The 72,089-nt window shown below is 37.7% G+C and overlaps 1 non-coding gene and 1 pseudogene across 1 annotated transcript; one reads left to right on the plus strand and one right to left on the minus strand.

Moving 5' to 3' along the window:
* Nucleotides 1–11,003: 11,003 nt before the first annotated feature.
* On the minus strand, nt 11,004–11,111 carry LOC148576503 (small nucleolar RNA R71). Its single transcript, XR_015904076.1, has one exon. It is a non-coding gene; the product is annotated as a small nucleolar RNA R71 (small nucleolar RNA).
* A 1,029-nt stretch (nt 11,112–12,140) lies between these two features.
* LOC148576504 (aminoaldehyde dehydrogenase 2, peroxisomal-like) lies at nt 12,141–51,587 on the plus strand (annotated as a pseudogene).
* Nucleotides 51,588–72,089: the final 20,502 nt, after the last annotated feature.

Below are 72,089 nucleotides of genomic sequence, written 5' to 3' on the forward strand. Positions count from 1 at the left end.
TAAATTTCATTCACATTCGAACTCCGAGCACCAAGTTATGGCCGATCAAAATTGGCTAAAAATCTATTTTTATCAAATTCACACCATTGCTAAATTTCATAAATTATCAATCCAATTCAATCCTAAACCATTCCAAATCCATTTCTACACATTCCAAATACTCATTTATCAATCCTCAACCATTCCAAGCCTAAATCAACCCACTTCCAACTTATTTAACACATTATGTCGACTATATCTATTTCTCAACAACATTCAACATTCATATATCTAAATTCTCAATTAAAGTTTCAACATACATACTCAATATCATGCATCAATTCATACCACTTACCTCAATTTATCATATAAAAAAGTTTTCACCGTATCACGGCCTCCGACCTAATTTCCACATCAATCACATTCATAATCATGCATATACATACTTATACATCTTCACCTCATAAATTAATGCTATTGATCAACCATATATCCAATATACCACAATTTTTATTAAACCAAACAATCAACCACAATAATTAAACAATAATCCTAGGTCCACTAGCCTAGAATTTCATGCCACATTACATGGTATTTATCCGAAACTCAAACCCATACTTTAATGTCGTCAACTTCAAGCTTCCAATCTTTTTCTTCCAAATTTCCAAGCCTCAATTCCACAATTCTACTAAGTCAAGCTTTCGATTACTCAATCTAATAGTATATCATACAATTTAGCATAATATCGAGACTAAAGCTCATAGAAAGTGATGAACAAAGAAGAAAAAAGGGGTTCTTATCTATATCCACTAAAATTAGTGATGAAAACCACCAAGAACACAAGTTAGAGAACTCCTATAATATCAAAATCACCAAAAATCTTCAATACCCAAGCTCAAAATAAATTCAGAATTGAATGAGAAACTGGAGCTAGGATTTCGAGTTACTCACTAAATTAATTATATAGAATTGAAGAGGAGAAGATAAGTTTCGTGTGGGCGTAAATGGCTCGTCAATCGGAACTCCGGAGTAAAAGTTATGGCCAAATGAAGATAATGAAGGTTAGGGTTTTCTTCTTCCCCTTTCTCTCCTCTATTCGCCCCTCTTTCTCTTATAAGTGATAAATGTGGCTGAAATGAGTGTTGAGAGAGGGGTGTTAATGGGTGGGTTTGGGCTTTAGGCCCAAGTGAGGCCCAATCTTAATCTTAGCCCGTTTGGCCTAACCTTGGGCCAAACCTTTTAAGATAAGTGCTCGAGTTTATGTTCTAAATATTTTTTCTTGACATTTTCATAGTTTTAGTTTTCCTGACTCGCAGTATCGGATAGAGTTAAGCCGATACAAATAATTTTAACACCGGTAAGTATTTTTTCTCAAAATAATTATATTTTCATGCTTGATTTAATTTTTACCGTTAAATTTCTAATTATAAATTCTAATATTTTTACATATTTCAAGTGTCTTAATTTCCATTAACGCAATTTTAATTTAATTAATTTATTTAATTTAATTTTTTTGAATTTTATATTTAACATTTATTAATTCTAACAACAATTAATGAATGTTAAATAAGACAAATTTTGATTTTTTTTCTCTCTAACATTACCGATATTTATTATAATTAAAATGTATTTATACCAACTAGGTATTATAGCATAACTTACGACTAGATTAACATTATACTAACAGTTGGGAGACATAAGTTTGTTTAGAGACTAATGGGAGTCACAATTCTAAAAGGAGAGAATTTATTTTGTGATTTTAAAAGTTTGGAGACCCAACTAGCTAATTTAATTTGTTCAATTCGAGGACCAAACTAATATTGCCTCAAAAAAGTTATCAGTAGTCCTTTCAGAACAATTCATGAAACCACCGTGCACATTTTATAATATCATTCATGCAAAAGTCTCTCATCATTTTTAAATTAGTTTTCAAACTACTTTGGGTTTATATATATATATATATATATATATATATATATATATATATATACACTCATTCAGCCACATTTTTTTAAGTTATATTTAAAAAGCGTAGCCTATTTTTTCTATTTTAAATAGGCTATACTTTTCTCCATGTTATCATTTTATAAGAGAATAAGAAACACAGTTCTAGCATCACTTGAAAAATATCTCCTTAGATATTATAAAGATCACTTATAAAACGTAACATTATCTTAATATCTATAAGTACAATTTTCTCATCAAAGAGTATGCTTTTAAAGAGTAACCTGTTTGTTATGTATTGGATGCGCTTTAAAAGTATTGCCTAATATAAAAACACCAAATAAACACATTGTAAAAAATTTTTCCCCTCTTTGTACCCATTCAGCCTCACTCACGCAACACACTCACTATGTAAAACCTGCGGAATTAATAAATAATTAACTCATAAATTAATAATTATTTGAAAAAATTAGGAATTTAAATTTTATAATTTAGGAAAGTAGAAATATTAAAAATACGAATTTTGACACTAATTTTAAAGGTTTTGGCCCAAAATTGGACTAACAGGCTAAACTAGTTGAACCAGACCCATATTAGGCCCAAGGCCCAACCCATATAACCCCTTTCTTCCCCCTTGCAGCCACAACACTTCTGTTTTCATTTTTGGAAGGGGAATCCACGTTGAGAAAAGAGAAGAGTAAGAGAACCCTAACTCATGTTCCACTTTCAATTTCAAATCCTTGTAACTTTTAATCCGGAGCTCTGATTGACAAGCCATTTGTGGCCACGCATTCGTTTCGGAATCCTCTTCAATTCTATCTAAGCAAAGTGAAAGTCTCTTTGTAATTTGTGCCCAGTTCTCTATGTCCCCTTTCTCCACAAAATTGGTTTGAGTTTTGAGTGATTTTGATGATTTTGGTGGTTTAAGTGCAATCTAACATTGGATAATTATTGGATTATACTCTAATCATCAATGGGTAAGGTAAAAAAGACTCTAAACCCTTGTGGGTTACCCAATTTTGTGTACCCTTGTGCTAATTTAGTAAATTGTATGAATTAAATTGAATTTATGTTAGATTGGAGATTGAATCGGTGAATTAGAGCTCTTGGAACAAACCCTTGGTGGCTGGAATAATTGGAGTTGATTGAGAGTCTTAAATCTTGAATTTTTGGTGGTTTTGAGCTTAGGGAGAAATCAGCCAAGGTATGATTTTGGATTCTCATAGTTAAGATAAAATGTATCGTAAAAACTTAGGCTAGTTGACCATAGGATAAGATGAATATATGAATTATTATGTTTAGTGAATAATGATGATAATTGTCGAATTTGATGTAAATGGGTTTTGAATTGGTTGGTTGGATTGATTAGTTATGGTATGAACATGAAATGTGGATTTTTTATGTTTGATATTGAAATTGGTGAGAATTGAGATTGTAAAAGTTGATTAGATTGGAGGTTTAGGATGTGGTATGTTGTAAAATGAATGGATGGTGTATGACTATGGTTTGAACATGTTTGGTGCTATTTTAGTTAGGAAATAAGGGTTTTGGAATTGAGAATTTGGAAAACTTGTGGTTTGGTGATTTTTGGTAAAGCTTGATTTTTAACCAACTTCGGTGGTCCATAACTTGAGCCTCGGATTTAGGTTTTGAATGAAATTTGTTTCGAATTAAAGATAATTTCAAAAGCTTTAAAACAATATAAATTTTGTGGGAATTGAAGTTTTGTAGAGGAAGTTATGGACGTCGGAAGTTAGGTGTAGAAAACTGAATTTATGGACTTAACAGCTTTTTACCTACTCTGCGTAGCTCGCGTACGCGAACACTGATGAGCGGATAATTTATATCCTTTTTGGCATTGTTTTTACATAATTTTTAGTATGTTTTAGTTACTTTTCATTATATTTTTATTAGTTTTTATGCAAAAATCACATTTCTAGACTTTACTATGAGATTGTGTGTTTTTCTATAATTTCAGGTATTTTCTGGCTGAAATTGAGGGACCTGAGCAAAAATCTTATTCAGAGGTTGAAAAAGGACTGCAGATGCTGTTGGATTCTGACCCTCCTGCACTCGAAGTGGATTTTCTGGAGCTACAGAAGCCCAATTGGCACGCGCTTAATTGCGTTGGAAAGTAGACATCTTGGGCTTTCCAGAAATATATAATAATCTATACTTTTCTTGAGATTTGATGGCCCAAACTGGCATTCAAACGCCCACCAGAGACTCTTTTCTGGAGTAAAATGCAAGAATTGGCACCAGAACTGGAGTTAAACGCCCAAACTGGCACTCAAGCTGGCATTTTACTCCAAGAATGGCCTATGCACTTGTAAAGCTCAATGCTCAGCTCAGGCACACACCAAGTGGGTCCCGGAAGTGGATTTCTGCACTATCTGCACTTAGTTACTCATTTTCTGTAAACCCTAGTAACTAGTTTAGTATAAATAGCACTTTTTACTATTATATTAATAGACTTTATCATCTTTGAGACTTTATAGAGTTTAGACTTGGATGTTACAATTGGGAGGCTGGCCATTCGGCTATGCCTAAACCTTTTTCTCTTATGTATTTTCTACGGTGGGGTTTCTACACCTCATAGATTAAGGTGCGGAGCTCTGCTGTTCTTCATGAATTAATGCAAGTACTATTATTTTTCTTTCAATTCACGCCTACTTCTTGTCCAAGATATACTCTTGTACTTAATTCAGTTAAGTCAGAATGAAGGGGTGACCCGTGACAATCACCCACTATCTTCGTTACTCGCTTAGCCAAGATGCGTGTGCCTGACAACCACAAGCAGTCTACATGATGTTCAACGTAGTCATTGGACGACAGCCAGAGTATATCCTCTTGGGTCTTTGATCCGCGATTCGCATCGTCTCTCCTGACAACAGAGCATCCGAATCTGAGATCAGGACCTTCGTGGTATAGACTAGAACCATTGGCAGCATTCCTGAGATCCGAAAAGTCTAAACCTTGTCTGTGGTATTCCGAGTAGGATCTGGGAAGGGATGACTGTGAAGAGCTTCAAACTTGCAAATATTGGGCGCAGTGACAGTGTGCAAAAGGATAGAGAGATCCTATTCCGACGCTAGTGAGAACCGACAGATGATTAGCCGTGCGGTAGCTATTCCTGGTTTTTTCATCCTAGACGAGAAATCCGACAGTTGATTAGCCGTGCAGAGATCGTACCTGGTATTTTTCATCCGAGAGGATCATACAGCTTGCCATGGAAGGGAGCACGCATGATTGGAAGAAGACAACAGGAAAGAAGAAGTTCAGAAGCAACAAAGCATCTCCAAACGCTTATCTTAAATTCCCACCAATGAATTACATAAGTAACTTTATTTTATTTTATGTTTTATTTATCTTTTAATTATCAAAACCTCATAACCATTTGAATCCACCTGACTAAGATTTACAAGATGACCATAGCTTGCTTCAAGCCGACAATCTCCGTGGGATCGACCCTTACTCACGTAAGGTATTATTTGGACGACCCAGTGCACTTGCTGGTTAGTTGTGCAGAGTTGTGAAAAGTGTGAATCACAATTTCGTGCACCAAGTTTTTGGCGCCGTTGCCAGGGATTGTTCGAGTTTGGACAACTGGCGGTTCATCTTGTTGCTTTGATTAGGTAATTTTATTTTATGTTTAAGCTTTTTATTTTTATTTTTATTTTCGAAAAAAGAATTTAATAAAATCATAAAAACCAAAAAAAATATTTTGTGTTTCTTGTTTGAGTCTTGTGTCAAATTTTAAGTTTGGTGTCAATTGTATGTTTTTAATTTTTCTTGAATTTTCGAAAATTCATCATGTGTTCTTCTTTGATCTTCAAGTTGTTCTTGATGATTTTCCTTGTTTGATCTTTAATTTTTCTTGTTTGGTGTTTTTTGTTGTTTTTCATGTGCATTTTCGGATTATTAGTGTCTAAACATTAAAAATTTCTAAGTTTGGTGTCTTGCATGTCTTTCTTTTCTTAAAAATTTTCAAAAATATGTTCTTGATGTTCATCATGATCTTTAAACTGTTCTTGGTGTTCATCTTGACATTCAAAGTGTTCTTGCATGCATTATTTGTTTTTGATCTTAATTTCTTATGTTTTGTGTCATTCTGTTGTTTTTCTCTTTCTTTATTAATTCAAAAAAATCAAAAATAATATCTTTTCCTTATTTTACTCATAAATTTCGAAATTTTAGGTTGACTTAGTCAAAAATTTTTAAAATTTAGTTGTTTCTTGTTAGTCAAGTCAAAATTTCAATTTAAAAACTTTATCTTTTCAAATCTTTTTCAAAAATCAAATCTTTTTCATTTTTCTTTCATGTTTTCCGAAAATTTTTTAATTAATTTTCAAAATCTTTCTCTTAATTTTATTTCATAATTTTCGAAATTATTGCTAACATTTAATGTTTTGATTCAAAAATTTCAAGTTTGTTACTTTCCTGTTAAGAAAGGTTCAATCTTTAAATTCTAGAATCATATCTTTTAGTTTCTTGTTAGTCAAGTCATCAACTTTAATTTTAAAAATCAAATCTTTTTAATTTCTTTTTCAAATATTTTTCAAATAAATTTCAATCATATCTTTTTCAAAATTTAATTTCAAAATCTTTTTCTAACTTCTTATCTTTTCAAAATTTATTTTCAAATCTTTTTCAATTAACTACTTGACTTTTTGTTTGATTTTAAAACGTTTTCTATTTCTTATCTTTTTCAAAACCACCTAACTACTTTTCTAAAAGGTGGATTTTTGAAGTTTTGAACCATTTCTCTAGCTTTCCAAACCTCTGTAATTGCTTTTAAGGTATGATAGCTAATGTTTAAGCTTTAGGACAAGTAAGGGTATACTCAATAGGATAAAAGAGGTAGTTTCTGTTTAATGTTTACAGTCGGTGACTTAGGATTACAAAGTACTATGGGTAGGTTAACTAGGGTGATTTAGTGAGAGTTCTGCGTTGATTAAAGAAAAGATATCAGAGTGTAGAGGAAATAGGTTGCACACACACACACACACACACACACACACACACACACACACATACACACACACACACACACACACACACACACACACACACACACACATATATATATATACTTCTTATATTATGAAATTGAATAAAGAAAGGAATAAATGTTTCATCTGAGTACTCTTTCTTGAAAGTGCGACCCCAGGAGATGGTGGAAGGTGAGGATCTTCTTTGTTCCTCCTGGTATTATAAATCGCCCTTAGTGAGATGGTGGGAGGTTAGAATCCCCTCCTTTGTTCCTCCTGGGCATATGAGAACATACCTCCTGGGTAGATGCAAGGGTTGTGGTTTCACCCCACTTGTTCCAGGTTGGTTAGTATAGAGGCTCTCCGGGTAGATGCGAGGGTGTGGTTCGCCCCACTTGCTCCGGGTTATGATGAATTTTATATAAAAAGTGCAAATATATGATGTATAAGTGATGTTATGGCTATAATGAATGATTATGAAATGATTTTGAATTAATATGAATGAATTTGAGGCTTTTGCACTTATTTTATCTAAGATACGAGTTTTCCTGGATAAAGAGCAGTGGCTTGCCACCACGTGCTCTAGGTTGAGACTCGATACTCTGTTGATCCTACGACGTAAGGGAGATCGGGCACGTATAAATTCTCAGGAAGGATTTCCCCAATGAGCAAAATTTATATATGAGAAAAATCAATGCGTAGACTCTTAGGGATGCGCATCGAAGGACAGTCCAGGGTTTAACAGCCGGACTTGTCGGGTTGGCTTGATAACCTACAGATGAGACTCATTAGCCATAGGATAGGTATACATCATATGCATATGTTTGAAATGCTTACTTGTCCTTTAATTGGGAATTCCTTAATTGTTATACTTGCTATCTGCATTACTTGTACCCTACCTGTCTTTGTCATTGTCTGCTTGTTTGTTTATGTGGTTTCACCAAAGTTGGAGGATTGGAAGAAAGGCGGAGGATTTGAGGGTTTTAGTACGGTTTTGGTTAAGTTTAGAATCTTAGAGGACCACCCCATTTATGGTTTTTCGTTTTAAATCTTTAGATTTTATAATCTGAGTGTCGGAGTTCTAGGAATGCCTTTGACTTTCCTGGGACCTTATATATTATTTATGTGGGCACCTTTACCATATTGAAAACTCTCGGTTCTCATTCCATACATGTTTTTGCTTTTCAGATGCAGGACGTGACGCGCCTCGCTGAGCGTGCTGGATTTGCTTTCTTGGAAGCGAAGATTTATCTTTTTGGGTTTTTTATATTATATATTTAGATATATATGTGCATTTTCTATGATTTTGTATAAAAACATGTTTTATCCCTCCTAGAGTTTGACTTTGGATAATTAGGATTGGTATTTTGTCTTTTGGTTTACTGTTGGGTTGTGTGTATATATATATATATATATATATATATATATTCTAGGTAGCCTTAGCTTCGCTGGTCGAGTCTAGAACTAGATTATATTTACCTGTTAGAATTCTATATTTATATATATGTCTTTTACCTTCCTGTATAAGCTTTCTATCTTATTGTATTGCGTGAGCGGCCAATCTTTAGTTTGTTTTGACCGTACCTTTTTCTTCCAAGGCTCCTAGCTATATCATCCTTTTTATATATGTATGTATTTTATTTTTAGAGGTCATAGTGCCTCACCACCTTTGATTTACGACCTAGGAGTAAAGCTCTGAGTGGTAAGGTATTACATACTACAATAGAAGTGGAAGATAGTGGCAGATTATTAGTGTCTGTTTTGATAGCCACCATAATTTGCAAATTTAACAATGATTCTAGCTGTAGTTTTGAGAAGAGTAGTGATAAACCACTATTTTATGGTTTATCTTGTGTTTAATTGAGTGGTTTCATCAAGTCTTCACCCACTTATTCATACTAATTGCATGATTTTATAATTCCTTCCTAGTATTGTTTATGATTAAAAACTTGCTTCCGAGAAACATCTAATTAGTATATTTTAATTCTCCTTTATACCATTCGATGCCGTGATCCGTGTGTTAAGTGTTTCAGGCTTTATAGGGCAGGAATGGCTTAGAGAATGGAGAGGAAGCTTGCAAAAATGAAAGGAACACAAGAAATTTAGGAGATGACCAGCAAACACTGACGCGAGCTCATGGCTGACGCGAACGCGTGGAATGTAGAAAAATGCAGCGATGCGTGCGCGTGCCTGACACGTACGAGTGGATTGGAGTCTGCATGAATGACGCGAACGTGTGAACGACGCGCTCGGGTGACAAGGAAAATTGCTGAATGACGCGAACGCGTGGACGACGCGTACGCGTGACCTGCGCGATCTGCATAATTAATAGAAAACACTGGGGGCAATTTCGGGCCGCGTTTTGACCCAGTTTTCAGCCCAGAAACACAGAATAAAGCCAGAAAACATGCAGAGACTCAAAAGCCCTCTTTACACAACTTTAGATACATTCACATATTCTCATTAGGATAGTTTTAGGTTTTTAGATCTGAATTTAGAGAGGATTACTTGCCCTCTAGGTTCTCTATACATTCATAGTTAATTAGCTTATGCTTTTGGATATTGAAGAAGTCATTATCTCCGTTGAAGACATCATTCTAGTTTGTTTACTTTGTCCCTTACTCTTCCATATCCTTATTTATTTTATTGAGTGTTCTGATTGGATTATTTTCATGGATTGTTGATAAAGAGGATTACTTTTATTTTTAATTAATTCAGTCTCTATTTTATTTTAATTAATTTATTATGTCTTCTTATATTTTTCTGAGTATTATATCCATGTCAATGGAGTAGATCCAAAACTTGACATGGGGGTTGATTAAAAGGAGACACTTGAGTTGGAAGGCTTAAGTGTTGATTAATTTGGAAATTGTTGGCTAGTTCTGTATTTAGTAACGCTAGACCTTTCCAAGGGAGAGGACTAGGATTTGTGAATAAGGGTTAGCTTAATCACTTGACTTTCCTTTATTTAGTAAGGTAACTAAGTGAAAAAGGATAGAACTTAAGAGATCCCAACAAGGATAGAACTTCCAATTAATCATTCCCCCAGTCAAGGCTTTTTATTTAGAATATCAATAATTATTCTTAATTTATTTTCATTGCTTAAATCTACAATTATTTAATTACTCATTATTCAACTATCAAAACTCTCGGAAAATTCCTAATTAATAAAATAGCATACTTTCTCGTAACTCGTTGGGAGACGACCTGGGATTCTTACTCCCAGTATTTTTCTATTCTAAAATTTTTGTGACACTCTTTTTTAAATTGGTGAGGCAGATTTTAGCTGGTTAAGAGCTATACTCACAACGCTGTTCTACTATATTATAATCTCTTAATTGGCCTAACTTCTGCCATGCACCAATTTTTGGCGCCGTTGCCGGGGAAGTTACAATTGTGTGCTAAATTATTAATTAGTGTACATATTTTTATTTTTATTATTTATTTGCATATTTTATTTTTATTTTATTACCATGAGCTATATGTTCCCTTCATTGAATGACGCATTCACTGCCTGATCCGAGCTTAGCCACGTTTGATCCTGAAATTGAAAGAACTATTTCACGTATTAGGCGAGCTCGACGCAGGTTAGCCTCTGAGGGTGGTGAAGTGATTGTTATTGATTTACCAGTCTCATCTGAGGGTGAATCTGAACCGCCATCTGAGAACGAAATAAGCTCCTTTACTACTGATTCAGTTGATTCACGTGCAGATAACATGACAGAACCTAGGAGGATTACTCTCCAGGAGGCCGGAGCCCCAGATTTTACACTACAGCAGTACCAAGTACATCATCCGACTCTGGCTACAGATTTTGAGCTAAAGACTGCATTAATCAACTTGATGCCCTAGTTTCATGGCTTACCTGCTCAAGAGCCTATTAAGCACCTAAGGGATTTTCAGACAGCCTGTTCTACTGTTAGGCGTCATGGTGCGAATGAAACTTCTATTATGTTAACCACCTTCCCATTTTCTCTTGAGGGAAAGGCAAGGGAGTGGTACTACTCCCAATCGGAAGCAACTGTTACCAACTGGGATACGCTCAGGAGAGAATTTTTGGAAAAATACTTTCCAGCTGAAGTTACTGACAAACTAAGGAAAGAGATCTCATGCATTATTCAAGGAGAATCAGAAACTCTCTATGAGTACTGGGAGTGTTTTAAGAACCTTTTGGACGCATGCCCCCATCATATGATTGACAGGCTAGTGTAAATCAACTATTTCACTCAAGGCATGAAGCCTCGGGATAAAACCACACTAGATGGTGCTAGTAATGGTTCTCTAAAAAAGTACAAGACCGCAGATGAAGCATGGCAACTGATCAGTGACTTAGCTGAGTCTACTAGAAATCACAGGCATAGGAGCACCCACTCAAAAGCTATTGCAGAGGTCTCCTCCAGCACTGAAACTTCTACTCTTACACAGAGTATATGTGAAATGACCAACCTATTAAAGCAGATGCAGTTGAACCAACAACAACAAGCTCAGCCTGCCATACCACAATAAAGCCGACAACTAGTCCCACAAAGAATATGCAAAATCTGTGCTGACTATAGTCATTATACTGATGAATGCCCGCAGCTCCAAGAAGAAGATAACACTGTGGCAGCTACTCATAACTTCTATGACCACCCGAATCAAGGATACAATCAACAAGGCGGCAACTACAACCAAGGAGGAAACTATAACCAAGGATGGCAGGACAACCACAACCAAAGTTGGAGAGATAATTCAAACTATGGCTGGAGAGATAACTATAACAGAGGAGGCAGAGATAACAATGGAAACCAGAGGTGGAATAACAACAATAGACAGCAGAATCAGAACCAACCTTACAGAGCTCTTCACCTAAGACAGTCACAAGGACCCCAACATAATCAACAACAAGTCCCACAGATCACTTATCCCACTTCCTCATCAAATGACGAGATGCTTCATTCTCTTACACAAGGACAACAAGACATGCAGACTACACTTAACTCCACTTTAAATGGTCTGAATGCCACTTTACAAGCTCTCGCCGCCCGGATAGAATCACTACCTGCTTCCACCAATCAACCTTCAAGCTCCAGTAGAATTCCTTCTCAACCCTTACTTAACCTCAAGGGTGGCATCAATACCATCACATTGAGGTCCGGAACCACACTGCCAGAGAGGACCCAAGAGGAGCCAAGCCCAATAGAACATGCCCTAATTGAAGACTCAATAGAAGTAGAAGACGCTGAAATGGAAGATGCTGAAGAGGAAGAGGAAGTACAAGACAATGTTGAAGAAGAATTATCTCAGCCAAGGAATGGAGCACCAAAGGATGCAGAAGCTGCAAGTAGCGCCATCCCTATCCCATTCCCACACCTTGCAAGAAAGACCAGAAAGCAGACGGAACTTGATCCCAAAATGGTAGAAATTTTCAAAAAGGTTGAGGTAACTGTTCCCCTTTTTGATGTTATTCAGCAAGTACTTAAATATGCAAAGTTTCTGAAGGATTTATGCATTCATTAGGATAAAATTAATGAATTAGAAACTATTCCTTTAGGTAGTTCTATATCTGCTTTAATGGGAAGTATACCTGAAAAATGTAGTCATCCAGGTCCATGTATGGTAAACTGTACCATTGAAGGTGTAATATTTTCTAATTGCATGTGTGACTTAGGAGCATGTGTTAGTATAATGCCGTTGTCTATATATGATACTCTAAGGCTCCCTCCCTTAAAAAGGTTGGCAGCTCGTTTTGTGTTAGCAGATAAAAGCATTATTACAGTAGTTAGAATTACTGAAGATGTATTAGTGAGCATTAAGGGGCTCACATTTCCCATTGACTTCTATATCCTGGAAATGCCCCCTAATGACTCAGGAAGACCATCATCAATCCTGCTTAGAAGACCATTCCTGAAAACTTCAAAATTCAAGCTGGATGCATACTCAGGAACTTACTCCTTTGAAATAGATGGCATAACGGTAAGTTTTAGTTTAAATGAAGCTATGAAGCACCCTCCGAAAGATCATTCTATCTTCTAGTGCGATATTATTGATGAAACTGTAGCTGAAGTTCACCAAGAAGAATTAGAAGAGAAGCACTTGGAGCAAAGTCTGAGTGTGGGGACACCCTCTGACCATAATGAAGACACCTTACCATTACCACCAGCCCCGGATGATCCAGAGCCTAGCCATGAGCAGAAATTGGAATTAAAGCCCCTCCCTCCATACCTCAAGTATGCTTACCTTGAGGATAATAAGAATTTCCCAGTCATCATTGCAAGGGAACTCACTTTTCAACAGGAAGAGCAACTGCTTAGTGTACTGAGAAAACATAAAAGAGCAATTGGATGGAGCTTGGCGGATATAGTAGGCATCAGTCCTCAAGTTTGTGAGCACAGAATATATTTAGAAGAGGAATCAAAACCTGTCCGTCAACCCCAAAGAAGATTGAATCCAACCATCTTGGAAGTTGTCAAGAAAGAAGTGACCAGGCTACTTGAAGCAGATATCATTTACCCTATCTCAGACAATGAATGGGTTAGTCCAGTACAAGTAGTGCCCAAGAAGTCTAGAGTCACAACAATAAAAAATGAGTATGGAGAACTCCTAACAACTAGAGTGCAGAATTCATGGAGGGTTTGCATTGACTATAGGCGTCTCAACCAAGCTACTTGCAAGGATCATTACCCCTTGCCATTTATTGATCAGATGCTCGATCGCCTGTCAGGTAAATCCCATTATTTTATTTTAGATGGTTATACAGGCTACTTTCAAATTCATATAGCTCCTGAGGATCAGGAGAAGACCACTTTTACATGCCCCTTTGGAACATATGCTTATAAAAGAATGCCTTTTGGCTTGTGTAATGCACCTGCTACTTTCCAAAGATGTATGATGAATATCTTTTCAGATCTTATTGAGAACTGTATGGAAGTATTTATGGATGATTTTAGCATATATGGTGATTCGTTTGACCTTTGCTTGGATAGTTTAGCTAAAGTATTAGACAGATGTATTAGTTCAAACCTTGTATTGAATTTTGAAAAATGTCACTTTATGGTAAAACAAGGGATTGTTCTAGGACATGTTGTCTCTAAAACTGGTATTTCAGTAGATCCAGCAAAGGTAGATGTCATTTCTAGTTTACCTTACCCCTCCTCTGAGAGGGAAGTCCGTTCGTTCCTTGGCCATGCAGGTTTTTACAGGAGATTCATTAAGGACTTTAGTAAGGTAGCATTACCCTTATCCAGACGGCTACAGAAAGATATTGAGTTCGAATTCAGTGAAGATTGCATGAGATCGTTTGACAAGCTAAAGATCGCCCTAACTCAAGCCCTAATTGTGAAAGGACTAGACTGGAGCCAGCAATTTGAAATTATGTGTGATGCCTCCAACCATGTAGTAGGAGCGGCACTGGCTCAGCGCGAAGGTAAGGATCCTTTCGTAATCGCTTATGCATCTAAAACATTAGATGCTGCTCAATCTAATTATACTACTACTGAAAAAGAGCTTCTTGCTATCGTTTTTGCTCTAGATAAATTCCGAGCCTATTTACTTGGTACTAAAGTAATAGTGTACTCAGACCATGCAGCTCTAAAATATTTATTGGCTAAAAAAGAGTCCAAACCAAGGTTGATACGTTGGATACTGCTGCTGCAAGAATTTGATTTAGAAATAAAAGATAGGAGTGGTAACCAGAATTTAGTGGCAGACCACTTGAGTCACTTGGAACACATTAAGGATGACTCCACTCCTATCAATGATACTTTTCCATTTGATAGTTTGCAAGCAGTATCTAAAGTAGTTCCTTGGTATGCACCTGTAGCTAATTATCTAGTTAGCTATACATTCCCTCCAAATTTTAATAAACATCAAAGGGACAAGATGAAAAACGAGTCTAAATATTATTTATGGGATGACCCATATTTATGGAGGTGTGGTGCTGACTAGGTAATTAGAAGATGTGTACCCCAAATAGAATTCCAGTCCATTTTAGAGGCATGCCACTCTTCTAAGAGTGGAGGACATTTTGGCACCCAAAGAACAGCTAGAAAAATCTTAGACTGTGGATTCTGGTGGCCTACTCTTTTTAAAGATGCTACTGAATTTTGTAAATCTTGTTCTCCATGCCAAAGATTTGGTAATATATCCAAGAGGGATGAGATGCCTCAACAGATTACGCTTTTCTATGAAATTTTTTATGTTTGGTGCATTGACTTCATGGGTCCATTTACAAACTCTAATGGTTATCTTTATATACTGTTAGCTGTAGATTACGTTTCTAAATGGGTGGAAGCAATTCCTACCCGTACCGATGATGCTAACACTGTCGTTTTCTTTGTTAGAAACCATATTATCTGTCGCTTTGGATCACCACGAGCAATCGTGAGTGATCAAGGCACCCATTTTTGTAACAGGAGACTAACAGGATTACTGAAGAAGCATGGAATTGTTCATAAAGTAGCAACCGCTTATCATCCTCAAACCAATGGACAAGCAGAAGTGTCTAACAGGGAGATTAAACGCATTCTGGAGAAAATAGTAAAGCCCTATAGGAAAGACTGGAGTGCAAGGCTACAAGATGCACTCTGGGCGTATAAAACAGCGTATAAGACACCCATTGGGATGAGCCCCTTCCACTTAGTATGAAAAGGCTTGCCACCTCCCAATAGAGGTGGAACACAAGGCTTTCTGGGCTGTAAGGGAATGCAATATGAATTTTGAAAAATCTGGTGCTGAAAGAAAGCTGCAACTAGCAGAGTTAGAGAATCTTCGACTAGAAGTATACAACAACTCTAGGCGATACAAAGAGAATATGAAGGCTGTCCATGACAAACACATAAAAAGGAGAGAATTCAGACCAGGGAAGATAGTTATTCTTTATAACTCCAGACTAAGGCTTATGCCAGGCAAATTAAGATCAAGATGGGAAGGTCCCTACAGAGTAGAAAAGGCAGAGCCATACGGAGTTTTTCACTTGCGTCATCCCTCTAGCTCCAAATTCCAAAAGGTCAATGGACATCGCCTAAAGCTTTATCATGGAGAGAAGATGAAGGATCACAAAGAACTAGAGGTTTTCCTCTTGGAAGACCCACCAACAGAAACAGAATGAGCCTGAAGACATCCAACTTAAGGACGTAAAAGCAAAGTGCTAGGTGGGAGACAACCCACCATGATATGATCGTTCAGTTTCAGTCTTTGCTTTATTTTACCTTATTCCATTTTTTATTTTGTTAATGACTCTTTCCATAACCTCTGCATATAACTGCATATAGCCTGCATTTTCATTTGCATTCTGCATATAAAAAAAAGAGAGAGAGGCACGCGACGAGCCAGTGTCGCTGACGCGCTTGCATCGTTTGCGAAATAGCCTCCCAACGCGTTGGCGTCAGCCACGTGAACGCGTGGCCCTGCAAAATCGACGTAAATGGGGATATGGCAGCAAGTTATAGTGGAGTGGGGCTGGAATGATGCTAGAAGCACAAGCCCTACCACGCGAGCGCATGCTCCACGCGGCCGCGTCGTTTTCAAAATATGGCCATTCATGCGATCGCGTCAACCACGCGAACGCGTCACCCCAAAATTTGGCAAAATAAGTATAAAACAGAGAGTTGTGCGTACGCGAGGCTGCACTCGCGCCAATAGAACAAATCAGTTCACGCGATCGTGTGACTCACGTGTCCGCGTCACCTGAAATTATCACACACCACGTGACCCACGCGTCTGCGTCACAAGCGACGCACAGCTTATCCAGATCAGCCAAATATCTTATCTTAGCTCTCCCAAATCTAAATCTTTTCTTTTCCCCTCTTATTTCTTTCTTCTCTTTTCTTCCTTCTTTATTCTTTCTCACTTTTTACTTTCCCCTTCCTTATTTTTCACATCCATTATCAAGGTTCTTTTCTTTCTCTCTTAATTTTTTTTACTTTTCAATTATTTTTATATATGTTTTCTTCTTTTACTTTCATTACCTATATTTTCTTTTTCTTTTTATTCCTTTAATTGGTGTTAGAAATTTAATTCGGTGATTACTTACTTCTATATTTTGCTTGTGAGTTATTGTGGAATTGTTTGACAATTAATATTACTTCTTAAAAGGTTGCTTGCATGTTCAAATTAATACTTTCAATAACATATTCACCATGCATGCTATGTGTTTGTGAAAAAAGCCCGTATGGCATTGCACACTATTTTAAACTATTCTACTACTCTAATGCTTGTTTTTCACAAAACCCCTTTTATATTTTATTGATTAAATATAATTGTCAATACAAACAGGTTGTTAGTTTGAAAGGGTTGGTAATCTAACTTGGACATTGAATGCTTGATCTATGCTACTCATGCCTTTGCCAGCATGCCAATAAACATGCATTAAATTGCCATCACATGCACTTGCTATATTTCCATTGATGAACTTTTCACATGTAGTCTAGACCATGTGTTAACGACATCCTTCTTTACCGTGCATTGATTATCACCTGTACCCTTTTCTTCCTTGCTCTAATCCTTAAAATTTTAAAGTTATTTTCTTTTTCCTTTTTCAGGATGGCCACCAGGAAAGGTAAAGAGAAAGCTACTCCCAAACCACCAGCAAGGAAAGAAACAAAAAGAACAATAGCCGCAGAGCCATCTTCAACAGCAGTAAAGCCCTCAACAAAATGAATCAAGAGGATTATCAAGGTCGATGAAAAAGAAAAAGCTTTCCCAGCAAAGGACACTGTGCGGTTCACTAACAGCTACTGTGAGCAAATGTTCCCTATCCTGGCTGAGAGAAACTATAACAATGAGTACCTTCTCATCCTCCCAACCAACATTGTTGAGCCGCAAATTAAACGAAGACAATGGGGATTTCTACAGAGACAGTCACGGTAGGTTAATCTTTTATGGGTAGTTAAATTCTACTCTAATTTTCACATGCCAACCATGCAGTCTGTCTATGTCCGTCAGAAGCAAGTTCCTATAACAGAAGAGGCCATTCAACGAGCTTTAGATCTTTCCCCTGCTCCAGAAGGATTGGACGCATTCCAAGAAGCCTCATTCAAATGCCAGACATATCAATTTGACTGGGACGCAGTTCTCAGAGTTATAGCACAACCTGGCAGCAGATGGATTTATGGATACCATCGATCTCGACCTAAGAGCATATTGGCTTCAGCACTTACCATGGAGGCTCGAGTATGGGCACAGATTATGTCCCATTACGTCTTTTCGAGCACTCATGAGTCCTCCTTCACTGTAGACATGGCTGTTTTACTCTGGTGTATCCTTACATACCAGCACCTTAATTTACCAAGACACATTTGGCATGCTATGGGACACGTACAGATTGCGGGCAACCTACCTTTTCCCGCCTTATTTTCAGATCTAGTCTCAACAGCCGGAGTCTCCTACAGAGCTAGGAACACCAAGGCCATGATTCCACGAGATGATCAATACGACCCTAACGGGAAGTATATCAGACCTCCAGCTGTCACTATCAACTGGAGCACAGAACCAGCAGAAGACATTCCTTCTCCTCCCACATCACAAGAACCTTCAACAAACCAACTGCTACATCAGATACTTGAGAGGCTAGATCGACTTGACCGGAAAGGAAAGCAGAGAGAGCGTCGTAACAAGCGCAGATTTACACACCTCAAGGAGCTGATTGTTGGTAACCACCCACCTAAAGAAGATGCAGACACCCCGAACTCCACTTCATTCACCAGCACAGGGAGCCATGACGGTCCTGATTGTGGAGATGCTGTTACTAGCCCCTGTTGTTCCTGACAGATGGCACCGAGGACGGTGCCAAGTTTTAAGTGTGGGGAGGTCGGTCAGTACCTGACTTCCGGAGGTAAATTCTCTTCCTTAAACACCAATAAATAGGATATTTAGTTAATTTTTCTTTTGTTAGGATAGGATAAATTGCATAGGTTATTTGCATGCATATTCTAATTGGTTGAAAATAATAAGTTTCTTTTTAAGACATTATTTTTGAAAAATTTCACTAATTTAAATCAAAACTTTTGTATTAAATTTGTTTGGAAGTTGTATTTGGAACATGGTTTAAAGCTAGAACACACAACCTGTGAGATTTGAGCTTAATGACATGGTTACACTATTTAACCATAAAAATTTTATTCTTGTGTGTCTGCTTCTCTATGATTGTAATCTATATTTTGTTCCATCCTATATGTCCAATATTTAATGTGTTATATGCATGCATATGATTGAGGCCATTATTTTATTAACTCACTTACCCCAAAAAGCCTACCCTTCCATTTACCTTTGTTAGCCACTTTGAGCTTTTTAAATCCCATTTGTTCTATATTTTACCACATTACTAGCCTTAAGTGGAAAAACAAGTAATACCCCAAATTGAATCTTTGGTTAGCTTAAGATAGGAAGTGTGTATCAATTAAGTATGGGAAACTGTGGGAACATTGGTTAATAAGGGAATGTGTCATGATAAAATATTGGGAATTTGGGTACCTACTCATGTGAAACTAAGAAAAATTAAAAATCCATGTGCATTGGCAATGTTATGTTTATGCTTCAAAAAAAAATAAAAAAATAAAAAATAAAAAAATAATTTTTTTTTCAAATAATTAAGTAATTAGATAAATGAATAAGGGGACAAAAATTACCCCAATGCTAAATTAAGTTCAAAAAAATCAATGCATATGTAATACAAGTTAAGAAAAAAAGTTGATGCATGAGTATGTAAAACAAAAGTAGGAGAATTCTGGGTAGTTAAGGATGATCTAAGAAGAAAATAGAGTATGTATGTTAGGTGAAAGCTTAGGATAATCAAGGATTCAATTTATAGCTCACTTAGTCATATATATACCTCACCTTTACCTTGGCCCCATTACAACCTTTAAAAGACCTCATGATGTTTTGCATTGGTACATTAAATACTTGTTGATTAGTTAGGTGAAGAACAAGGTTTAGATAGCATGATTAGAGAAGAGTAGAGTGATTACCCTATACACTAGAGAGACTAGAGTGCACATACACCATCAGTGAGGGTTCAATGCTTAATTCTATGTTCCCTGCTTTCATAAGCTGTCTTCCTACAAGTCTACTTGTTTTTATTGTATGATTTGAGTTAGTGAAATTTGATTTATTTTTGTCTTGAAAGAATTTATTTATTTTTAACTAAGTAGACAAAATCATTTTATCATATAGTTGCATTCATATACATAGGTTGCATTGCATTGCATGAGTCTTACTTTTCCCTACTCATTTATTTTATCTCTTTAAGCTAAGCATGAGGACATGCTAATGTTTAAGTGTGGGGAGGTTGATAAACCACTATTTTATGGTTTATCTTGTGTTTAATTGAGTGGTTTCATCAAGTCTTCACCCACTTATTCATACTAATTGCATGATTTTATAATTCCTTCCTAGTATTTTTTATGATTAAAAACTTGCTTCCGAGAAACCTCTAATTAGTATATTTTAATTCTCCTTTATACCATTTGATGTCGTGATCCGTGTGTTAAGTGTTTCAGGCTTTATAGGGCAGGAATGGTTTAGAGAATGGAGAGGAAGCTTGCAAAAATAGAAGGAACACAAGAAATTTAGGATATTACCAGCAAACACTGACGCGAGCGCATGGCTGATGCGAACGCGTGGAATATAGAAAAATGTAGCGACGCGTGCGCGTGCCTGACGCCTACGCGTGGATTGGAGTCCGCACGAATGACGCGAACGCGTGAACGACGCGCTCGCCTGACAAGGAAAATCGCTGAATGACAGGAACACATGGACGATGCGTATGCGTGACCTGCGCGATCTCCATAATTAACAGAAAACGCTGGGGGCGATTTTGGGCCGCATTTTGACCCAGTTTTTGGCCCAGAAACATAGAATAAAGTCAAGAAACATGCAGAGACTCAAAATACCTCTTTACACAACTTTAGATACATTCACATATTCTCATTAGGATAGTTTTAGGTTTTTAGATCTGAATTTAGAGAGGATTACTTCCCCTCTAGGTTCTCTTTACATTTATAGTTAATTAGCTTATTCTTTTGGATATTGAAGAAGTCATTACCTCCGTTGAAGACATCATTCTAGTTTGTCTACTTTGTCCCTTACTCTTCCATATCCTTATTTATTTTATTTAGAGTTCTGATTGGATTATTTTCATGGATTGTTGATAAAGAGGATTACTTTTATTTTTAATTAATTCAGTCTCTATTTTATTTTAATTAATTTATTATGTCTTCTTATATTTTTCTGAGTATTATATCCATGTCAATGGAGTAGATCCAAAACTTGACGTGGGGGTTGATTAAAAGGAGACACTTGAGTTGGAAGGCTTAAGTGTTGATTAATTTGAAAATTGTTGGCTAGTTCTGTATTTATTAACGCTAGACCTTCCCAAGGGAGAGGACTAGGATTTGCGAATAAGGGTTAGCTTAATCACTTGACTTTCCTTTATTTAGTAAGGGTTAACTACGTGAAAACAACAACCTTTTTAATACTGCACTTAAGAGATCCTAACAAGGATAGAACTTCCAATTAATCATCCCCCCAATCAAGGCTTTTTATTTAGAATATCAATAATTATTCTTAATTTATTTTCATTGCTTAAATCTACATTTATTTAATTGCTCATTATTCAACTCTTAAAACTCTCGGAAAATTCCTAATTAATAAAATAGCATAATTTCTCGCAACTCGTTGGGAGACGACCTGGGATTCATACTCCCAATATTTTTCTATTCTAAAATTTTTGTGACACTCTTTTTTAAATTCGTGAGGCAGATTTTAGCTGGTTAAGAGCTATACTCACAACGTTGTTCTACTATATTATAATCTCTTAATTGGCCTAACTTCTGCCACGCACCAAGCATTGGTATGATTTGATTTGCAACGATTTTTACAAACCCACCGCTAACTTAACTCTTTTAATCCATCAAGGGTTCGGCTTCAACTTTCCCTATTTCTGTTTCATTCTATTTTTACTCTCCCTGTATCTGCTCATTCCTCGACTTCTCTCGCCATCGTCCTTAGTCGTTATCTACTTCGACCTTCGTCCCGAACTTTATTAGCCCTACTTCTATCGATGTCGAGCTCCTCTGTTTTGTCTCTTTCTCCGAATCTGCTCTCCATCTCGTTCTAAGTGTGCGTTGCTTGAATCTGCTGTAGATGTATGAGCGTCCTACTTTTATCACCTCTAGTCTATCTCGCTGCTAGCCTTTCACCGTCACCATCCATCATTAGTTCTGCTCTTTCTTCCTTTCTTTGTTTGTTTGAGTATTCACTTTCTATTTTTGTCTTTTTTTTCTCCTAGGTCATTGATTTCATTTTTTTACAATGATGGAGCAGCAAAACGAGGTGAATCCTTGAAATTTGTCTAATTTTTACTAGCTAATTGTGTTTGTTACAAGTCTAATTCTTATTTTAGCTAATTGATTTTTGTCTAATTTTACTATAAAATCCATTGCTCCATGAGCCCCCCAAATCTTATTAATCCTAACCCTTACTCCATGAGCTTCGATTGGCACTATTTCTGCTAACCCTGACCACGAAGCAGTGCTCCCATGCTTCCTTTCTTCTGCCAAATCTGCTCTATCTGTGGTTCGAATTTGCTGCACCTGCACGAGTTTCTTGTCACAGTCGCCTCTGGCCTCTATCGCCACCACTAGCATCTCAGGTTCTTCTCCTTATTCATTTTATTTCTTTATTCGGGTTTTATTTTCTTATTCACCTTTTTATTTGGATTCTTGGATTTGTCAATTGATTGAACACTAACAATTACATTTCAATTAACAACTTAAAGCAATCAAAGGTGATTTGAGGAGTAATTTTTCTCTCCATATTTTATATCAACAGATTATATATATTGAATTTGTCAGTTGCTTTGAATGCTGATTTTGAAGAGTTAGATGAAGATGATGAAGTCCTTGTTTTTTTATATGAGATTTTGGGTGCTAAGGACTTATTTTTTTTAATCTCTATTAAACATGCGGCATTTTTGTGCTTATTTTGATTGCGTAAGCATTAGAAACAAAGTGGGATTTGTTATTTTCATTTGTTTTTTTCACTTGTTTTCTTCTGAAATTTGCTGAAAATGGTATTGATGATAGTAAAGATGAATATTTTGATGATGATGATGATGATGATGACGATGCTGATTAAATCATTTAATTGAGTGTAAGGGATATAGTAATATACTCTTATTGTATATGATGAAAGAGGTGATTTAGAAATATGATTATTCAGAAATATTTAATGGTGCTTATTCGCATTTGGACCTTGGTTTTGTGCTATTTGGAAAGTGTTAAAAGATATACTTGGAAGAGAAAAGAGTAGTTCTCCTGCTATCTGTAATGGCTCATTGTTTCCGGATTGCCGCTTCGTGTATTGTGTTGTGTATATTTAATCAACTAGAAAATCTGAGTTGTGATTGCATTTAACTTTTTTAATGTCATATGTCATTATTGTCGTATTCTTTGCAGTGTTCTTAGAGTCCATCTGACTATTATAAGATCTAATGTAGCAGAGTATTCTTCTTGATGATTATCAATATGCCATGTGATAATTTCAGATCCATTTAAAGGCAACAGAGAGTAATGCTTATGAGTTCTTATTTAATATTGGCACGTTAGTTATTTTTAATCTCTCGCATGTTACTTAAAGCAAGTTTACTTTTTTTCAAGTTGAAGATATTTTAATGTAGGATATTGCCTAATATTTGATGAAGTTAGTTGTTTTATATGCCTTATCTAATTGTACTGTTTCTGCTCTTGCCACAGGGTCCAGCCAACCTTTCTAATTTGATGCTACTGCAAGAGTTCTTGCCATTTGACTCTGGTTTTCTACTTTCACATTGTATGAATATGTGAAAAATTTTGGATTATGATGAAGGATATGTAAAGGAGAGGCAAATCAAAAGAAAGCACAAATAATATAAGTCACGTCATTTATCGATATAAGTTGGATATCACTTTTTGCTTTGAATATTCTTAGTTTCTTACTTGTATGAGATATAAAGTTCAAAGTTTGTTTCTTCTTGTTGCTTTACTTCACTATATTTCTTTTCCACCTTCACTTACAATGTTTAGTTCTAGCTAGTGAAGTTGCATAGGAGGTTGAAAATTATTTACAGCCAATTCCTTGATTGAGCATACAATGAAGTGTTAATTCTAAGTCTTAATCTCTTTAGTTTGTTTCTGTCTTTCTCTTTTCCTTTTTCTTCTCTAGAGCTTTAGTTTAACTTAATTGAAATGCATCTTATTCTCTAGAGATTTTATTTAACTTAAGTGAAAATAATAATAATAATAATAATAATAATAATAATAATAATAATAATAATAATAATAATAATAATAATAATGTTTCTTGATTTTGGTAGGTTGCTTCATTTGATATAATAAAGGTTTGAATTAGATTAATAGTTGGTTAAACACTTAAACTTTTTTTTCTTAGTGTAGTTACAAACTTCTATTTTGTATGTTACTAAAAATAGTTCATCTTTCTTGGTGCAGCAAGAAATCCCTCCCCTTTTAGTCATTTCCTCCATGAAGAGGCTTATGCATTACAATCTTGGTTTTGTGGCTCTTGGCTATCTGACTATATCATTTGTAGAGTCGATCTGGCTTTTGCTTGAATATATGCATCGCAAACTAAAGGTCTCCAATTATGAGCCTGACAACTGGATTGGCAAGGCTGCATACAGTTCTTCTCATTTTTTTCTAAGGTATATTGGATGGATCATCAAATCAGTGAATCAAAATGCATTTATAATCGTAAGTTATTCTTCCATAAAGAAAATGTTTATGCATGGATTAGTACTCTTTTTTATCTTCAAGTTTGGAGAAGCTCAATCACATCCCGATCTTTGTTGCATTTCTTGATACATAGTATATTGCTTTTTTTATTTCTGCATTTCTCTCCCTGTCAGAGGAATAGTTAAGTAATTGAGTATTCGCTTCACAAATGCAGATTGCTATAACAGGTGAAAGTTTTTTCAGATCTTATAATATTACAACATAACTGATTATGAATAACATCCTATGGATCGGACATGTGAATGTGATTGGCAATGTTATTTTGTTCCTAGAAAAACTGTGTCATTCTCTCAAGTGTTGTTTTCGCATTCAAAATGTTGAATACACACAAGTATAGAGCTACACATAAACTCTTGCCTGTTTTGGTATGTTTTCTATGATATATAATTAAATGACACTACTATATTTTAGACATTTAGTAACAATTATTAAAATGTTAGTAATTATCATAAAATTAAATTTTAGGCAACATTTATACTCAAATGTTAGCAAATACCATTAAATTTTTAAAAATCTTACAAAAATGGTTACCTATTCTCAGATAGCTCTCAAAATCAAAACCTTTATGCGGTGAAACCACCTCGCAAAAATCACTTACAATCGTTTTCACTCTCACTCTCATGCTGTGAAACCACCTCTCGCTCTTCCTCAATCATCTGTTGTTCCACCTCTCCGATATCTCGCTCTGCCTCATCAATCTCACAGTTCGTAAATTGAAACCACAATCGCGTGTATGCATTGTCACTCTAGCTCACGTTGTCTCATCTCTGGTTCATCCTCTTGTCACCTGCGTTGTCGCTTGCGCCATCGTCTTCTCACTGCACTGTTGTCTTCTCGCCGGTTCCATCCTTTGCTCGTCCCACGGTCTGTTGAGTTCCAGTTCTCTTGTTTTGTTAGCTTCTTGCACCATTAATCCTCTTTAATCTTTACTTAATAATTAATTTTATTTATAATTGTTAGTTGATTTAGTGTTTTTATCAGCTGTATCTGTTGTAGGAATTAATAAGAAGTTCTGGATCCTTGATGTAACTACTAATGTTGCTGATTCGATACAGCATATAACTTATTTTCTCTATTTGGTTAAAATACATTTGAGTTGGACAAAACTGACAAAAAAATGTAAAAATAGGTATATTGAACTACTATTCATAAGATGCTCAGGAACTGTTTGATATAATGGCTCAATGATTTTCAAACTTATACACATAAATTGTTTTTGTAAAAATGTTGCTTCTGTTGTGTTGTGATTTGTGAGGCTGTGATAATCTAACCTAATAGCAGGTTTTCTAAGTAAACTTATTTGTAAGAGAGAAATTTCATGTGAAAGGAAGCACTCGTGTCTTTATACTTTTGCATTGTTGTCTCACATTAGCTTATATTATGCATCTGAATAAAATAAGGAAAAAATGCCACTAGTTTATAATATAAAGAATTGTCCTCGTACTGTTCCACTTGAACATTGGAAGATTCTTGTTTAATTATTAAGGTATACTGATTTTTAGCATGTAATTTTCATACAATAATTTTTGGGATTTAAAATGTTCATCTGAGCAGATATGGGGTTTAACTAGTGGAAGATCAACACTCACATTGACTGGCCACTGATGACAAGTCATCTTATGCTAGTTTCATAAGCATTTTTCACTTATTTTCATTAGGTTTCATGCACTTTCTTACACCATAAGTAAGTAATTGGATTGGAATTTCATGCCTTCCTTAGTTCAATCAGACATGGGTATTTATGTGCTTTTTCATATGGTTTTATGCTAATTTTACTTGATGTTATGAATGATGAAATTACCTTGTGATTACAGCAAACTTTGATGAAATTGTTTGATTGATAACAGGTGAAAAAGAGGCAAGAAAGAAGCAAGAAAGAAGAGAAAAAGGTAGAGGAAGAAGCAAAGCAGAGGAAGTAACGTTGGTGGCCAAGTTGGCTCACCAACGTTACCTCAAACGTTGGAGGAAAAGGGGGTATGCAACATTAGTGCAATTCTGGGTGCCAACGTTGGAGGGAACGTTGGTGAACGAACGTTACCTCCAACGTCCTCGAAAAGTTTTAAAAACTGGAGCTGGGAAAATTTTGGGCGATGCGTATGCGTCAAGGACGTGTACGCGTGGAAGAGCAATTCACGCTTACGCATGAGCTGTGCGCACGCGTGAAAGGGCAAAATTTACCATCGACGCGTAAGCGTGGGTCACGCGTACGCGAGACCAAGCCAACGTTGGTGGACAAACGCTACCCCCAACGTACGCGATAGGAAGCCCAAAACTTGGAGTTGGAAAACTTGCATCGATGCATACACGTGGATGCAGATTTTGGCTACACACGCAAACGCGTGAGCGACGCTGATGAGCGGATAATTTATACCCTTTTTAGCATTGTTTTTAGGTAGTTTTTAGTATGTTTTAGTTACTTTTTATTATATTTTTATTAGTTTTTATGAAAAAATCACATTTCTGGACTTTACTATGAGTTTATGTATTTTTCTATAATTTTAGGTATTTTTTGGATGAAATTGAGGGACATGAGCAAAAATCTTATTGAGAGGCTGAGAAAGAACTGCAGATGCTGTTGGATTCTGACCCTCCTGCACTCAAAATTAATTTTCTGGAGCTACAGAAGCCCAATTTGCACGCTCTCAATTGATTTGGAAAATAGACATCTTGGGCTTTCCAGCAATATATAATAGTCCATACTTTGCCCGAGATTTGATGGCCCAAACTGGCATTAAACACCAGTTAGAAACCCTTTTCTGGAGTAAAATGCCAGAACTGGCACCAAAATGGAGTTAAACGCCCAAACTGGCACCCAAGATAGTGTTTAACTCCAAGAATGGCCTATGCACGTGAAAGCTTCAATGCTCAGCCCTAGCACACACCAAGTGGGCCCCGGAAGTGGATTCTGCACTATCTGCACTTAGTTACTCATTTTCTATAAACCTAAGTTACTAGTTTAGTATAAAAACTACTTTTAGAGATTCATTTGAAAACTCATGACATTTTTTACATTTCATATTGTATCTTCCACGGCATGAGTCTCTAAACTCCATAGGTGGGGGTGAGGAGCTTTGCTGTGTTTCAATAGATTAATGCAATTACTACTATTTTCTATTCAATCACGCTTGATTCTATTCTAAGATACTCACTCGTACTTCAATATAGAGAATATGATGATCCGTGACACTCATCATTATTCTCAAATCTATGAACACGTGCCTGACAACCACTCCCGTTCTATCTGAGCTCAACATAGTCATTGGGCGACAGCTTGAATGCGTATCTCTTGGGTCTCTGATCCACGAATTGAGTCCGTAAGATTAGAACCTTCGTAGTAGAGGCTAGAACCAATTGGCAGCATTCTTGGAATCCGAAAAGTCTAAACCTTGTCTATGGTATTCCGAGTAGGATCTGGGAGGAGATGACTGTGATGATCTTCAAACTCACAAATGTTGGGCACAGTGACAGTGTGCAAAAGGATAGAGCGATCCTATTCCGACACAAGTGAGAACCGACAGATGATTAGCCGTGCGGTAGCTGTACCTGGTATTTTTCATCCGAGACGAGACATCCGACAGTTGATTAGCCGTGCATAAACCCTACCTGATATTTTTCATCCGAGAGGATCATACAGCCTGCCATTGAAGGAAGCCATGTGTGTTTGGAGAAGAAGACAGTAGGAAAACAGAGATTCAGATGACAGAGCATCTCCAGAATCTCAACATGTTCCTCATTACTGAATCACAAGTACCATTTATTTCATGTTATTTACTTTTCATAAACAAAATCAATTTTATCATTAATCTCTTGACTAAGATTTACAAGATAACCATAGCTTGCTTCAAGCTGACAATCTTCGTGGGATCAACCCTTACTCACGTAAGGTATTACTTGGACAACCCAGTGCACTTGCTGGTTAGTTGTGCGGAGTTGTGAAAGGTGTAATCACAATTTTGCGCACCAAGTTTTTAGCGTCGTTGCCGGGGATTGTTCGAGTTTGGACAACTGACGGTTTATTTTGTTTCTTAGATTAGGAAAAAATTATCTTTTTGGTTTAGAGTCACTAAATTTGAGTCTTTTATTTTCTTTTCAAAAATCTTATTTTTCTTTATTAATCTTTAATTTTCCTTTGAGTTTTCTGTTTGAGTTTAGTTTCATGCTTTAAGTTTGGTGTCAATTGCATGCTTTTACTTTCCTTCAAAATTTTCGAATTTTATGTTCTTTGTTCTTTCTTAATCTTCAAGTTGTTCTTGTTTATTTTCCTTGTTTGATCTTTAGTTTTTCTTGTTGTGTGTCTTTCCTTGTTTTTCTTGTGCATTTTCGAATTATTAGTATCCAAAGTATAAAAATCTTTAAATTTGGTGTCCTTTGTATTTTTGTTTTCTTAAAATATTTCAAAATTTGTTCTTGGTGTTCATCTTGATCTTCAAAGTGTTCTTAGTGTTCATCTTGACATTCAAAGTTTTTTTGTTTATTTTCTTTGTTTTGATCTAAAAATTCTAAGTTTGGTGTCATTTTATTATTTTTCTCTTTCTTCATTAAATTAAAAAAAAATATCTTTTCCTTTATTTACTCATCATTTTTGATTTCCTTAGGTTGACTTAGTCAAAATTTTAAAATTTGGTAGTTTCTTGTTAGTCAAGTTAAAATTTCAATTTTAAAAATTTATCTTTTTAAATCTTTTTCAAAACAAATTATTTTTCAATTTTCTTTCTATACTTTTCGAAAATCTTTTATAAAATCTTTCAAAATCTTTTTCTTTTTTTATTTTCGAATTACTTGTCTTATTTTATTAGTTTGATTGAAAAATTTTAAGTTTGGTGTTTTCTTGTTAAGAAAGTTTTAATCTTTAAAATTTTAAAATCACATCTTTTTCAAATCTTTTCTTTTATTTATTTTCTTACAAGTATCTTTAATTTTAAGACATATCTTTTTCAAAACTTCCCAACCATTTTCTCTCTCTTCATTTTTCGAAAATCCTCACCCATAATTTTTCAAATCCTTTTAATTAATTAATTGATTTAGTTTTCTAATTTCTTTTATTTCTCTTCTTTTAATTTTCGAAACTTATACCATCTTTTCCATTTACTTTATTTTAATTTCTTTAATTTCGAACAAAAATTTAAATAAAAATAATAAATAAATTTTTTTACAATCCACATTATCTCCCTTTCTCCATCATGGACCTAAGTGAAATTGAACAGTCCAGAAGGACTCTGGGGTCATATGCTAACCCCACTACTGCTTCCTATGGGAGTAGTATCTGTATACCCCCCATCAGAGTCAGCAGTTTTGAGCTAAACCCTCAGCTCATTATCATGGTGCAGCAAAATTGTCAGTATTCCGGTCTTCCACAGGAAGAACCTACTAAGTTTTTGGCACAGTTCTTACAAATTGCTGACACAGTACGTGATAAGGAAGTAGATCAGGATGTCTACAGATTATTACTGTTTCCATTTGCTGTAAAAGATCAAGCTAAGAGGTGGTTAAATAACCAACCCACAGCAAGCATAAGAACATGAAAACAGTTATCACACAAATTCCTGAATCAATATTTCCCTCAAAAAAGGATGATACAGCTAAGGCTGGACATCCAAGGCTTTAAACAAGAGGATAATGAATCTCTTTATAATGCCTGGGAGAGGTACAGAGAGATGCTAAGGAAATGCCCCTCTGAAATATTTTTAGAATGGGTGCAATTAGACATCTTCTACTACGGGCTTACAGAAAAAGCCCTGATATCTCTAGACTACTCAGCTGGTGGATCTATACACATGAGAAAGACAACTGAAGAGGCTCAAGAGCTCATTGACACAGTTGCTAGAAATAAGCATCTGTACTTCAGTAGTGAGTCCTCCATGAAATAAGAGGCTAAAGCACTATCCACTGAACTTAGTCCTCCAGAACAAGTTGTTGAATTCAATCAGCAATTGCTTCTTATAACAAAACAGTTAGCAGAATTTAAAGAGATGCTACAAGACACTAAAAATGCCAACAAGAATATGGAAGCACAATTGAACCAGACAAGATAGCAGTTATCTAAACAGATAACAGAAGAGTGCCAATCTGTTCAGTTAAGGAATGGGAAGACATTGAATGTTTCAACTCAAGGCAGCAGAAAACCAAGAAAGGAACAACTGACAGAGGATGACCAAGGCACTGTCCAAAATCCTTCTGAGGAAAGCAAGAGCCAAGAGAGGAATGATTCTGGCATTCAAACGCCAGAAAAGGGTGAAAAATTGGCGTTAAACGCCCAGTGGATGGCCAGTTTTGGCGTCCAAATGCCAGAAAAGGGTGGCAATCTGGTGTTAAACGCCCATACTGCACCCAATTCTGGCGTTCAAACGCCAATAAGGGATCAGACACTTGCAAGTGCTGATAACAACCCCCTAAAGTAGGCTTCTCCAACCCCTTCTGTAGGAAATAAACCTGCAGCAACTAAGGTTGAAGAATATAAAGCCAAGATGCCTTATCCTCAGAAACTCTGCCAAGCAGAATAGGATAAACAATTTGCCCGCTTTGCAGACTATCTCAAGACTCTTGAAATAAAGATTCCGTTTGCAGAGGCACTTATCCTCTTATGCTAAGTTCATGAAAGAGATCTTAAGTCATAAAAAGGATTGGAGAGAAACTGAAAAAGTTTTCTCACTGAAGAATGCAGTGCAGTCATTCTAAAAAGCTTACCAGAGAAGCTTAAAGATCCCGGAAGCTTTATGATACCATGCACATTAGAGGATGCTGGTACCAAGACAACTCTATGTGATCTTGGGGCAAGTATCAACCTAATACCTGCATCCACTATCAAAAAGCTTGGTTTGACTGATGAAGTTAAACCAACCCGGATATGTCTCCAACTTGCTGATGGCTCCATTAAGATTCCATCAGGCATAATTGAGGACATGATTGTTAAGGTTGGGCCATTTGCCTTTCCCACTGACTTTATATTGCTGGAAATAGAGGAGCACAAGAGTGCAACTCTCATTCTAGGAAGACCTTTCCTAGCAACTGGATGAACCCTCATTGACGTCCAAAAAGGGGAGATAACCCTGAGAGTCAATGAGGAGGAATTTAAGTTGAATGCTGTCAAAGCTATGCAGCATCCAAACACACCAAAAGACTGCATGAGCGCTGATATTATTGACTCCCTGGTGGAAGAAGTTAATATGACTGAGAGTCTCGAATCAGTGCTAGAGGACATTTTTAAAGATGTTCCGCCTGATCTGGAGGAACTAGAGAAAATAGAAGAACCTCTGAAAACTCCTCAAGAAGAGGAGAAGCCCCCCAAACCAGAGCTCAAACCACTACGACCATCCCTGAAATATACATTTCTGGGAGAAGATGACACTTTTCCGGTAATCATAAGCGCTACTTTAGAACCACAGGAAGAGAAAGCACTAATTCAGGTGCTAAGGACACACAAGACTGCTCTTGGGTGGTCCATAAGTGACCTTAAGGGCATTAGCCCAGCCAGATGCATGCACAAGATCCTATTGGAGGATGATGCTAAGCCAGTGGTTCAACCACAGAGGCGGTTGAATCCAGCCATGAAGGAGGTAGTGCAGAAAGAGGTCACTAAACTACTAGAGGCTGGGATTATTTATCCTATTTCTGATAGCCCCTGGGTGAGCCATGTCCAAGTTGTCCCCAAGAAGGGAGGCATGACAGTGGTTCATAATGAAAAGAATGAACTGGTTCCTACAAGAACAGTTACAGGGTGGCGTATGTGTATTGACTACAGAAGGCTCAATACAGCCACCAGAAAGGATCATTTTCCTTTACCATTCATAGACCAAATGCTAGAGAGACTAGCAGGTCATGAATACTACTACTTTTTGGATGGCTGTTCAGGTTACAATCAAATTGTAGTAGATCCTCAGGACCAAGAGAAAACAGCATTCACATGTCCATCTGGAGTGTTTTCCTACAAAAGGATGCCATTTGGTCTGTGCAATGCACCTGCAACCTTTCAGAGGTGCATGCTCTCTATCTTCTCTGATATGGTAGAGAAATTTCTAGAAGTTTTCATGGATGACTTCTCAGTATTTGGAGACTCATTCAACTCCTGTCATGACCATCTAGCACTTGTTCTGAAAAGGTGCCAAGAGACTAACCTAGTTTTAAACTTGGAGAAATGTCACTTTATGGTGACAGAAGGAATTGTCCTTGGGCACAAAATTTTGAACAAGGGAATAGAGGTGGATCAAGCTAAGGTAGAGGTAATTGAAAAATTACCACCACCTGCCAATGTTAAGGGAATCAGAAGCTTTCTGGGGCATGCAGGATTCTATAGGAGGTTTATAAAGGATTTTTCAAAATTTGCAAAACCTCTGAGCAATCTTCTAGCTGCTGACACGCCATTTGTCTTTAACATAAAGTGTCTACAGGCATTTGAGACTCTGAAAGCTAAGCTGGTCACAGCACCAGTCATCTCTGCACCAGATTGGACATTACCATTCGAACTAATGTGTGATGCCAGTGACCATGCCATAGGTGCAGAATTAGGACAGAGACATAACAAGCTTCTACATGTCATTTATTATACTAGCCTTGTTTTAAATAACGCACAGAAGAATTACACAACCACAGAAAAGGAGTTGCTTGTAGCGGTTTACGCCATTGACAAGTTCAGATCTTATTTAGTAGGATCAAAAGTGATTGTGTACACTGACCATGCTGCTCTAAAATATCTCCTCACAAAGCAGGATTCAAAACCCATACTCATAAGATGGGTGTTTCTTCTGTAAGAGTTTGATATAGAAATAAGAGACAGAAAAGCGACAGAGAACCAAGTAGCTGATCACCTGTCCCGAATAGAACCAGTAGCAGGAGCGTCCCTCCTTCCTACTGAGACCTCTGAAACCTTTTTGGATGAGCAAATCTTTGCCATTCAGGAAGTACCGTGGTTTACAGACATTGTAAACTATAAAGCTGTGAGATTCATACCCAAAGAGTACAGTAAGCAGCAAACAAAAAAATTGATTTCTGAAATAAAGTACTACTTGTGGGATGAACCATATCTCTTTAAGAGGTGTGCAGACGGAGTAATCCGTAGATGTGTGCCTAGAGAAGAGGCACAGAAGATCCTATGGCATTGCCATGGATCACAATATGGAGGACATTTCGGAGGTGAGCGAACAACCACAAAGGTGCTCCAATGTGGCTTCTACTGGCCTACTTTCTATAGAGACTCCCGAGAGTTTATACGTAACTGTAATAGTTGCCAGAGAGCTGGTAATCTGCCTCACGGTTATGCCATACCTCAGCAAGGGATCTTAGAGATTGAGTTGTTTGATGTATGGGGTATTGACTTCATGGGCCTTTCCCACCATCATACTTAAACACTTATATTCTGGTGGCAGTAGTATCTAAATGGGTAGAAGCAATTGCAACACCCACTAATAATACTAAGACAGTGATGAAGTTCCTCCAGAAGCATATCTTCAGTAGGTTCGGTGTCCCTAGGGTACTGATCTGTGATGGAGGCACTCATTTCTGCAATAAACAGCTTGACTATGCTCTAATCCGATATGAAATTAACCACAAAGTGGCAACTCCATATCATCCACAGACAAATGGGTAGGCTGAAGTCTCAAATAGAAAACTAAAACGATTCCTGGAACGGACTGTAAGCACCCGTAGAAGGGATTGGGGAAGAAATCAGGATGATGCTCTGTGGGCATACAGAACAGCATTCAAGACCCCTATAGGGACCTCTCCATACCAGCTTGTGTATGGAAAAGCTTGCCATCTGCCAATGGAACTGGAACACAAAGCCTACTGGACAACCAGATTCCTCAACCTTGATGCTAAGGTAGTTGGAGAGAAAATATTACTCCAGTTGAATGAGCTGGAGGAGTTCAAACTCAATGCTTTTGAAAATGCTAAAATTTACAAAGAGAAAGCAAAAAGATGGCATGACAAAAAGTTGTCATCTAGAGTCTTTGAGCCAGGGCAGAAGGTTCTGCTATTTAACTCTAGACTCAGATTGTTCCCTGGGAAATTGAAATCCCGATAGAAAGGACCATATGTGATTACAAGTGTGTCACCATATGGATATGTAGAGCTTCAAGATATGGACTCTGATAAAAAGTTCATTGTCAACGGACAGAGAGTCAAACATTATCTTGAAGGCAATGTTGAGCAAGATTGCACAAAACTGAGACTAAATTAAAAGCTCGGCAAAAGTCCAGCTAAAGACAGTAAAGAAGTGCTTGCTGGGAGGCAACCCAGCCATTATAAAAAATTAGATGTTTATAACAATTATATAAGTCTATTTAATTTTGTTGTTCATGTTAGTTAATACATTTCAGTGAATAAGTCAGGAAAATGGAGGTTCAAAATATAAAGCAGAAGAATCACAGAGAAAAAGAGCTCACTAGCATCAAAACACCAGTAAAGGGGCGTTTTGGGCGTTGAACGCCAGAATGGCTACCATTCTGGGCGTTTAACACCAGAAAAGGTATTATTATGGGCGTTAAACGCCAGAAATGGCAGCATTCTGGGCGTTCAAAAAAATGCCCAGTAAAGAAGGATTCCTGGCATTTAACGCCAGCTAGGGTACCTGGCTGGGCGTTAAATGCCTAAAATGCCCACCAGATGGGCGTTAAACGCTAGAATGGCGATCATTCTGGGCATTTAACGCCAGAACAGCAAGGGGGAGTGGTGCACGAAATTGTGATCTCAGGCAACGGCGCCAAAAAATCAGTACGCACGTCTTAATAAATCGTTTTTCATTCACAACTTCGATACAACTAACCAGCAAGTGCACTGGATCGTCCAAGTAATAAAACCTTACGTGAGTAAGGGTCGATCCCACAGAGATTGTTGGTATGAAGCAAGCTATGGTCATCTTGTAAATCTCAGTCAGGCGGATGTTAAATGGTTATGGAATTTTCGAATAAAAATAATAATTAAATAGAAAATAAAGATAGAAATACTTATGTAAATCATTGGTGAGAATTTCAGATAAGCGTATAGAGATGCTTTCCTTCCTCTGAACCTCTGCTTTCCTGCTGTCTTCATCCAATCAGTCCTACTCCTTTCCATAGCAAGCTTTTTGTAAGGCATCACCGTTGTCAATGGCTACATCCCATCCTCTCTGTAAAAAAGGTCCAAATGCTCTGTCACGGCACAGCTAATCATCTGGAGGTTCTCGATCATACTAGAATAGGATTCACCCTCCTTTTACATCTGTCACTACGCCCAGCACTCGCGAGTTTGAAGTTCGTCACAGCCATCCCTTCCCAGATCCTACTCGGAATACCACAGACAAGGTTTAGACTTTTCGGATCTCAGGAATGGCCATCCATGGGTTCTAACTTATACCACGAAGATTCTAATATCTCGGACTTGGTCCTCTGTATTAGATACCTAAGAGATACTCATTCTAGCTTGTTTGCATGTAGAACGGAAGTGTTTGTCAGGCACGCGTTCATAAGTGAGAATGATGATGAGCGTCACATAATCATCACATTCATCATGTTCTTGGGTGCGAATGGATATCTTAGAAGTGGAATAAGTTGAATTGAATAGAAAAACAGTAGTACTTTGCATTAAATCATGAGGAAGAGCAGAGCTCCACACCTTAATCTATGGAGTGCAGAAACACTACCGTTGAAAATACATAAGTGATGAAGGTTCAGGCATGGCCGAATGGCCAGCCCCCAACGTGATCAATATGATCCCAAGATAATCCAAAGATTATATGATGTAAATACAATAGTAAAAAGTCCTATTTATACTAAACTAGCTACTAGGGTTTACAGAAGTAAGTAATTGATGCATAAATCCACTTTCGGGGCCCACTTGGTGTGTGCTTGGGCTGAGCTTGAAGTTTACACGTGGAGAGGTCATTCTTGGAGTTGAATGCCAGTTTGTAACGTGTTTCTGGCGTTGAACTCCACTTTGCAACTTGTTTCTGGCGCTGGACGCCAGACTGCAGCATGGAACTGGCGTTGAACGCCAGTTTACATCGTCAATACTTATTCAAAGTATGGACTATTATATATTGATGGAAAGCTCTGGATGTCTACTTTCCAACGCAATTAGAAGCGTGCCATTTGGAGTTCTGTAGCTCCAGAAAATTCACTTTGAGTGCAGGGAGGTCAGAATCCAACAGCATCTGCAGTCCTTCTTCAACCTCTGAATCTGATTTTTGTTCAAGTCCCTCAATTTCAGCCAGAAAATACCTGAAATCACAGAAAATCACACAAACTCATAGTAAAGTCCAGAAATGTGAATTTTAATTAAAAACTAATAAAAATATACTAAAAACTAACTAAATCATACTGAAAACATACTAAAAACAATGCCAAAAAGCGTATAAATTATCCGCTCATCAGGGAGGTAATTTCGTTTCCAATTCAAAATTTTTCAAATTTTCATGTTTTAATTCATAATTTTCTGCATAAAAATGTTATAAATATTCATCTTTCAATTTCCAATTTCAAAAATTAATAATCTTATAAACTCTTTTCAATCCTTATTTTAAATGTTCTTAAAAGAAAAAAAACTCATTTACCTTTCCAATTTCTTTCCAAATCTTTTTAATTCATCCATCTTATCTTTTATTTCTTAGGTGCATTCACAAAAATTCAGATTTAACTTCCTCATATCTTTTTCAAATCTCTCATATTTTACAAATTGTATCTTTTATCAATCATATCTTTCTATCTTATCTTTTTCAAAAATAATTCGAAACCCATTCCCTCCCTCCCTTTTAAATACACATTCGGCCAGCCCCTCTTCATCCATCATTCGAATCTTTCTCTCCATTTATTCATCTTCTTTCTTTCTTATTTTGATTGAGGGCAAGTAAATCTCTAAGTTTGGTGTGATTTCTATGATCCCTGAGCTAAAACAAACTAATCTCATGGCACCCAAAGGAAGACAAACCACTTTAAGAGACAAGAAAGAAAGCAATCCAAAACCACATTAGATGCATGAGAATTTCTGCACCAAAGAACATGCAAACCATTATTACAAAATTGTGTGCAGAAGATCAGTGATCTCGGAAGTTAGGTTCAATCTGAAAGAAGATGAATACCCGAAGATCCAAGAGCAGATTCAAAACAGGGGCTGAGAAGTCCTGGCTAATCCTGAGATACATGTTGGAAGAAACATGGTCCAATAATTTTATGCAAATCTGTGGATGACAGAAAAGCGAAGATTAGAGGGAACTGCTTTCTACTCCTTTCGGACTATAGTCAGAGGGAAGATTATTTACTTCCATTTTGACAAAGTGAGAGAAGTTCTCAAACTTCCTCAACTACAAGATGATCCAGAGTCCTTTAACAGGAGAATGGCCAAGGATAAAAGGCTAGATCAAGTTCTAGAGGACATATGCCTCCCTGGAACCAAGTGGATTACTAATTCAAAAGGTGTCCCAAACCAGCTAAAGAGAGGAGATCTCAAACCAGTTGCTAGAGGTTGGCTAGATTTCATTGGGTGTTCTATACTCCCAACCAGCAACCGTTCTGAAGTCACTATCAAGAGAGCAGTGATGATTCACTGTATTATGCTGGAGAAAGAAGCAGAGATTCATCAGCTGATTCTTGATGAAATTTACATATTTGCAAACAAGGAATCCACTAATGCTAAATTGGCTTACCCAAGCTTGATCAGTCTGTTATGTAAAGATGCAGGGGTACAGATAGGCGTGGATGAATATATCCCAGTTGAACGCCCAATCACCAAAAAAGTGATGGATGGACCTCAAGTCCAAGACAACCCCATCAAAAGGAGGGCGCATGAGCTCCTCCCAGAAATTTCTCAATTTGAATATTGGGCCCGCTTAGAAGCATCTGTCACCAAGTTGCAAGAAGCTATGGATCAATTCAAAGAAGAGCAGCAGAATTAAAACAACATACTCTAAAAACTGCTCAAGGAACAAGAGAAACAAGGGCGTGAGATACAGGAGCTAAAGCGCTAGAAGCTGCCCCTTGAAGAGTTGGACGTCCCACAGATTGAAGGAGCAAGTATCTCTCAAAATAAAGGTTGTTGAGTCCTAACTATGTGATAACTTTTGTTATTAGAGCCCTATTTTAGGAGTTACATGAGCATTAGTATTAGAGTCATTTATTTTTGTCTTTAATTTCCTTTCTTTTAATTGTTATTTGTCTGCTTTTATGTTTAGTTTATGTCTTGTTTTTATCTCTAGTACATGATTATTAGTGTTTAGAGTCTATGTCTTAAAGCTATGAATGATTCCATGAATCCCTCACCTTTCTTAAAAGAAAAATGTTTTCATTTGCAAAAGAACAAGAAGTGCATAATTTCGAAATCATCTTGAAATTAGTTTAATTATTTTGATGTGGTGACAATACTTTTTGTTTTCTAAATGAATGCCTGAACAGTGCATATTTTTTATAGTGAAGTTTATGAATGTTAAAATTGTTGGCTCTTGAAAGAATAATGAAAAAAAGAGAAATGTTATTGATAATCTGAAAAATTATAAAATTGATTCTTGAAGCAAGAAAAAGTAGTGAAAAACACAAAGCTTTAAAGAGAGAGAGAGAGAGAGAGAAAGAAAGAAAAAAGAAAGAAAAAGAAAAAGCAAGCAGAAAAAGCCAATAGCCCTTTAAACCAAAAGGCAAGGGTAAAAAGGATCCAAGGCTTTGAGCATAAATGGACAAGAGGGCCCCAAAGGAATAAAATCCTGGCCTAAGCGGCTAAATCAAGTTGTCCCTAACCATGTGCTTGTGGTGTGAAGGTGTCAAGTGAAAAGCTTGAGACTGAGCGGTTAAATTCGTGGTCCAAAGCAAAAAGAGTGCGCTTAAGAGCTCTGGGCACCTCTAACTGGGGACTTGATGAGCGGATATTTTATACGCTTTTTGGGGTTAATTTCATGTAGTTTTTAGGATGTTTTAGTTAAGTTTTTAGTATATCTTCATTATTTTCTAGGAAAAATTCATATTTCTGGACTTTACTATGAGTTTGTGTGCTTTTCTGTAATTTCAGGTATTTTCTGGCTGAAATTGAGGGAGCTAAGCAAAAATCTGATTCGGGTTGAAAAAGGATTGCTGATGCTGTTGGATTCTGACCTCTCTGCACTCGGAATTAATTTTCTAGAGCTACAAGAGTCCAATTGACGCGCTTCCAATTGCGTTGGAAAGTAGACATCCAGGGCTTTCCAGCAATATATAATAGTTCATACTTTGGTCAAGGATAGACGACGTAAACTGGCGTTCAACGCCAGTTTCATGTTGCAGTCTGGCGTCCAGCGCCAGAAACAAGTTACAAGTTGGAGTTCAACGCCAGAAACAGGTTACAACCTGGCGTTGAACGCCCAAAACAGTCCAGGCACGTGAGAAGCTTTAGTCTCAGCCCCAGCACACACCAAGTGAGCCCCAAAAGTGGATTTCTGCACTATCTATCATAGTTTACTCATTTTCTGTAAACCTAGATTACTAGTTTAGTATTTAAACAACTTTTAGAGATTTATTTTGTATCTCACGACATTTTTAGATCTGAACTTTGTACTCTTTGACGGCATGAGTCTCTAAACTCCATTGTTGGGGGTGAGGAGCTCTGCTGTGTTTCGATGAATTAATGCAATTACCTCTGTTTTCTATTCAAACACGCTTGTTCCTATCTAAGATGTTCATTCGTGCTTCATTATGATGAATGTGATGATCCATGACACTCATCACCATTCTCAACCTATGAACGTGTACCTAACAATCACTTCTATTCTACATTAGATTGAATGAGTATCTCTTAGATTCCTTAATCAGAATCTCCGTGGTATAAGCTAGAATCTATTGGCAGCATCCTTGAGAATCCGGAAAGTCTAAACCTTGTCTGTGGTATTCCGAGTAGGATTCTGGGATTGGATGACTGTGACGAGTTTCAAACTCGTGAGTGTTGGGCGTAGTGACAGACGCAAAAAGGATAGTAAATCCTATTCCGGTACGATCGAGAACCTACAGATGATTAGCCGTGCGGTGACAGCGCACCTGGACCATTTTCACTGAGAGGAAGGATGGTAGCCATTGACAACGGTGATCCACCAACACACAGCTTGCCATAGGAGGGACGTGCGTGCGTGAAGAAGAAGACAGGGAGAAAGCAGAGATTCAAAAGACATAGCATCTCCAAAACTTAAACATATTCTCCATTACTGCATAACAAGTATTTATTTTATGCTCTTTTATTCCTCGCAATTCAATTTGATAAGTGAATTGTTTTCCTGACTAAGAGTTACAAGGTAACCATAGATTGCTTCAAGCCAACAATCTCTGTGGGATTCGACCCTTACTCACGTAAGGTATTACTTGGACGACCCAGTGCACTTGCTGGTTAGTTGTGCGAATTTGTGAAAAATAGCAATATTGACATTGACATGTAACAAATTCGTGCACCAAGTTTTTGGCGCCGTTGCCGGGGATTGTTCGAGTTTGGACAACTGACGGTTTATTTTGTTGCTTAGATTAGGAAAAATTTTTCTTTTTGGTTTAGAGTCTTCTATTATTGTTTTTGGTTGAAATTTTCTTTTTTTTAAATTCTTATTTTCTCTTTTTTTTTTTAAATTTTTCAAAAATTTTATAAACTAATAATTGAGTTCTTCTGTTTGAGTTTAGTTTCATATTTTAAGTTTAGTGTCAATTGCATGTTTTTATTTTCTTTTAAAAAAAATTTTTGAAATTTGTGTTCTTTGTTCTTTCTTCATCTTCAAGTTGTTCTTGTTTATTTTTCTTGTTTGATTTTTAGTTTTTCTTGATCTGCATCTTTTCTTGTTTTTCGTGTGCCTTTTCAAAACATTAGTTTTCAAAAAAGTTTTATTCTTAGTTATTAAAAATACTTCTTCAAAACAAGTGTTACATTTACTGCCCAATTGGCTAGAGCGTTGGTCTATGTTCTTGGTAATTGGGTATCTTCTTTTTAAAATCTTTCTTTTCAAAAATAATTTTTCTTTGATTGAATCTTGTGCCAAACTTTAAGTTTGGTGTTTTCTTGTTAATCTTTTTTTAATTTTCGAAAATTTTAGTTTGGTTTTCTAAAAATTTTAAGTTTGGTGTTCCTCCTTCATGTTCTTGTTGTTCTTGTGATTCTTCAAAGTGTTCTTGAGTTTTCCTTGTGTCTTGATCTTAAAATTTTTAAGTTTGGTGTTCCTTGGTGTTTTCCCTCCAAAATTTTCGAAAACAAGGAGCATTAGATCTAAAAAATTTTTAAATCTTATGCTATTTTATTATTTTTCTCTTTCCTTATTAAATTCAAAAAAAATATATTTTCTAACTATTTTTAAGCTAATATTTCGAAATTCTTCATAAAACTTCATATTTCAATTTCAAAAATTTTATCTTATCATATCTTTTTCAAAACCTCCTAACCACTTATTCTCTCTCTTCATTTTTTCGAAAATCCCCATAAAATATTTTCAATTTTTTTATTTTATTATAGTTTTTATTTTATTTTATTTTATTATTTCGAATTTTTTTTAATATAATAAAATAAATAAAATAAAGCCACATCATCTCCCTTTCTCCATCATGGATCTAAGTGGAAATGAACAGTTCAGAAGGACTCTGGGGTCATATGCTAACCCCACTACTGCTTCATATGGAAGTAGTATCTGTATACCCTCCATCGGAGTCAATAGCTTTGAGTTGAATCCTCAGCTCATTATCATGGTGCAGCAAAGTTGCCAATATTTCGGTCTTCCACAGGAAGAACCTATAGAGTTTCTGGCACAGTTTTTACAAATTGCTGACACAGTACATGATAAGGAAGTAGATCAGGATGTCTACAGATTATTACTATTTCCATTTGCTGTAAAAGATCAAGCTAAGAGGTGGTTAAATAACCAACCTAAGGCTAGCATAAGGACATGGAAACAGCTGTCAAAAAAATTCCTGAATCAATACTTTCCTCCAAAACGGATGACACAGCTAAGGCTGGACATCCAAGGCTTTAAACAAGGAGATAATGAATCTCTTTATGATGCCTGGGAGAGATACAGAGAGATGCTAAGAAAATGCCCCTCTGAAATGTTTTCAGAGTGGGTTCAGCTAGACATCTTCTATTATGGGCTTACAGAAAGAGCTCAGATCTCTCTAGATTACTCAGCTGGTGGATCTATCCACATGAGAAAGACAATTGAAGAAGCTCAAGAGCTCATTGATACAGTTGCTAGAAATCAGCATCTGTACTTAAGCAGCGAACCTTCCATGAAAGAAGAGGCTAAAACAGTGACTACTGAACTCAGTCTTGCTGAACAAGCTACTAAATTAAAATAGCAATTGGATTTTCTAATAAAACAGTTAGCCGAATTCAAGGAGAGAATACAAGAGACAAGGACGGCTAATATAAATAATGGAAGAACAATTAAAGCAAACAAAGCAGCAGCTGTCAAAACAAATAACAGAAGAATGCCAAGCAGTTCAATTAAGAAGTGGAAAAACATTAAATACCCCACCTCAAGGCAGCAGGAAGCCAAGAAATCAGCAAACTACCCAAATTCCATCTGAGGATAGTAAGAGCCTGGGGAAAAATAATTCTGGCGCTAAAACGCCAGAAATTGGGTGGAAGGCTGGCGCTGAACGCCCAAACCATGCTCAGGACTGGCGTTCAACGCCAGAAACAAGCAAGGAATTGGCGTTGAACACCCAAAGGAAGCACAATTCTGGCGTTCAGACACCAGAAACAGATGAGGAGTTGGCGTCTAACGTCACTCCAGCTTCCAACCCTAGTACTCAATTGCCAGTGAGGGATCAGACACACGCAAGTGCTGATGACAACCCCTCTAAAAGGGCTTCTTCAACCACTTCTGTAGGAAATAAACCTGCAGCAACCAAAGTTGAGGAATATAAAGCCAAGATACCTTATCCTCAAAAACTCCGCCAAGAGGAGCAGGATAAGCAATTTGCTCGCTTTGCAGATTATCTCAGGACTCTTGAAATAAAGATTCCGTTTGCAGAAACACTTGAGCAAATACATTCTTATGCCAAGTTCATAAAAGAGATCTTAAGTCATAAGAAGGATTGGAGAGAAACTGAAAAAGTTCTTCTCACTGAAGAATGCAGTGCAGTCATTCTGAAAAGCTTCCCTGAAAAGCTTAAAGATCCCGGAAGCTTTCTGATACCATGCATATTAGAGGGTAATTGCACCAAGACAGCTTTATGTTATCTTGGGGCAAGCATCAACCTAATACCTGCATCCACTATCAGAAAGCTTGGTTTAACTGAAGAAGTTAAACCAACCCGGATATGTCTCCAACTTGCTGATGGCTCCATTAAATACCTATCAGGCGTGATTGAGGACATGATTGTCAGGGTTGGGCCATTCGCCTTTCCTACTGACTTCGTAGTGCTGGAGATGGAGGAGCACAAGAGTGCTACTCTCATTCTAGGAAGACCTTTCCTAGCAACTAGACGAACTCTCATGGATGTCCAAAAGAGGGAAGTCACCCTGAGAGTCAATGAGGATGAGTTTAAGTTGAATGCTGTCAATGCCATGCAGCATCCAGACACACCAAAAGACTGTATGAAAGTTGATCTTATTGACTCTTTGGTGGAGGAGATCAAAATGGCTGAGAGTCTCGAATCAGAGATGGAAAACATCTTTAAAGATGTTCCGCCTGATCTAGAGGATTCAGAGAAATTGAAAGAGTCTCTGAAATTTCCTCAGGAAGAGGAAAAACCTCCTAAACCCGAGCTCAAACCATTACCACCATCCCTGAAATATGCATTTCTGGGAGAAGGTGATACTTTTCCAGTGATCATAAGCTCTGCTTTAAATCTACAGGAAGAGGAAGCACTAATTCAAGTGCTAAGGACACACAAGACAGCTCTTGGGTGGTCCATAAGTGACCTTAACGGCATAAGCCCAGCTAGATGCATGTACAAGATCTTATTTGAGGACAATGCTAAGCCAGTAGTTCAACCACAGAGGTGGCTAAATCCTGCAATGAAGGAAGTGGTGCAGAAAGAGGTCACCAAATTACTGGAGGTTGGGATTATTTATCCTATTTCTGATAGCCCCTGGGTGAGCCCTGTTCAAGTTGTCCCCAAAAAGGGAGGCATGACAGTGGTTCATAATGAAAAAAATGAACTGGTTCCTACAAGAACAGTTACAGGGTGGCGCATGTGTATTGACTACAGAAGGCTCAATACAGCCACCAGGAAGGATCATTTTTCTTTACCATTCATAGACCAGATGCTAGAGAGACTAGCAGGTCATGATTATTACTGCTTTTTGGATGGCTATTCAGGCTACAACCAAATTGTAGTAGATCCCCAGGATCAAGAGAAAACAGCATTCACATGACCATCTGGAGTATTTGCTTACAAAAGGATGCCATTTGGGCTGTGTAATGCACCTGCAACCATTCAGAGATGCATGCTCTCTATTTTCTCTGATATAGTGGAAAATTTTCTGGAAGTCTTCATGGATGACTTCTCAGTATATGGAGACTCATTCAGCTCCTGTCTTGATCACCTGACACTAGTTTTGAAAAGATGCCAAGAGACCAACCTAGTTTTAAACTGGAAAAAATGTCACTTTATGGTGACTGAAGGGATTGTCCTTGGGCATAAAATTTCAAACAAGGGAATAGAGGTGGATCAAGCTAAAATAGAGGTAATTGAAAAATTACCACCACCTGCCAATGTTAAGGCAATCAGAAGTTTTCTAGGGCATGCAGAATTCTATAGGAGGTTTATAAAGGATTTTTCAAAAATTGAAAAACCTCTAAGCAACCTGCTAGCTGCTGACACGCCATTTTTGTTTGACACAGAGTGCCTGCAGGCGTTTGAAACTCTGGAAGCTAAGCTGGTCACAGCACCAGTTATCTCTGTACCAGACTGGACATTACCATTCGAATTAATGTGTGATGCAAGTGATCACACCATTGGTGCAGTACTGGGGCAGAGGCATGACAAACTTCTGCATGTCATTTATTATGCTAGCCGTGTTTTAAATGATGCCCAGAAAAATTACACAACCACAGAAAAGGAATTGCTTGCAGTGGTCTATGCCATTGACAAGTTTAGATCATACTTAGTAAGATCAAAAGTGATTGTGTACACTGACCATGCTGCTCTTAAATTCTACTTACAAAGCAGGATTTAAAACCCAGGCTTATAAGATGGGTATTTCTTCTGCAAGAGTTTGATATAGAAATAAGAGATAGAAAAGGGACAGAAAATCAAGTGGCTGATCATCTGTCCCGAATAGAGCCAGTAGAAGGGGCGCCCTCTCCCTCTATTGAGATCTCTGAAACCTTTCTGGATGAGCATTTGTTCGCCATTCAGGAAACACCATGGTTTGCAGACATTGCAAACTATAAAGCTGCAAGGTTCATACACAAGGCGTACAGCAGGCAACAAAAGAAAAAATTAATTTCTGATGCAAACTACTACTTGTGGGATGAACCCTATCTCTTTAAGAGATGTGCAGATGGAATAATCTGTAGGTGTGTGCCTAGAGAAGAAGCACAGAGCATCTTATGGCATTTCTATGGGTCACAATATGAAGGTCATTTCGGAGGTGAGCGAACAGCCACCAAGGTCCTTTAATGTGGTTTCTACTGGCCTACACTCTACAGAGATTCCTGAGAGTTTATACGTAACTGTGACAGTTGCCAGAGAGCTGGTAATTTGCCTCATAGTTATGCCATGCCTCAATAAGGAATCTTGGAGATTGAGTTATTTGATGTATGGGGAATTGATTTCATGGGGCCTTTTCCACCATCATACTCAAACACTTATATTCTGGTGGCAGTTGACTATGTATCAAAATGGGTAGAGGCCATTGCCACACCCACCAATGATACTAAAACAGTACTGAAGTTCCTCCAGAAATATATATTCAGCAGGTTTGGTGTCCCTAGGGTACTAATCAGTGATGGGGGCACTCACTTCTGCAACAAACAGCTTTACTCTGCCATGGTCCGGTATGGGATTCGCCACAAGGTGGCGACTCCATATCATCCACAGAAAAATGGGCAAGCTGAAGTTTCTAACAGAGAACTGAAAAGAATCCTGGAACGGACTGTAAGTACCCGTAGAAAGGATTGGGCACGAAGCTTGGATGATGCACTGTGGGCTTACAGAACAGCATTCAAGACTCCTATAGGGACCTCTCCGTACCAACTTGTGTATGGTAAGGCTTGTCACCTGCCCGTGGAACTGGAACATAAAGCCTACTGGGCAACCCGATTCCTAAACTTTGATGCCAAATTAGCTGGAGAAAAAAGATTGCTCCAGCTGAATGAGCTAGAGGAATTCAGATTCACTGCTTTCGAAAATGCCAAGCTTTATAAAGAGAAATCTAAAAGGTGGCATGACAGAAAGCTGTCATCTAGAATCTTTGAACCAGGACAAAAGGTTCTGTTGTTTAACTCTAGGCTCAGGCTATTCCCAGGGAAACTGAAATCCCGGTGGAGGGGACCATATATGATTACAAGTGTATCACCATATGGTTATGTGGAGCTTCAAGACATTGATTCTGATAAGAAGTTCATTGTTAATGGACAGAGAATCAAGCACTATCTTGAAGGCAATGTTGAGCAAGAGTGCTCAAGGCTAAAGCTAGATTAAAAGCTCAGCAAGGTCCAGCTAAAGACAATAAAGAAGCTCTTGCTGGGAGGCAACCCAGCCATTGGGAAGACTTTTTCTGTTATTTTGCCCTATTCTTGATTTTATTTGTTTATATAAAGTTCATTGCTACTAAGGTAAAGAGTCAATTGTATAAGTTCACAAGGTTACAGAAGAATTCAGCATACAAAACAGAGAAAGAGAGCTCACTGGCAAGAAAACGCCAGTAGGAATAGCTATCTGGGTGTTAAACGCCAGAAAGAAGCTCCTTCTGGGCGTTTAACGCCAGATTTACAGCGTCCTGGGCGTTCAGAAAAACGCCCAGTGACAAAGGAGTTCCTGGCGTTCAACGCCAGAAAGAAACAACAGCTGGGCGTTGAACGCCCAGGAGAAGCAGCAATTGGGCGTTAAACGCCCAAAACATGCAGTGTTTGGGCGTTTAACGCCAGGATGGTGGGGAGGAGGTAAATTCATTTTTACTTCATATTTTTCATTTTAATTTTAATTTTCATGTTTCAATTCATGATTTCTTGCATAAACATGTTACAAACCCTAATTTCTAAAATCCCTAATTTCTAAAAACCCTACTTTAAAAATATCAAATGTATCTTAATCCATAAACACAAATTCTTTTTCAATCCAATCCAACTCTTTTTCAAAATTTCCAAAACAAATCTATCTCTTTTCCTTCTAAAATCCTTTCAACTCATCAATATCTTTTTCAAATCTCCACATTATCTTTTTCAAAATCCAAATTTATCTTTTTCAAATATCTTTCATAACTTTTCAATTTTAAATCACCTCTTTTCATATCATACATATTTTTTTTATAAATCATATCTTCTATCTTATCTTTTTTAAAATTTTCGAAAACCCACCCCCTCCCGTTTTAAATCCACATTCGGCCTCCCTCCTCTCATCCACCATTCGACACTAGCTCTCCTTCTATCCCTCTCCTTTTTTTTCTTTTGCTTGAGGACAAGCAAACCTCTAAGTTTGGTGTGTTTATCTGTGATTACTAAATTATACCCACTAAGATCATGGCTCCTAAAGGAAAACAAACCACTCCAAGAGGCAAGAAAGAGAGTATTCCAAAACCACTTTGGAATCAAGGAAAGTTCTTAACCAAATAACATTCAGACCGTTACTACAAAATAATGGGTCTAAGATCAGTGATCCCGGAAGTCAAGTTCAATCTGAAAGAAGATGAATATCCGGAGATCCAAGAGCAGATTCGAAACAGGAACTGGGAAGTCCTAGCTAATCCTGAAACAAAAGTGGGAAGGAATATGGTTCAGGAGTTCTACGCTAATCTGTGGCAAACAGACAGGCAGAGAATATCTGGAACTGCCCTCTATGACTATCGGACTATGGTCAGAGGAAAGATTGTTCACATCCACCTTGACAAAATCAGGGAGATCTTTAAGCTACCTCAACTGAAAGATGACCCAGACTCCTTCAATAGGAGAATGATGAGAACAAACAAGGGCCTGGATAAGATTCTAGAGGATATATGCATCCCTGGAGCCAGGTGGACCACCAGCAGCAAGGGAGTCCCAAATCAACTCAAGAGAGAAGATCTCAAACCAGTCGCCAGAGGATGGCTGGACTTCATTGGGCGTTCTATATTGCCCACTAGCAACCATTCTGAAGTCACCGTCAAAAGAGCAGTGATGATCCATTGCATTATGTTGGAAAAAAAAGTGGAAGTTCATCAACTGATTCCATCTGAATTTTACATACTTGCAAACAAGAACTCCAAAGATGCCTAGTTGGCTTATCCAAGCCTAATCTCTATGCTCTGCAAAGATGCTGGAGTAAGGATGGGAATAACGGAGTACATCTCAGTGGAGCAACCAATCACTAAAACCACAATGGAAAAACAACAAATGCAGGATGACCCCATCAAGAGGAGGGCGCAAGAATTCCTCTCGGAAGTCCCTCAATTTGAATATTGGGAATAGCTTGAAGCATCTGTCACCAAGTTGCAAGAATCTATGGACCAAATAAAGGAAGAATAGCAAAATCAAAACATTATGCTCTGCAAACTGCTCAGGGAACAAGAAGAGCAAGGGCGTGACTTAAAGGAACTGAAGCGTCAGAAGTTATCTCTTGAAGGACCAAGCACTCCACAAACTAGAGGAACATCCACATCCCAAACTCAAGGTTGTTGAGCTCTAATCTTAACCTTAACTCTGTGATAATTATTCTTATTTGAGTTTTACCTTAGAAGTTATAGTAGTAATTAGTAGTTATTTTATCTCCAATTAAGCTATAATTTATTTTTCTCATCATCATTAAACATGAATAAAATAGAAGATTTTCTTTAGAATAAGGAGGCAATATTTTTCAAATTTTTAATAAAACAAATTCTAATTGTTTACATGTGGTGGCAATGCTTTCTGCCTTCTGAATGAATGCCTGAACAGAGCATATGTCTTTGGAATTTGATGTTCTTGAATGTTAAATATGTTGGCTCTTGAAAGAATAATGAACATGAGACATGTTATTGATAATCTGAAAAATCATAAAAATGATTCTTGAAGCAAGAAAAAGCAGTGAATACAAAGCTTGCAAAAAAAAAGCAAGCAGAAAAAGCCAATAGCCCTTAAAACCAAAAGGCAAGGGTAATAAAAAGGATCCAAGGCTTTGAGCATCAGTGGATAGGAGGGCCTAAGGGAATCAAATCCTGGTCTAAGCGGCTAAACCAAGATGTCCCTAACCATGTGCTTGTGGCGTGAAGGTGTCAAGTGAAAACTTGAGATTGAGCGGTTAAAGTCAAGGTCCAAAGCAAAAAGAAGAGTGTGCTTAAGAACCCTGGACACCTCTAATTGGGGACTTTAGCAAAGCTGAGTCACAATCTGAAAAGGTTCACCCAATTATGCACTACAAGAAAAAAGGCCTATGGCCACGTTTTTTTCTTGCCACGCTTTAAAAACGTGGCCAAAAGTGGTCAATGGCCACGCTTTTATGAGGGTGGCGATTGATTAGAGATTTGGCCACGTTTTTTCTTGCTACGCTTAAAAAGCGTGGCGAAAAGGATCTATGGCCACGCTTTTATGAAGGTGACAATTGATTAGAGATTTGGCCACGCTTTTTTTTGCCACGCTTCAAAAGCGTGGCCATAGAGAGAAACAGGGACACTTTTTAAACGTGGCGAAAAGTTTTTTATCTTGGCACCCAAAAAAAGCGTGGCGAAATGTTTTTTAACTAGGCACCCCTAAAAAAGCGTGGCGAAAAGGTTTCCCAACACGCTACAAGACTCATCAGACTCTTCTACTCTTCTCCACTGACACTTACACACTAATGCTTTGAAACCCTAACACTCAGACTCTGTTGCTCATCCCCAACTCTGTTACTCATCGTCGACACTTGCACTCTCTCCTCTGCCGGCGCTCCCTCCGTCGTCTCCCTTAACCTGTCTCTGCTGGCGCTCGCATTCCCTGCGCTCACTACTCACGGTGTCGGTCAGCCAACGGAGGTCGCCTTTCCTTCCTCCGCGCTGCCATTCTCTGTCCTCCACCCTCGTCATGTTGCTCAATCTTCTACTACCTTCGAAGTCCTCACTGCATGCATATGGCGTTGTCATACCGCTGCATTGCAATGGCAAAACCCTAACACCAAGAGGTTCGCTTGCTTTGCACAGTCAATGCACGTTTTGACTGTGCCGTCGCCGCCGCTAGAAGAGCACTCAACCGCAACAAAGGAAACAACTGGCCTTCTGCCTCCGGCGCTCACCGAGCCCGCTATCTCCGCGCCATCGCTGCCATGGTCGTCGAGAGAAAGGATCACCTCGCTAAGCTTGAATCCCTTGATTGCAGAAAACCACTCGATGAAGCTGCCTGGGACATGGTACTTCAATTATGCTTCAATTTCAGCTTATTCTCTCTGATTGTTACTGTAATTCTCTGATTCACGCTTGATTTTATGTTAGGATGATGTTGCTGGTTGCTTCGAGTTTTATGCTGGCCTTGCCAAGAACCTCGACGCTAAGCAGAAGGCACGCGTTTCTCTTCCCATGGAAACTTTCAAGAGTTATGTCCTCAATGAATCCATTGGTGTTGTTGGATTAATCACCCCATGGTATTTTCTTTTTCTTCTCTTTAAAATTTGCCTTATTAACTGGTGTTAGAATCTAGAAGTTAGTTTCTATATAAGTGGCAATGAGTGATGAAAAAAGAATAATAGTAGAATAGAAAGGTAGAAATTCAGTTGTTGTGTATTATTTTTTGGTTGTTCGTTCATTGTTGTCACCTCTCTCTGTTAGCAAAATTGCTATCTTGATGGCTAACTAGATATCATATTTTAGGAACTAACCTCTGTTAATGGCTACATGGAAGGTTGCCCCTGTTCTGGTTCTTCATTTTTTCTGATTTTTCTAAACTACTTCTCAAAAAGGTAAGGACTATTTTCTTGTTTGATAGAAAAGATTTATGTTCGCCCCCAGATCCCTCTCTTCTTGAAGGCAAATGGATGACTTGTTTATAATGATTTCTTGGGCTGCCTGATTGACCAACATCCAGGAGGAGACTTAAAGGTACCTACACTGACTTATCTGTATTGATATAAGTAATCATTAATTCATTATTCAAGATCGAAAATCAAGCTGGTACTCAAACTGGTACAATAGGAAACAAAATAAATCCTTGATAATTAAAAAAATCGGCTTAATCAATAGTGAATAGTTACAGAACAGGAATGACATACTGTTGATCGAGTGTGAAAGATGCATTCTTGGGTTTTCATCAAGTTATTGCAATGGCAGTCCATATGCTTGTTCACTTGATTATATGTCCTGTGATATATTTTAGCTAGACACTGGTGTTAATTAAACTCATATAATTACCAAACTTTATTTTATATTCGCTAAATAGAAACAAATTATGGCTAACCTGGTCAATATAAAATATCTATATTTGAAGTTTGGATATGATACCCCTTCTTAAGTTTTGACCATCTATTCTTCCTTTTAAGACTAACTCTCAATATAAAATGCTGGCAAAAAGTTTGATCAATTTGTACCTGCTACAATGCATTAATCTGAAGGGATGTTTGCAGGTGAAAGAGATATACAATTTTTTCCAGGATGATCTGATGACAAAAGATATATTCATCTTGGATTGTCACTCTGAAATCTTTGTCTGGGTTGGCCAGGGAGTTGACCCCAAGAGCAGAATGCAGTCTCTAACCATTGGTGAGGTATAACTGATTTCGCTTTCGCTGGAAGTTTTAAATGTGCTAGTATAACTTAGTGAATAATATTCTGAAGAGTTATCAATATAACTTCACAAGATGGTTGGTTTTTCTGTCCTTTTAAGACCAGTATAACATTAGATTACCATAAGATTTTGACTTGCATTGTCTTTTACATCTTTTAGTACTTTCTGACATGGGGTGTGCAATTCTTAACTTACTCTTTTGGATTGAACAGAAATTTATTGAGCATGATTTTCTTTAGAAAAATTATTTCTGGTTCTTCTATTCTGATATTTGGTTTAGGTTTTTTTCCCCCTAAACTTCTTGATTTTCTATTTTTGTTATGATTTTATTTCTGTTAAATAGTTTTGGTTATTCATATTGGGGGGTGAAACAGATCTTAGGTTTATATATTGCGCAGGTAAGAGAGAAAAGGCATGAAGTGGTGATGATAGTTAGTTAATTAGTAAATAATGTGTGTATGTTGGTGATTTTAATTAATGACTGTGTGCAGCTGCTTGCTTCCATGGTGGACATGATGATCCGATACCCAGCCCATTTAACCCGTTGAGAGATGGCAGCACCCAGCCCATAATTCATGTACTCACCAGGTATGATATCTTAACCCTGCTAGCTTGGGGTGTTCTTTACAGGTTCTTCTTCTACTTGGTACTGAGATTTTACTCCAAGAATGAGAGAAAATGATGAACCAATCATATATATACTATGTCTACATTTTTGGTTCTTGATAAAGTTTTAGACTTCTATGTACCATTTTCCTATGGTTTGTTGAAAATGTGAAACAATAATAACAAATATATATTATCATGATCATATATGTGAAAAGTAGCTACTGAGTTTTTCAGCTTTACTGTTCTTAGAAGTGTTGAGAGAATCTAAACAGAAAATCTACTCTTCTAATTTGTTCTGATGTGTTTGGAATTAGTGTTGTTTTAATTTGTTCTGATGTGTGTGTTGATGACTGCTTTTGATTTTGATGGTACTGGTTGAAATAGATTAAAGGAGATTAACAGTTGGCGATGGGGTTCTAGAAGTATCTTTGGAGGTATTTGCTTGTTTGCTTCGTGGATTTTTAGTTTATTATTTGAAATTGTTGGTTTTCGGATTTAATTTTGATGCATGTAATTCAATTATGTGTTTTACACTTTTACTTATGTATGCAAGTTCTTGACTTTATCAACTACTAGGTTCAAAATCACATTATTTGCAATATATATTTTTTTTTAATTTTGATGTTAGATAGAAAGGGAAATAAAAAAAAAGAAATACAACAGTCATTATATTGAAGTAATTATTATATGAGCATTAGATCTGTAAGATCTTTTATTTATCTATCATTGTATTCTGTGCTGAATATAATGACAAGCTTTGGGAGTTTACTTTTACATGCAGAGTTATGCGCATGATGCAAAGATTATGACAAGAAACAACTTCCCTGCACTGAAATTTACAATTTTCTTTGGCTATTTATTTTTTATGATAAGAATTGTAATTGTATGTTGTTCACTTTAATCTCAATTGTTGATTTCTCTCTTCTCTTGTTTTGGTTCACATTTCAGTTCAGTTCCTGTGCACTGTCGTTTTTTTCCTTATTAGTCAAGGCAATCAAGTTTATGTATCTAGCTTACTTTAATTACATAAATTGGCTTATTTTCTTAATTTTTCTTTTTCGTTTCCTTGGATATAAGTGATATTAAGTGACCTGGTATTTGCTTGTGGAGGCAAAGGAATAACTGAAAATCTGCTAAATTTTGTATATGTTCACTTTTAGTTGCGAGAATTCCTTAGTTATTCTTCCTGATATGTACATGATTATATCTCTGATAGTGTATGATTTTTGTAGAAATCGCTCATTCTTGCTCTCTCCAATCCAACATCTCAATCTGAGTGCACTGCTGAAGAAGCTTATACATGGAGCAAGGTAACTAACTATTTATATAATTGGCCTCAGAAATTTAGAATAGATTACACATATCATTATATGTTAATGTTGTTTATCTTAATTTAATTTGCAGGGTCAAGCAATCTTTGCTAGTGCTGTTGAATATGAAGGAAAAGTCTTTGTTCCTGGACAGGTTTCATTTGACCTTTGTTACCTACACATTTTGTTATTCAATATAAACATCTCAGTGGCTGACCTTTATATATTTATTTTTTCATTTTATTTTTTTGCGCTTCCTGCATTGCTGTTCAGGCCAACAATGCTTACATATTCCCTGGTTTTGGCTTGGGTTTGATCATCTCCAATGCAATCTGCGTCCGCGATGAGATGCTCTTGGCAGCCTGTGAGTTCATTCAAGCTAAGAGAGATTAAATATACTAAAATCAATTCAATCTAAATTCCAAGAAGGTAGAACCAAGAACTCACTAACGGTTTCTTCTTATGCAACAGCTGAAGCTTTGGCTGCACAAGTGTCACAGGAGAACTATGATAAAGGACTGATTTACCCTCCATTCTCAAATATCAGAAAGATATCAGCACATATTGCTGCTAACGTGGCAGCAAGGCATATGAACTTGGTTAGTTTCATGAAATGTTTTGAGTTTCAGACAACTTTGCTCTGTTTTGTTTTCAATACTTATATCTTTTGTGCTGTGTTTGGTAAAACAGGTCTTGTTTCTCATCTACCTCGACCTAAGGATCTTGTCAAATATGCAGAAAGTTGCATGTACAGCCCAGGCTACAGAAACTACTATTGAGATTTTTGAACCATATTATATCATGTTTTGTTTAGTTTAGTTTCAAAGGCTACAAACTATGATTCAGACCAAAGCTTGTGGCGGCTTCATGAACTAAACCAAGCAGAACATATTAGTAGTGTGCTCTCCGCGGTTTTACAGTTTTGAGATACTTGTTAGGAACATATTCATTTTATTGCTAAGATAGATTGTTGTACAAGGCATCGCCATAGGAACTTAAATTCTTCAACCAGTTGTGAGAGAAGTTTGCTAATTCTTTCAAATTGTAAACAGGACAATCACTTTCCTATGCAAACTCGAGATTTATTTTGTATTTGATTTGTCTTGTAATAAAAATTGCATACTATATTTATAGTTTGGTAACAAAAGAATTAAAAAATTTATATTTTGTATCGATGAAGGTAAAAATCAGAAAAAGGATTTTTTTTTTAAATTTTACAAGGCTATTGCCACGCTTTTAAAGCGTGGCCGTATCTCTGGCTATGGCCACGCTTTAAAAGTGTGGTCATATCTCTCTATCGCCACGTTTTAAAAGTGTGGCCATATCTCTCTCTATTGCCACGCTTTGAAAGCGTGGCCATATCTCTCTATATCGCCACGCTTCAAAAGCGTGGCCATACATCTCATATGGTCACGCTTTAAAAGCGTGGCCATATCTCCACATACGGCCACGCTTTTATGGGTGGCCATTTGTAAAAAGCGTGGCAAAAGAAAAAGCGTGGCAAAAGAAAAAGCGTGGCGATAAGTTGAAAAAAACGTGGCGATAGAGCAACCGCCACCCTTCAAGAGGTCACCCTTTCAAAAGCGTGGCGGTAGCTCAAAAAGCGTGGCGAAAAGCTATCGCCACGCTTTTTTCATCTTTTCGCCACGCTTTAAAAACGTGGCAATAGACATATTTTCTTGTAGTGATGTGTCTGTGGCATTTATGTATCCGGTGGTAATACTGGAAAACAAAGTGCTTAGGGCCACGGCCAAGACTCATAAAAGTAGCTGTGTTCAAGAATCAACATACTGAAGTAGGAGAATCAATAACACTATCTGAATTCTAAGTTCCTATAGATGCCAATTATTCTGAGCTTCAATGGATAAAGTGAGGTGCCAAAACTGTTCGGAAGCAAAAAGCTACTAGTCCCGCTCATTTAATTAGAATCTGAGCTTCACTCAAAAACTCTGAGATATTATTACTTCGTGACTTATTTGTATTCTATTTTATTTGTCTAGTTGCTTGGGGACAAGCAACAGTTTAAGTTTGGTGTTGTGATGAGCGGATATTTTATACGCTTTTTGGGGTTGATTTCATGTAGTTTTTAGGATGTTTTAGTTAAGTTTTTAGTATATCTTCATTAGTTTCTAAGAAAAATTCATATTTCTGGACTTTACTATGAGTTTGTGTACTTTTCTGTAATTTCAGGTATTTTCTGGCTGAAATTGAGGGAGCTGAGCAAAAATCTGATTCGGGCTGAAAAAGGATTGCTGATGCTGTTGGATTCTGACCTCTCTGCACTCGGAATGGATTTTCTGGAGCTAAAGGAGTCCAATTGGCGCGCTTCCAATTGCGTTGGAAAGTAGACATCTAGGGATTTCCAGAAATATATAATAGTCCATACTTTTCTCAAGGATAGACGATGTAAACTGGCATTCAACGCCAGTTCTATGTTGCAGTCTGGCGTCTAACGCCAGAAACAGGTTACAAGTTGGAGTTCAACGCCAGAAACAGGTTACAACCTGGCGTTGAACGCCCAAAACAGCCCAGGCACGTGAGAAGCTTTAGTCTCAGCCCCAGCACATACCAAGTGAGCCCCATAAGTGGATTTCTGCACTATCTATCATAGTTTACTCATTTTCTGCACTAGTATTTAAACAACTTTTAGAGATTTATTTTGTATCTCATGACATTTTTAGATCTGAACTTTGTACTCTTTGACGGCATGAGTCTCTAAACTCCATTGTTGGGGGTGAGGAGCTCTGCCGTGTTTCGATGAATTAATGCAATTACCTCTGTTTTCTATTCAAACACGCTTGTTCCTATCTAAGATGTTCATTCGTGCTTCATTATGATGAATGTGATGATCCGTGACACTCATCACCATTCTCAACCTATGAACGTGTGCCTGACAACCACTTCCATTCTACATTAGATTGAATGAGTATCGCTTAGATTCCTTAATCAGAATCTCCGTGGTATAAGCTAGAATCTATTGGCAGCATCCTTGAGAATCCGGAAAGTCTAAACCTTGTCTGTGGTATTCCGAGTAGGATTCTGGGATTGGATAAATGTGATGAGCTTCAAACTTTCGAGTGCTGGGTGTAGTGACAGACGCAAAAAGGATAGTAAATCCTATTCCGCTACGATCGAGAACCTACAGATAATTAGCCGTGCAGTGACAGCGCACCTGGACCATTTTCACTGAGAGGAAGGATGGTAGCCATTGACAACGGTGATCCACCAACACATAGCTTGCCATAGGAGGGACGTGCGTACGTGAAGAAGAAGACAGGGAGAAAGCAGAGATTCAAAAGACAAAGCATCTCCAAAACTCCAACATATTCTCCATTACTGCATAACAAGTATTTATTTTATGCTCTTTTATTCCTCGCAATTCAATTTGATAAGTGAATTGTTTTCCTGACTAAGAGTTACAAGGTAACCATAGATTGCTTCAAGCCAACAATCTCCGTGGGATTCGACCCTTACTCACGTAAGGTATTACTTGGACGACCCAGTGCACTTGCTGGTTAGTTGTGCGAATTTGTGAAAAATAGCAATATTGACATTGACATGTAACAAATTCGTGCACCAGGACTCTAGCAAAGCTGAGTCACAATCTAAAAAGGTTCACCCAGTCATGTGTCTGTTGTATTTATGTATCCGGTGGTAATACTGGAAAACAAAATGCTTAAGGTCACGACCAAGACTCATAAAGTAGATGTGTTCAAGAATCAACATACTGAACTAGGAGAATCAATAATACTATCTGAATTCTGAATTCCTATGACTGCCAATCATTCTGAACTTCAAAGGATAAAGTGAAATGCCAAAACTGTTCAGAAGCAAAAAGGCTACCAGTCCCGCTCATCTAATTGGAACTAAGCTTCATTGATATTTTGGATTTTATTGTATATTCTCTTCTTTTTATCCTATTTTGTTTTTAGTTACTTGGGGACAAGCAACAATTTAAGTTTGGTGTTGTGATGAGCGGATAATTTATACCCTTTTTGGCATTGTTTTTAGGTAGTTTTTAGTATATTTTGTGCAAAAATTACATTTCTGGACTTTACTATGAGTTTGTGTATTTTTTTATAATTTCATGTATTTTTTGGCTGAAATTGAGGGACCTGAGCAAAAATCTGATTCAGAGGTTGAGAAATTACTGCAGATGATGTTGCATTCTGACCCTCTTGCACTTGAAATGGATTTTCTGGAGCTAAAGAAGCCCAATTGGCGCGCTCTCAATTGCGTTGGAAAATAGACATCTTGGGCTTTCCAGAAATATATAATAGTCCATACTTTGCCCGAGATTTGATGGCCCAAACTGGTGTTAAACGCCAGCTAGAGACCCTTTTCTGGAGTAAAACGCCAGAACTGGCACCAAAACTGGAGTTAAACGCCCAAATTGGCACCCAAGCTGGCGTTTAACTCCAAGAATGGCCTATGCACATGAAAGCTTCAATGCTCAGCCTTAGCAAACACCAAGTGGGCCCCGGAAGTGGATTTCTACACTATCTGCACTTAGTTACTCATTTTCTGTAAACCTAAGTTACTAGTTTAGTATAAAAACTACTTTTAGAGATTCATTTGAAAACTCATGACATTTTTTACATTTCATATTGTATCTTCCATGGCATGAGTCTCTAAACCCCATAGGTGGGGGTGAGGAGCTCTGCTGTGTTTCAATGGATTAATGCAATTACTACTATTTTCTATTCAATCACGCTTGATTCTATTCTAAGATACTCACTCGTACCTCAATATAGAGAATATGAGGATCCATGACACTCATCATTATTCTCAAATCTATGAATGCGTTCCTGACAACCACTCTCATTCTATCGGAGCTCAACGTAGTCATTGGGCGACAGCTTGAATGCGTATCTCTTGGGTCTCTAATCCACGGAACGAGTCCGTGATATTAGAACCTTCGTGGTAGAGCCTAAAACCAATTGACAGCATTCCTGGGATCCGGAAAGTCTAAACCTTGTCTGTGGTATTCCGAGTAGGATCTGGGAGGGGATGACTATGACGAGCTTCAAACTCATGAATGTTGGGCACAGTGACAGTGTACAAAAGGATAGAGAGATCCTATTCCGACACAAGTGAGAATCGACAGATGATTAGCCGTGCAGTAGCTGTACTTGGTATTTTTCATCTGAGACAAGACATCCGACAGTTGATTAGCCATGCAGAAATCGTACCTGGTATTTTTCATCCGAGAGGATCATACAGCCTGCCATTGAAGGAAGCCATGCGTGTTTGGAGAAGAAGACAGTAGGAAAGCAGAGATTCAGATGACAGAGTAACTTCGGAACCTCAACCTGTTCCTCATTACTGAATCACAAGTACCATTTATTTCATGTTATTTACTTTTCATAAATAAAATCAATTTTATCATTAATCTCCTGACTAAGATTTACAAGATAACCATAGCTTGCTTCAAGCCGACAATCTCTGTGGGATCGACCCTTACTCATGTAAGGTATTACTTGGACGACCCAGTGCACTTGCTGGTTAGTTGTGCGGAGTTATGAAAGGTGTAATCACAATTTCGTGCACCAGACGCACATGCACAAAATGCTGTTTCGACGCGTACGCGTGGGCGATGCGCACGTGTGGATGGAAAAACGTTGGTGCACCAACATTGAGTCAAACGTTGGCGCCAACGCTCATCCCTTTCAAAATCCTTCTTCAAACCAACGTTTGACTCAACGTTTTCTTACAAACGTTGAGCACCAACGTTGACACCATCACCAGTAAAATTTAGCACCCATGTAGATCACTAACAAGAATTACCAATTACCCCTCTTCAACATCACTGAGACCCATTCTAGCTTGCTTTAACAAGGCCATAAAGCCCAATCCAAGAACTTAAAGAATGAATTAGAAAGTGTATAAATAGAGAATAATTTGATTTAGAATGCAGGAAGCAAATCTGAGATCTGAAAGGCTAGAGAGTCAGGATCCCAATTGGGAAACTCTGCACTCAATTCTGTTTGTATTTTCTCTTCTGCATTTTTCTGTAACTTCTTTATTTTCTGTTTTGATTTGAGCAATGATGAACTAAACCCCAAATTCATTAGGGGGAGGAGCTCTATTGTAATCATAATGAATCAATGAAATTCTTCTTCTTCTTAATTCAATTGTGTAGCTACAGGATATCTTCTGTTTTGATTGTGAATTATTCACTCCGGAAGGGGTTTAATTCAACTGAATATGGATGTGAGCCTCAGAAGGGGAATCATTTACATTAGAATTGGAGCTCTATCCTTCACAATTCTGCTAACCAACACCATTCGGGAGGAATTGAGGTTTTGAGAATTTATGTGGCATATGGATGAGAGAATGTGCTCTAACTCTTCTCATGACAATTAGATCAAGGAATTGGCAAGATTGATTGTGATTAGAGAGATTAGATTGCCAAGGAATTGGGATCCAATCAATTTCAATCTGCCATAGATCTACTCATATGATGAAAAAGGAGTTGAGACTCAATTGGTTCATAATGGATTATGATATCTCCAATCCCTGATGAATTATTTTCTTTGAATTTCTTCAATTTAGATCTCTCTGAATTTACTTTCATTTTTGTTATTCATTGCAGTTTTGATTCCCTACACCCAATTTCCCTTTATAATTCATGCAATTTAAGTTTCACTGCAATTTAGATTCTGCAAATTTTACTTTCTTGCACTCTAAGATTCAGCTATTTATATTTCTTGCAGTTTAAGATTTAGTTATTTAGTTTCTTGCTCTTTAAGTTTCAGCAATTTACCTTTCTTGCCATTTAAGTTTTAGCCAATTTACTTTTAGCATTTTTAATTCCTTGCAATTTACTTTTTGTTGATCCAATTTCACTCAATTCATTAATATTCGCTTAACTAGACTAATCACCCAACTAAAGTTTCTTGATCCATCAATCCTCGTGGGATCGACCTCACTCTCGTGAGTTTTACTACTTGATGCGACCTGGTATACTTGTCAGTTAGTTTGTGTGGAATCGATTTTCTCTCATCAAGTTTTTGGCACCGTTGCCAGGGATTGATTTAGATTGACAATGATTAAGTAAGTGACAATCTAGATTAAGCATTTTTCTTTGTTTTTGTTGAACCCACTAACTATTTATGATTTTGTTTCTACTAACTGTAACCTCACTCTAGCAACAGAGTGCTCTGTTTATATTTTGGTTTAATTGTGTTGTATGCCAGGAGAAAGGAGAGCAGTATCCACTTCTTTTGATTCTGAACCAGAGAGAACCTTCTTAAGGCTAAGAAGAGAAGCAAGAGGGAAGGTGGAGAAGAAGAATCAAAAGAGGAAGATCAAGAGATGGAGGGTAACCTCCCTAATCCACTAGAGGAGGTGGCCAACAACAATGGCCAACCTCCAAGGAGTGTTCTACCTTCTTACACCTTCCCTAACCCAAGAAACTATGGGAGAAGTATACTCACTCCAAATGTCCATGCCAACAACTTTGAGTTGAAGCCTCAACTTATTACTTTGGTGCAAAACAATTGCTCTTATGGAAGGGGTCCTCTGGAAGACCCGAATCAACACCTATCTGTCTTCTTGAGGATATGTGAAATAGTCAAGACAAATGGTATGCATCCAAATATACACAAGTTGCTGTTGTTTCCATTCTCTTTGAGGGATAAGGCATCTCAATAGCTGGAGACATTTTCCAAAGAAAGCATCAATACTTGGGATGATTTGGTGAACAAATTCCGATCCTAGCTAAGTTCTACCCACCTCAGAAAAGTATAAGATTGAAGACAGAAGTGCAAACCTTCACTTAAATGGATGGAGAATCACTTTATGAGGCATGAGAGAGATACAAATCTTTGATTAGGAAATGTCCACCTGAAATATTTAGTGAATGGGACAGACTTCAGAATTTCTATGAGGGGTTGACTCTAAAAGCTCAAGAGGCCCTGGATTACTCTGCAGGAGGTTCCCTACAGCTAATAAAGACAGCTAAAGAAGCTCAGAATCTCATAGAAATTGTGACCAACAATCAATACTTTTATACTCATCAAAGGCAACGCCAACCAGCTCCAAAGAAAGGTGTGTTGGAGCTTGAAGGTGTAGACACCATATTGGCACAAAACAAATTGATGCAACAACAAATCCAACAACAAATGGAGATGATGGCAAAGAGAATAGATGGACTTCAAGTGGCTGTAGTAAACACAGCAAGTCAACCTTCAAATGGATGGAGCCAAGGTGAAAAAGCATTTGAGAAATGCACTTATGAGCAGCAACCAGAGCAAGTCCAGTACATGCATAACACCTCAAGCTCTTCTCAGAATGACTTCCGACACCTACAATTCATCTTGGAGGAACCATCCCAACTTGAGGTGGGGTGATAATCAAAATTCATGGCAGAAGAACCACAATTCCAATAATTTTCGCAACACAAACAACCAAAATCATTCACCCAATAACACTAACCATTCCAAAAACCCACAAAACACATATTACCAACTCCACAACAACTCACAAAACCACCAGAATAACTTCTCCACACCCACATTCTACCCACAAAATACCCCTACAAATAATTCAAATAACTTCCAGCAACAACCATCTCAGTTTATACAACCAAATCTAGACTCTCAGAGAATCTCTAGTCTAGAGATGCTGATGGAGAAGCTAATCAAAACTCAAGAGATGGCAAGACAAGATCAGGAAGATACAAGGAAAGATCAAGCCCTGACATTCAAAAACCAAGAGGCCTCAATCAGAAACCTTGAAAGACAAATGGGGCAAATGGCTAAACAAATTTCAGAGATAGGTGAGAAGCAAGCAAATGCCTTTCCTAGTGACACTGAAAGCAATCCAAGGGACACAGGAAAAGCTATCAAATGGGATAAGTGCAAAGCAATCACTTTGAGAAGTGGAAAGAAGGTGGAGAAAGAAGCCATCACTCAAGAAGAGCACAGCAAAGAAGGCTCAAAAGAAGAATCGAATGAGCAAAAGCAGGAGCAAGAAACTTCTACACGGGATGATAAGTCAACCAAGAAGGAAGCAGTGAAAGCATACCAACCAATGCTACCATATCCTCAAAGGTTCAAGGGAGAAAACAAAGAAAAGCAATACTCAAAGTTCCTGGAGATATTCAAGATACTGCACATCAACATCCCCTTCATAGAAGCACTTGAATAGATGCCACTATATGCTAAGTTCATGAAGGAATTGTTGACAAAGAAAAGATCCTTGAAAGAAGGACAAATGGTTATGATGACCAGGGAGTGTAGTGCCATCATCCAAAGAGAATTGCCAAGGAAGAGAAAGGACCTAGGAAGCTTTCATATCCCTTACACCATAGGCAACATGATAATTGAGAGAGCATTTTGTGACCTTAGTGCAAGCATCAATCTGATGCCTCTATCCTTGATGAAGAAGCCTCAAATTCTTGAATTAAAACCCACATAAATAGCTCTCCAAATGGCAAACAAATCCATTAAGCAAGCACTTGGAGTTGTGGAGAATGAATCGGTAAAGGTGGGAAAATTTTTCCTCCCAGCTAACTTTGTCATTCTAAACATGGAGGAAGATTATAACACTCCCATCATTCTAGGGAGACCCATTGATGATCGGATAATTTATACGCTTTTTGAATTGTTTTTAGTATGTTTTTAGTATATTTTAGTTAGTTTTTATTATGTTTTTATTAGTTTTTAAATAAAAATCACTTTTCTAGACTTTACTATGAGTTTGTGTATTTTTCTGTGATTTCAGGTATTTTCTGGCTGAAATTGAGGGACTTGAGCAAAAATCTGATTCAGAGGCTGAAAAAGAACTGCAGATGCTGTTGGATTCTGACCTCCCTGCACTCGAAGTGGATTTTCTGGAGCTACAGAAGCCCAATTGGTGCTTACAATTGCATTGGAAAGTAGACATCCTGGGCTTTCCAGCAATATATAATAGTTCATACTTTGCCCGGGATTTGATGGCCCAAACAGGCATTCCAAGTCAGCTCAAGAATTTTGGCGTTTAACTCCAGAACTGGCACAAAAGCTGGAGTAAACTGGCACAAAAGCTGGCGTTTAACTCCAAGAAAAGTCTCTACACATGAAAGCTTCAATGCTCAGCCCAAGCACACACCAAGTGGGCCCCAGAAGTGGATTTTTACACTAAACACCCTAGCTTACTCATTTTCTGTAACCCTAGGTCACCAATTTACTATAAAAACTACTTTTAGTGATTCATGTTGTACCTCATGACACTTTACACATTTCCTATTGTATTCTCTACGGCATGAGTCTCTAAACCCCATTGTTGGGGGTGAGGAGCTCTGCTGTTCTTCATGAATTAATGCAATTACTACTGTTTTCCATTCTATCACGCTTGCTTCTATTCTAAGATATTCATTCGCACTTCAACCTGATGAATGTGATGACCCGTGACACTCATCATCATTCTCATCTATGAACGCGTGCCTGACAACCACCTCCGTTCTACCTTAGACTAAATGCATATCTCTTAGCCTCATGATTCAGATCAGAGTCTTCGTGGTATAAGCCAGAATCATTGGCGGCCATTCCTGAGATCCGAAATGTCTAAACCTTGTCTGTGGTATTCTGAGTAGGATCTGGGAAGGGATGACTGTGACGAGCTTCAAATTCACGAGTGTTGGGCGTAGTGACAGACGCAAAAGGATCAATGGATCCTATTCCAACATGATCGAGAATCGACAGATGATTAGCCGTGCGGTGACAGCGCATTTGGAACATTTTCACTGAGAGGACGGGAAGTAGCCATTGACAACGGTGATGCCCAACTTAAAGCTTGCCATGGAAGGAGCCTTGCGTGCATGAAGAAGAAGATAGTAGGAAAGCAGAGATTTAGAAGACAAAGCATCTCCAAAGCCTCAACCTGTTCTTCATTACTGCATAACAAGTATTTATTTCATGTTCTTTTACTTTTTACAATTAAATTTGAGAATTATTGATATCCTGACTAAGAGTTACAAGATAACCATAGCTTGCTTCAAGCCGACAATCTCCGTGGGATCGTGATGCCAGGGCATTTTGGCCAGTTTCACTGACCTTTTCTTTGCTGTTTTTAAGGTAGTTTCATGCATTTTCTTAGGAAATAAGCTAGTTTTGGGTAGATATTCACTTACATCTTAATTCAAGCAAACATTGTGAATTTTGAATTATTTCATGAGAATTTTGCATGATTTATCTGATAAATTGGATGATGCATGATTCCATGATTAAGAGCAAGACTTTGATGCACTTTGTTTGATTGATTTCAGGCCAAAAGAAGAAAAGAAGAAGCCACGTTAGTGGCTACGTTAGTTACACTAACGTGGGCACTAACGTGGAAGGAAGGAAAGCCACAACGTTAGTGAGAAAAGTTAGTGGCATTAACTTTGAAGAAAGGAAATGGAGCCAACGTTAATGACACTTAATATTATCACTAACGTTGGACCAAGATCATGAGTGGCCACGTTAGAGTCCACGTTAACTTAGTTAACGTGGTCTCTAACATTAAGAAGAAAAGGGGGAAAGCCAACGTTAGTGACACTCAACATTGTCACTAACATTGGCCAAAGCACATTAAGCCATGTTAACTCCCATGTTAACCTAGTTAACGTGAAAATTAACGTGAGGAAGAGAATTTGTCGACAACGTTAGTGACACCAAACATTGTCACTAACGTTTCCAACACAAGCCACAAAGAGCCACGTTAACTCCCACGTTAACTTAGTTAATGTGGTAGTTAACGTGGGCAAAAGTCCCACCTGGCAGCCTGACCATGCCTTCTTCAAACACGCATAACTTGAGCCACAAAGCTCCAAATGAGGTGATTCCAGTGGCATTGGAAAATAGGATTCCAGAGCTTTCCAAGCATATATGGCACTACATGGTTGACACTAAATTTGAGGGAGAAAACCTGCCCCGAAAGTGCAATGATGAACATAGTATCAGCCTGTATTTTGGCCAACTGACCTCTTCACCTTCCAAGAAGTATAACTCGAGTTGTAGAGCTCCAAATGATGCGCTTCCAAAGGCATTGGAAAGTAGACATCCAGGGCTTTCCAAAAATATATAATAGTATGGGGTGGACACTAAGTTTGAGCTTCGGAAACAGGAAATCGCTAGCGTTATTGGCAATCAACATTTCCAGTAACGTTGGCATATATGCTAGCGACCATGTCCACTTCAAAGGAGCATAACTTGAGCTACAGAGATCCAATTGAGGTGATTCCAGTTGCGTTAGAAAGCTGACATTCAGAGCTTTCCAAAGATATATAATACTCTATAGTGGGCATGAAATTGAAGCACAAACAAGAGGTATCTTTTAAGCCCCAAAAACACCAACTGGGCAGCAAGTGCAACGTTAGCCACAATAACTTTAGCACTAACGCCACACTTCTAGCGTTAGTGTGGCTAACTTTAGCACTAAATTTAGCACCTAGACCTCAACTTAACTCACTTCTCTCTCAAGTCCACTTCCAAGCTCAAGCAAGCAGGCCCACAATTGTCAACCAATCAAGGCCACAAGAAGCATCTAGAATAGGAATTTTCATTTAAGTGTAATTTGCTTTTAATTTCATTTTGTAATTTAGGAGAGCCTATATAAAGGCCTTAGTTTTTACATTCAAGTCATTCTGGAATTCTGGAAATTGAAGGAAGGGGGAGAGAGTGAAGACCAATTCGAACTTCTATGAGTTGGCACACTCCAAGGGGAGTGGGTCTTCGGACCCCTCCCCTCAACCACTCTTCTTCCTTTTCTCTTCTTTTCTTTTCTTAGTAGTAGTTTTTCTTTTAGTTGTAATTTTTATTTATGAATGTTAAGTTTTCAATTTTAGTTTTTATCTTCATCTTTACTCTTCTGCACTTTCTTTCTTTTCTATTTTGGTAGAGCAATGATCAACTAACTCTTTTCATTGGGTTAGAGAGCTCTATTGTGATTCAATGGATCAATTGTAGTTCTTATTCTTCTTCTTCTTTCTTTTCTCTTGATTTTACTTGAAAGCTTTCGGTCTTCATCCAATTGGATAGTTATCTTGGAAAAGAAACTATTCATACTTGGATCTCTTCTGAACCTTGGAAGAGGAATGAAGAGATCAAGCTAGAAATGCTTTCTCATGCTGGACCAAATTGGGTTTGGATGGATATGTGACTGTAATCCTCTCAACACTTGATTTGGGAAATGCATGTGGTATAATCAGTGACCATACTTCATCTCTTCTCATGAGCAATTGACCAAGGAATTGGCTATTGATCAAGATTTGAGAGATTGAATTACAAGGAATTGTAATTCAATCAATTAAGATTGCCAAGGAGATCAATGAGTGCATTGATTGAGGAAGAGATGAGAATGAACTTGATCCAGAGGATTGCAATATCTCTTGATCCCAATGTTCATTTTATTTTTAGTTCTTACATTTACTTTTCTTGCCATTTTACTTTTCTGCACTTTATTGCTTTCTTTACTTTTCTGTCAATTTACATTTCCTTGTTGCTCATCATCCAAATCTGAATCGTCTAACTAGGATAATCAATTAACCATTGATTGCTTAATCCGTTAATCTCTGTGGGATTCGACCTCACTCTATTGTGAGTTTTACTTGACGACAATTCGGTACACTTGCCGAAGGGGAATTTGTTGCGAGACAATTTCTCCGCGCATCAAGTTTATGGCGCCGTTGCCGGGGATTAATTGTGATTAACAAACTACCGGTTGGTTGATGACCTAGATTAGACATTTTCTTTTGTTTTGCTTTATTCATGTAATTGCTTTAGTTCTTTATTTTCAATGCTCTCTGGTGGACGAAATTGTGATTACACTTTGATTATGTAAAATTCATTGCTCTTTCTTTCCCTGGCAATGGCGCCAAAAACATGATGCCAATACCATGGTTCACAACTTCGCACAACTAACCAGCAAGTGCACTGGGTCGTCCAAGTAATACCTTACGTGAGTAAGGGTCGAATCCCACGGAGATTGTTGGTATGAAGCAAGCTATGGTCACCTTGTAAATCTCAGTCAGGCAGATATAAAATAGTAATGGGGTTTTCAAAAATAATACTAAAATAAGGATAGAAATACTTATGTAATTCATTGGTTAGAATTTCAGATAAGCGTGTAGAGATGCTTTCGTTCCTCTGAACCTCTGCTTTCCTGCTATCTTCATCCAATCAATCTTACTCCTTTCTATGGCTAGCTTTACGTAAGGATGTCACCGGTGCCAATGGCTACTTTCGATCTCTCTCGGGAAAATGATCCAAGTGCTCTGTCACAGCACGACTAATCGTCTGGAGGCATCACCTTTGTCGTTGGTTACATCCTATTCCTCCCTATGAAAATGGTCCGATGCGCTGTCACTGCATGGCTAATCATCTGGAGGTTCTCGATCATACTGGAATAGGATTTACTATCCTTTTGCGTCTGTCACTACGCCCAGCACTCGCGAGTTTGAAGCTCGTCACAGTCATTCAATCCCAGAATCCTACTCGGAATACCACGGACAAGGTTGAGACTTTCCGGATTCTCATGAATGCCGCCATCAATCTAGCTTATACCACGAAGATCCCAATATCTCGGACTCGGTCCCCTGTATTAGTAATCTAAGAGATACTCGTTCAATCGAAGGTAGAACGGGAGTGGTTGTCAGGCACACGTTCATAGGGAATGATGATGATTGTCACGTTCATCACATTCAGGTTGAAGTGCGAATGAATATCCTAGAAGTGGAATAAGTTGAATTGAATAGAAAACAGTAGTACTTTGTATTAATCTTTGAGGAACAGCAGAGCTCCACACCTTAATCTATGGAGTGTAGAAGTTCTACCGTTGAAAATACATAAGTGAAAGGTCCAGGCATGGCCGAATGGCCAGCCCCTCTGATCTAAGAACCAGGCATCCAAAGATGGTTCCAAAGATTCAAAGATTCAAAGATGTCTAGTACAATAGTAAAAAGTCCTATTTATAATAAACTAGCTACTAGGGTTTATAGAAGTAAGTAATTGATGCATAAATCCACTTCCGGGGCCCACTTGGTGTGTGCTTGGGATGAGCTTGAGTGTTACACGTGTAGAGGTCATTCCTGGAGTTGAACGCCAATTTTGGTGCCAGTTTGGGCGTTGAACTCCACTTTGCAACTTGTTTCTGGCGCTGGACGCCAGAATTGGGCAGAGAGCTGGCGTTGAACGCCAGTTTGCGTTATCTATTCTTCGCCAAAGTATGGACTATTATATATTGCTGGAAAGCCCTGGATGTCTAATTTCCAACGCAATTGGAAGCGCGCCATTTTGAGTTCTATAGCTCCAGAAAATCCATTTTGAGTGCAGGGAGGTCAGAATCCAACAGCATCAGCAGTCCTTCTTCAACCTCTGAATCTGATTTTTGCTCAAGTCCCTCAATTTCAGCCAGAAAATACCTGAAATCACAGAAAAACACACAAACTCATAGTAAAGTCCAGAAATGTGAATTTAACATAAAAACTAATGAAAACATCCCTAAAAGTAACTAGATCCTACTAAAAACATACTAAAAACAATGCCAAAAAGCGTATAAATTATCCGCTCATCACTCTCTAACTGTTTGTGTTAATGCCTCACCAAGAAGCCCCTGTTTGTGACAGCTTTGGCTCTTGGTGATTTTGTTATTAATACAACAGTTCTTTACTCAGCTTCTTTCCAAATAAAATTGGCATATGATCACATTCTAAGTTTGGTGTTGCCCTGCAACAATCTGTTTTCAATCTTTCTGGATACTTGCATCCATTCTAAGAGAAAGTGTCACACTAAGTTTGGTGTGCCACTTATTTTTCTATGCAATGTATCCAGCAACACCATTTGTTTGTATAATCATAATGCCTTTGCTTCTTAGGCTTGCAGTTTTATCCTTAATTTTTGCTTGCTTAACCACATACATCACTTACATTTCAGTATGTAAGACGTTCATGACCCATCATAGACCCCACCACCACTATTTTATTTGCTGCTTGAAGACAAGCAATTAGTCTAAATTGGTGTGGGAAGGGAGAAAAGTAGGAGAAGAAGGGCAACAACAATAAAGATGAACTACAAGGTGGTAAAGTTCCTTTTTCCTCTTACTTATTTCCAGTACATTCAATTGCATGATTGTCTTATAAGTTCTTTGTATGTATGTGTGCTTGTTCCTTGTAAATAAGCATGTCAATTCTGTCTTTTAAACTTTTTATTGATTAAGGCTGTGTTTTCTAGTCTGAATGTCATTATTGCATCCTTACTTTGCTTACTTGTATGCTTGTCCCTTTTGAATCAAATGAAAGGAGAATGAGTGTTTTTAAAAGACCAGAGTAGAGTTCATACTATGGAATGAGTTCATGAGTTTGTGGTGTGGTCATAAGTTAGCTAAGTTAGTTCAACTACAAGGGTGAGAAGACAACTATCTGTCATGAATACTATGCTTGAGACACACCCCATGAGACTAGCTAAATAAGAAGATCCTAATAAGAAAGAGGGAAAGAACAATGAAAGTGAAAAAAAAAATAAAAATAAAAGAAAAAGAGTAAGCAATAAGGCTAGGCACCAATGGTTTTAATCTTGAGGCAAGTGTCTGTGGTGCTCCTGTGTGAGGGATCTACTTGGATGAATAAGCTCTTAGGGGTGCCTTATCACTTGGTAACTTGGGTTAACTAACTCAGGATTATCAGCTAAAAGTCCACTATCAAGAGTAACCTTCATTACAGAGCATTTAGTAACCCAAAGAGGTGCTGGACACCAAGGTCTCAAGAAAAGAAAATAAATAAACTATATGCCTGTGGTGTGTGTGCATGGGGGAGAAACTTGAGCAAGTAAGTCCTTAGGGGTGCTTCAACACCTAGCACCTTGAACCAACTGGTTCGGGAGTGTTGGCTGAAAGCTTATTTTAAAGAGTTGCCCCTTTACAGAGCACTTAGCTTAAGAACAAAAATAAGCCCTGAAATGACAATAAAAGGATCAATGAATAAAAGTCTCATGGGATGCAATCAACGTGAGTGTTTTAGGACATGATAAAGGTCTGAAAGTCAGGAATGAACCTAAGTTGCTATGCATGAAACCACCATAAAACCAGGGACATGACTTCCACAAGAATGACTCATTTCTCTTGGCATTCCATTCATCATTCTCTTGTTCCAGTACTTGCTTAGGGACAAGCAAGCTTTAAGTTTGGTGTTGTGATGCCAGGGCATTTTGGCCAGTTTTACTGACCTTTTCTTTGCTGTTTTTAAGGTAGTTTCATGCATTTTCTTAGGAGATAAGCTAGTTTTGGGTAGATATTCACTTACATCTTGATTCAAGCAAACATTGTGAATTTTGAATTATTTCATGAGAATTTTGCATGAATTATATGATAAATTGGATGATGCATGATTCCATGATTAAGAGCAAGACTTTGATGCACTTTGTTTGATTGATTTTAGGCCAAAAGAAGAAGAGAATAAGCTACGTTAGTGGCTACGTTAGTTACACTAACGTGGAAGGAAGGAAAGCCACAACGTTAGTGAGAAAAGTTAGTGGCATTAACTTTGAAGAAAGGAAATGGAGCCAACGTTAGTGACACTTAACATTATCACTAACGTTGGACCAAGATCATGAGTGGCCCACGTTAACCTAGTTAACGTGGCCTCTAACGTTAAAGGGGGAAGAGAAGCCAACATTAGTGACATTCAACATTGTCACTAACGTTGGCCTAAGGATGCAACACACCACGTTAACTCCCACGTTAACTTGGTTAACGTGGGAGCTAACGTAAGAAGTGAGAG

The sequence above is a fragment of the Arachis ipaensis genome, chromosome B1, assembly GCF_059453495.1.
Source record: "Arachis ipaensis isolate K30076 ecotype BB chromosome B1, ASM5945349v1, whole genome shotgun sequence".
NCBI lineage: Eukaryota > Viridiplantae > Streptophyta > Magnoliopsida > Fabales > Fabaceae > Arachis > Arachis ipaensis.